The sequence below is a fragment of the Nelumbo lutea genome, chromosome 5 (genome assembly GCF_056320005.1).
Source record: "Nelumbo lutea isolate HS-2025 chromosome 5, American lotus-T2T, whole genome shotgun sequence".
Taxonomy (NCBI): domain Eukaryota; kingdom Viridiplantae; phylum Streptophyta; class Magnoliopsida; order Proteales; family Nelumbonaceae; genus Nelumbo; species Nelumbo lutea.
In genome coordinates, this window is record NC_142688.1 from 80605348 (window position 1) to 80666295 (window position 60948).

Consider the following 60948-nt stretch of genomic DNA (forward strand, 5'->3'; position numbering starts at 1 on the left):
ACTCGAGTTGGTCGCCATGCGCTACTCCCACACCGAAATTTGTTAAGAACTTCATAGCCAAGTGGTAAGTGGAGACCACTACCTGTAGGACATGGGTGATCGGTTGACCTATTATGGCATTGTAGGGAGAGGGGGTCGCTACCACTAGGAAGTTGTGTTTGAATCTGACCACACAAGGCCATGTGTCGATCTCTATAGGTACTATTATTTTCCCAAGGGGGCGGACTTCCTCTCCGTTGAAGCCTACTAAAGGGGTGTCTGTAGGCCTCAGATCGCATCTCTGCAACTAAAGCTGGTCAAACGTAGCTTTGAAGAGGATGTTAGCTGAGCTGCCTGAGTCCACGAGCACGCGCCTGACCTCGAAGTCATTGATTCTTAGCTTTATTATGAGTGCGTCATCATGGGGGTAGTGGACCCCTCGCGCATTGTCTTATGTGAAGAAAATTGGATCTCTCGTCTTCAGCCGCTTTGGGGGGTTCTAATCTTCCCGGGTGGCCTCACGAACTGACGTCCGAGCTGCTGCTGAGGTGCAACCCGCAATGATCGAACCTCCCACTATCAGGTGGATGGTCCCCCGAACTGGCCTCTCCTCTGGAGGCTGCCTCTGCGATTGTTCGGCCGGCCTGCTGCTGGACTCGACAACATCTTTACCGTGCTCCCCTTACAGACCTGTTCTATTTCTATTGTTATTATTATTATTTTGTACAAACTTTCTCAAATATTCGCGATGGATGAGCTCCTCTATCTCATCGCGGAGGTTTTTACAACTCTCGGTACTGTGACCGTGGTCTTTGTGAAAACTGGAATACAAACTCTTATTTCTTTCATTGGGATTCCCCCTCAGACAGGGTGGCCACTTCACGTATGGGGCATCCTTGATCGCCATCAGAATTTCGGCCCCTTCGTGTTCAGTGGGGTGTAATCAGCTCGGTCCGGTGTAGGAGCTCGGAACAATTGACCCAGCTTTGCACCCTGAACTGTTTCCTTTTCTCTTCAGGTGTCCCCTTGACTGGAAGGCTCTCATTCTCTCTTTCTTTTTTCGGGTGCACCCTCACCCTTCTGGTTGATCTCCTCTTTAGTGGCTATGAACTTATCTACAAGCTTTAGAAACTCGGTTATGGTCGCGTTGACGACCATGTGCCACTTGAACTCTTTGTGCATCACGCCCTTCTTGGCTGCAGCAAGGCATACGGTGGGGTCTAGGTGGGGTATCTGCATACAAGCGCCATTGAACCGCTTGATATAGCTCTGGATGGACTCTCCCTCTATGTGTGCTACGTTGAAGATGCTTTCTTCAGTTCGCAAGCACCGTTTGCTGGTGACGAAGTGGGATGTGAAAGCTTGTGTGAACTGCGCCCAACTACTTATTGACCTAGGCGCTAAGTTTCGGTACCACATGCGGGCTGCTCCCCTAAAAGTAGTGGAGAGGCCACGCACATGCATGACTCACTGGCTCATGCCAGGTGCATCTGTGACTGAAAGGTGTCTATATGATCATTCGGGTCAAACGACCCATCATACTTATCAAGAGGGGGGGGAGCTTGAAAACCATGGGCATCAGGACTGCCAGGAGTTCGGAAGACAGGGGGACGGAACTGAGATGAGGGGAGCTTTGGCTTCGACCGAGACTACCTCTTCTTTGCCCATGAGCTCGGGCAAATCGCGGGTGACAGATCGGCGAGCTCGGCGGTGGCGTCTCTGCTTCTTGATGGGCTCGGTGTTGGTGTTGCTCACCTCCGTGCTATCCAGAAAGGTTTGCGTCGGGAGTAGCCCGGTCCGCTGGTAATGGCTACGGACAGAAGGATTCTATTTGGAATCTGTTGCTAGGATCTCAAACCAGTTTTCAAGGATCGGGGTTCCAAACTTTGACTGTCGAGGCGACGTAGACCTGCCGAGCCGAGGTCCTCCCAACCTATCCGCCTGCGGCGAGATCGGGGTAGCCGGTCTCTCCCGTCTACCGTGGGGGGAGGCCTGGTTTTTTGAGAGATTTTGGGAGGCCTCTCCTCGGCCGAAGTGCTCACTCTGGCGGCGAGATTTGGCTTGCTGCGAAGCGAGGCGTTGAGGCGAGAGCTGAGGTTGTTAAAGCTGAGGTTGGGGCAGCTGGGGGAACTACTGCTGATACTGATACTGGGAGACCTGGTGCAGTACGTGCTGTTGACAGAGTTGAAGTTGTTGGAACTGTTGCATTTGAGCCTGCATGGCCCTCATGCACTGCACCAGGTCCTCTAGCTAGTTCGGGCTGGCCGCTGGGGGCATGACCGAAGGCTCGGTGAATGCCGTTCCGACTGTAGCGGGGAGTGGGGTGATGACAGGTGCCATTGTGAGAGACACGTTCAAGATGGGAATTCCGTCCGCTGAAAGGAGGATGGTGAACTATCCGATATAGACAATAGGAAGTTGGGGTTGTTCCCTGGAGTTATCCATCTCCGTGCTTCGTCTGACATTGCTAGAGGAAGCCATGAGCATTGGATTGTTTCAAGGAAGAAGAAGGAACATAAAAAGTTTAGAGAGAAAGGCTTTTTGAAGCAATTCCCATAGACGGCGCCAAATGATGTAGCACAATCCAGTCACTCCTAGTTGACGCTCGCATGACTCCTGAGATGTACTTGAAACGAGAGGAAGGAGGAAGAACTCCCAGGGGGTTTTCTAGCGAGAACACTCTGATGCTTAAGTTAGTATTGTGTACAAAAAGCAAAAAGAGAATGAAGGCTAAGAGTGTAGGTTGCGCTAGTGATTCCAGATACCTTGTTCCTTGAGGATAAGTTCCTTATAGTTGAATTTCGTTGCTCCCGGCCCTCTAACTTCTAATAGAGCAGGTATAACTACCACTGTTAGTCTGCCATAGCCGTTACAGGTAGGGCTGAGGTAGCACGCACGGGGCTGTCGTGCAGGGTACGTGTCTGTCAGGTGTGGGACACCTTCCTAAAGGTGGTAGGTGCGGCGAGGGGAGATGCCCGCAATTCGCAGGTTTGTCTAGTACGGTGGTCGGGTAGGAAGCCCTCCTATAGTATACCGAGCTGTTCTCCTGTGAATTGCCCTGAGCTAGGCCATCCCTTAAGTGATGGGCTGCCTACAGCCGGTTATGCCGAGCTAGCTGGCCCGAGGACTTTGTGTCTCAGGGCATCCAAAGAAGAATCGGTGCATTCTTGCTTGGGAGTGGCCCGAGGTCCATTGGGAGGAGCTCGGGTCTCAAAAGGGGTCAGGATGCCCCGAACTCGGGACCCCACGAAGTCCCTTGACCCCGGGGAGGAGGTTCGGGCGAGGCGGCTTTCGGCGAGTAGTTTACCTGCCGAGTTGTCGTGCTAAACTCGGTGGGACTTCCCCACCAAGTTTTGCTCTTGTCCATTGTGCTGTCATGCTTAGTCACTATTTGAGCTACGTCACGCCTATGTGTACCTGAGCTACAACGTCGGGCCAAATCACACTCCATCAGGAACGCTTTCAGTCCTTTGATTGATCTCCTCCTCTGTTCTTATGAATTTGTCTGCGAGCTTGAGAAATTCAGCTACGGCCACAGGCTGGTTGACTACCATGTGTCACTTGAACTTCTTGTGTGTCACACCCCTCTTGGCTACCGCGAGCTATACCGTGGGGTCTAGGCGCGGTATCTATAAGCATGCATCATTGAACCATTTGACATAGCCCCGGATGGACTCTCCTTCCCTCTAGACTATTCTGAGGAGGCTCTCCTCGGTTCGGGGGCACCTGCGGGCCACTCCCTGAAGGTGGTAGTGAAGGCCACACACATGCAGGACTCACTGGCCCTTGCCAAGTGCATTTGGGACTGGAAAGTATCGACATGGTCATTGGAGTCAAAGGACCCATCATACTTGTCTAGAGGAGGGAGTTTGAAATCTTTGGGCATGGGAACTGCAAGGAGTTATGAGGAAAGGGGGAATGGACTGAAAGAACAGGGACAACTTTTACCTCGTCCGAGCTTCTTCCTTCTTTACCTCGGAGCTCAGGCAAGATGCCAATGGTAGATCAGCAACTTCGTCGGCATCTTCGCTGTTGCTTAGAAGGCTTGGTATTGGCGCTACTTGCCTCGGTGTTTCCGAGCTCGATCGGCCCGGACTATTGGTAGTCTGCGGCCAGGATGCCGAATTGGTTCTCTACGAGCGAAAGTATGAACTTAGAGTGCCGATGTGCTGACTTGATCGGAAAGGAGGTTCCTAATCCACCCGCAAGCTGTGAGGTGGGGGTAATTAGTCTTTCCATCCTGCCCAGGGATGAGGCCAGGCTCCTGGAGGGGTTCTGAAGTTGGGAGGCTTCCCCTCGGTGAAGGCACCCGCCCTGAGGGGAGGGCTTGACTGGCTTGAGAGCAGGGTGCCGAGGTGGGAGTTGCGGTTGAAGAGATAGAATATCCATCACATGGACGCCCAAAGATTGTGGAATGAGGGGGCGAATTTCAAAATTTTTTCTCTCCCTTCAACTGGGAATCAAATTCCCTATTTAGAAAATCATATTTTCAAGGATCATTCTTAAACCACAAACAGAACCAAAACTGAACAAAAAGGAGTAGGGAGGGATAATACCTGATACAAAGAAGCAGTATCTTCCAATGGAGGTGTTCACGCCCAAGGAAGGATCCAAAATCTGCTCCCACGGAAGATAGCGTAGTGGAGGGTGGAGCAGAATCAACAGTGTTCTTCCAAAAGAATATGACCCTTTGCAAGAATCAACCGGATGGCTTGTGAATACAACTCCAACCAATCTTTTCTCCAAAAGACTGGTATCAAGATCAAATCTTGATTTCTCCCAAGAACTGGAGATCGAACTGCTGGAGGCGGCGGCTGCAGGAGAAGGTGGCAAAAGAGTATTTGCAGGGTGCAGAATTCTCTCTTCTTGTGATCTCAGTTCTGAAGACAAGGGTGTGCTAGTTGCATTTCTAAAGGCTGTCGCCCCCTCCTCCTTTTATAATCTCAAAGGGATCAGCTCCTAATCCCATTAGGAGTTGCTAACCCAAATCATATCTGGATTAGAAGTCTCTTTAAGTGATAAGGGATAACCCTGATCTTGTCTACAGATTAGATTAGCCATCTCCTAGTCTAAATAGGAGGCTTCCAGATCTAAATCTTATTCAGATCTTGGACTCTCTAAGTGGATAGGGTCTAGGCCCAATCCTATCATCTAATCCATCTCAGAATTCGCTCTTTAAGTGACTAATCAAATTAGCCCAGTTCGAAATCGGCTTAAAGCCCATTTAAGGTTATGTATTCACTTAGCCTTCCAAACTACTACCTAGTTGGGCTTCCTTGTATGGCGTGGTACCCTAACATTGATCTACACATCAGCCATATGGGTTCAACTCAGCCTTTGTTACAAGGTCTGGCCGAATACACTGTTATGGACAGTGCACCCCCTGAAACCCATCTCATGGGCTCTATGGGCCAAACACTTACCCTAAGTGGTCCCTGGACCAAGCCACCTTCTCACACCCAGGGACTGTGGGCAGATGCAAGATTAGTCCATCAGGTATTATCCTCAATGGCCTTACACTTAACCTCTTAGCCCATAATGATCATACAATGCCCGACAAGGGAGGACCTCTCCCTCAGCTGCAAGGAACAATGTTGCACTCTCTCTTATATGGATCCCGAGAATTAAAACCTTTTGCAAATCATTTAGAAACCCTAATATATATACTTTCATATCTCATATAAAATATATTTTGCAAACTAAATCTCAATGATTGAAATCGGCTACCGGCAGTCTTGGTTTCCATCAATGAGAGTGCAACCCCGATCATCACCTTAGTCCGACAAGGGGCTAATCTTGTCACTATGATCACCCACTCAGATGAATTCTCAGACTGTCCCAATATACCCAGGTTTTGACCCCCATTAAGGATCTCACTGATTGGTATATCAAAGACAGCCCAATCCAACACTTAGTGCAGTATCATAATCGAGTCTAGGGGTTGGGTGTAACTTTTCAGTTTTGCCCATCAATCTCCAAGGTCCAAGGCAATACTAGAAATCTTGTCCAATTCAAAGATTTAATTAATCATACACTGTAAGTGCCTAGGGTCTCACCCTAGCAGCTGAGACAGGCCACCCCAACCGACTTAGTGGCACCACAGTGTCAGCCTTGGCAGGATAGGTCTCCCCAGACCGACCCACTGGCTGTGAACATTCTAAACTAACACAAGTCTCATTAAGTGTCCAATTTAAGGGTATTACATAGAAATATACCAAGGGAACATGAATCAAATATGCACTTTTATTCATTTACAATAAAATCATAAAGTACATCATCTTGATTGAAGTTAAGGGCATACAAAACTGTCTAACAGCTCCCACTTACACTTAGGTCCAATCAGGTACTAGCTGGAGTCCCATGCTTTCCACGTGTTTCTCATACACTTTTTGAGATAGTGGCTTCGTCAATGGGTTTATCACATTCTCCGCTGATGCTACTTCTTAAAATCATCCTCCCATAGGTCCAGCGTTGTCATACAACAGTGGAATGGGTGATGTGTCGAATTCTAAATTCAGTAATGAACTTCTTAGTTCATAAGGTAACCTCACATACAGCAATGCATTCGGCCTGGGTTGTGGACTATTAATTTGCTACTTAGGACCCCTGTTTGCTGACATTTAGAAAACAGCACACGATTCTACCGTGAAAACATATCCAAATGTAGACTTTCTATCATCTGGATTCGACAGGAAATCGGCATCTGTATACCCTTGGATCTGTAGTGAGTTACCATCGAATACTAGACAAAACTCTTTTGTCCTTCGAAGGTACTTAAGTATGTTTTTCACAGCAGTCCAGTGCTCCTGCCCTGGGTTGGCCTAAAATCTGCTTACTACACTCACTGCCTGAGCAATGTCAGGACGAGTGCACAGCATGGCATACATGATGCTCCCTACGACAGAGGCATAGGGAACATCTTTCAAGCCATCAATCTCCTCAGAAGTCTTGTGAGACATCTTCTTGGAGAGAGTGACGCCATGCCTGAAAGGAACATTTTATTTCTTGGAGTTTTCCATGCTGTATCTTTTGACTAGTTTGTCAATGTAGGCAGATTGGGTTAATCCTATTATCCACTTCGATCTATCTCTATAGAGTCGAAGACCCAGTATATAGGAGGCTTCTCCAAGATCTTATGGAGAATTGCTGTGAAAGCCATACTTTCACCGTAGTCAACATTCCTACATCATTCCCAATGAGTAGAATGTCATCTACATACAGAACCAAGAAGGTAACCTTATCTCCACTATACTTCCTATAGACACAGGGTTCATCCAAAGTCTGCTCGAAGTCAAACGATTTGACAGTATAGTCAAAATAGATGTTCCAACTTCTAGAAGCTTGCTTAAGTCTATAAATGGATCTATTGAGTTTACATACCATCTTTTCCTTACCTGCAGCAATAAAACCTTGCGGCTGCTGCATATAGATATCTTCAGTAAGATCTCCATTCAGGAATGCAGTTTTGACATCCATCTGTCAAATCTCATAGTCATGGTATGCTGCTACAGCTAGCAGGATCCTAATGGATTTAAGCATGGCCATAGGCGAAAAGGTTTCCTCATAATCGATGCCCACTTTCTGAGTGTACCCTTTTGCCACCAGACGAGCTTTGAAGGTCTCAACCATACCATCGGGGCCCTTCTTCCTCTTGTAAATCCATTTGCAACCGATTGCTTTTACCCTGGAGGGCAGATCTACTAGAGTCTAGACTTCATTGGTCTCCGTTGAGTCCATCTCTGCTCTCATGGCCTCCACCAACTTCTAGGAATCTATGTCCAACATAGCTTCCGCATAAGTCACGGGATCCTCCTCACTATTCAAGGTTTCCACGAGGTAACTATCCTGGTCATAACCATAACGGACTGGTGGCCTAGATACCCAAGTGGATCTTCTAGGTTGGTCACTACCTGGAACTTGTGGGACATCTCCCACTGCTCCTGAGCTCCCCTCATCAAGAACAATTTCCTAACGATGGGTGTCCAAGATGTAATTGGTCTCCAAGAATTGTACATTTCGACTGCAGAACACTTACTGCTCACTTGGGTCATAGAATAGGTAACCTATAGAGCCTTTTGGGTAGCCTACAAATAGGCAACGACTAGTCTTGGATTCCAACTTGTCTGCACTCGTTCTTTTAACGTGTGTTGGACAACCCCAAATCTTCAAGTGTCTGACACTTGGTTTCTTTCCAGTCCAAAGTTCATATGAAGTATTCAAAACTGATCTAGTTGGAACCCGATTCAACACGTAAATTGTAGTCTCTAATGCATAAACCCAAAAGGATGTAAGTAACTCTGAGTGTATGAGAAGCAACCAGACCATATCCAATAAGGTCCTATTCCTCCTCTCTGAAACACCGTTAAGTTGTGGTGTAACAGGAGGAGCTAATTGTGATACTATCCCATTGTTCTTTAAGTAGTCCCTGAATTCGTCAGAGAGATACTCGCCACCTCGATCTGATCGAAGGGCCTTAATTTCTCTCCCTAACTGCTTCCCGACCTCTTGTTTAAACTCTTTGAACTTTTTAAATGATTCAGACTTGTGTCTCATCAGGTACATGTAACCATATCATGAGAAATCATCTGTGAAGGTGATGAAATACACGTGTTGATTCTGTGTCTTAACACTCAGGGGAACACATACATCAATATGTATTAGGTCAAGTGTGCCTGTACATCTTTCAGGCTTACCGTTAAATGGCCGTTTTGTCATCTTGCCTTGTAGGCAAGGCTCACAGGTGGGAAGATCTTCTACAGTTAGAAAATCCAAAGGACCATCCTTTACCAACCTTGTGATTCGGTCAACACCGATGTGGCCAAGTCAGTAATGCCACAGACACGTGGGATTAACAGTATCACGGGCTCTCTTCTTGGGGATCTCAACCGACGTAGTTTCGGTTATGTTAGTTTCTAGAGAAGGATGTAGAACATAGAGACCATTCTCCAGTTCCCCGTATGTGATGGATTTGTTATTATTTTAATAGTGATCGTATTACTAAAGAAGACAGAATAACCATTTGTACACAGTTTTGAGAGAAAAATCAAATTTCTCCTTAAATTTTGTACATAAAGACAATCTCTCAGTATAATTTTTCCTTCTCTAAAAATTAACTCCACGGTTCCTAAGGCTGCGGCTGCAACAATTGCAGTAGTCCCCAAGTAGAGTGTGACTTCTCCTTCACTTAGTCTTCTGCTTACCTTGAACCCCTGCAGTGAGTTACACGCATGAGTTGAAGCCCCAAATTCAATACACCAGGACGCAGAAGCTACCAATAAATAGGTTTCTATAACACAAGTTTTGAAATTACCTTTCTAGGATTCCAGGTAGGCAAGACAATTCTTTTTCCAGTGGCCGGCCTTCTTGCAGAAGTGACAGGCATCCGATGCTTTGTCTTTCTTTTTCTTCTTACCCTTAGTGGCTTTCTTCTGAGGCTTCTTTTCCTTCCTCTTTCTTTTGCCTATCTTGCTACATTCAACAAGCATAGCTACAGGCTCATCCTTTCTAATCAGTTCTTCGGCTCTTTGCAACATATTGTTGAGTTCTTGCAAGCTGACATTTAGCTTGTTCATGTTATAGTTCATGATGAACGGATTAAAGGAAGGAGGCAAAGAATTAAGGATAGCATCTATCTAGGTCGCAAGGTCCAGCTCGGATCCAAGAGCCTCCAGTTCATTGATGTATCCCATCATCCGAAGACAATGGTCGTGAAGTTGTTGGCCCTTGGACATTTGTGCAATCATGAACTGTTTCAAGACCTTTTGTCGAGTAGAATGATTCTACTCTTCATACATCGTCCTGAGACTGTCCAATATGTCCTTGGCAAGTTCGACCTGATCGAATTGCCTCTGTATTGGATTGTCCAAGAAGGCAATGATGTAACACCGGGCAAGGGAGTTTTTCTCCTCCCATTCCTGATAGTCTCTCCTTCGGGCCTCAGAAGCCCTGTCACCCAGATGCTCCGGGGCAGGATTCTTTGCCACCTTGTCCAGCTTTTCAGAAGCTAGGACCAGCATAAGGTTCTTGTACCAGTCAGCACAGTTTGGGCACTTAAGCTTGTTATCGTCAAGAAGCTTTGCAAAAGATTCGATTGCCATCTTCTGATAAAAGAGCAAACATCAGTCCGCAACCTAATTTGATTCATGTTCATTACATAGATATGGATTTTAATCTACGCTCCAATTCCATGTATTCATCTCTGAGATTTCCCTTCTTTCTCAATGATGGAGACTATGGGTTGTCTCTAGAAATGTGGGAAATCACATAGGGTGCATGGAGCCAACTGTTTCAGCTACATAACCCCACCACCTTTCTGTGAAGGATCATATCCACTCATCATATGAGTTTTCCCTTTGGCCTCTATCAGACAAAGTTTAGAGCCGTTTTCAGGTAAACCTTTTTGTCCAGTGAGTACTTACCCATCATATTCATGAACGCCAAGGTACCGTTAGAGAGTTCCCATTTTCTGGTGAAGCCCCTCCCACATCGGTCTATGACGCCCCTATCATCTTATGAAACACTTAGATAAGCCCAACAGCAAATGGATAGCCCATTTTCTGGTGCATTTCCTCATTACTGAAGGATCCATCCTCATGCTAATGATGGAAGGCCTTTAGAGAGTTCATCATATGAATCTGCCTATCACTTGCACTCATATTAGTTGGAGGGAACAGTTATTACACCCTAGTTTGATTTAGGTCAAACCAAAGTGGCTCGCACTGACTTTCATAAAGTTAGATTTCGGTGGGCCTTAAATCGGCTAGGGTTCTGCACATAACCTCTTGATGAGGTGTGGGGCCCACCATTGTGGGAGGTCATCCAATGACCAAAAGGGACCCCATGGAAATGATGTGCATTCAGCCATGGTGTGCACAAGAGCCACTGTCGAATGAGCATGGGCCAAGCACTTATGGCCCATGTACGTAGCACATTACACATCCATACATCTCATGTAGGGATAAATTGATCCAATCAATTAATTATCTGTAAGGCCCATTGGAAGCCCATTTTAAATCCATAATATTAACCATTAATATTATATAGGTATATGGGCTGAATAAGGTTACCTAGTTCGGCCCATATAGCTTTATCCTTTGAAGTGGGCTTTTGGCAGTTTTAACTATTTAAAACAGGGCCTTTATAGGTTGGGCCAAATTAACCATTTAATTAAATATCAATCCTCAGGCCCATTAGTGAGAAAACTAGGGTTGACTTTCAGCCTTGATTAAACCCTAGATTTGGTCCAAACAGTTTGAACCAATCTTGGTTCGAATGGGTCCAGGGTTCGATCTTTAATTAAATCTTTAATTCAAGAAAATAATCTAAAATAAAATAACTGATAAAAGCAAATCAAGAATTAGTTAAACAGGATTGTTCGCACAATCCATCCTGCAAAACAGAGGTTAGATCATAGATTTGCAGTTTCATAAACTGCAAATCACAGATAGCGAATGTCCGATCTGCGAAATCTCCTTCTCTGCGAAATCTCCCTTTCTGCGCCCCCATCTTCGATCCAAGAATAAAAAAAAATAGAAATCCTATTTCTATTATTAATTTACATCAGATCGAATGCCTATACATTGAGTCTAAAAAATAAAAAAAAAATTATTTACAGACCAAATGTAATAAATCAAGAAACTGCAAATCTTGCAGTTCTCCTTGTGCAAACCAAGAATTCGATCTCCTTTTGTACGAACAACCCATAAATCAAGAAAATCATAAAGAACTATTCTAAACAATAATTAGATTTATATAAAATTAATTTCAGATTATTTGCCCATCAATTTTGGGAACAAATTTCCCAAAACCCATATCTGCGCAAATTGGGTAGAACGCCTTCTGCCCATTTGCGCAGGTTCAGATCTGAAATAGAATGGTTCACGATATGAACCATGGCTCTGATACCACTGAAGGGATAGGATAACCATCACATGGACGCCCAAATATTGGGGAATGAGGGGGCAAATTTCAAAAAATTTTCTCTTCCTTCAACTAGGAATCGAATTCCCTATTTAGAAAAACATATTTTCAATGATCATTCTTGAACCACAAACTGAACCAGATCTGAACAAAAAGGAGTAGGGAGGGATAATACCTGATACAGAGAAGTAGTATCTCTCAATGGAGGTGTTCACGCCCAAGGAAGGATCCAAATTTTGCTCCCACTAGAGATGGCACAGTGCATGGTGGAGAAGAATCAACAGTGTTCTTCCAAAAGAACATGACCCTTCACAAGAATCAACTAGATGGCTTGTGAATACAACTCCAACCAATCTTTTCTCCAAAAGACTGGTATCAAGATCAAATATTGATTTCTCCCAAGAACTGGAGATCGAACTGCTGGAGGCGGCGGCTGCAGGAAGGAGGCAGCAAGAGAGTATTTGCAGGGTGCAGAATTCTCTCTTCTCGTGATATCAGCTCTGAAGACAAGGGTGTGCTGGTTGCATTTCTAAAGGTTGCCACCCCCTCCTCCTTTTATAATCTCAAAGAGATCAGCTCCTAATCCCATTAGGAGTTGCTAACCCAAATCATATCTGGATTAGAAGTCCCTTTAAGTGATAAGGGATGATCCTTATCTTATCTAAAGATTAGATCAACTATCTCCTAATCTAATTAGGAGGCTTCTAGATCTAAATCTTATTCAGATCTTGGACTCTCTAAGTGGATAGGGTCTGAGCTCAATCCTATCAGCTAATCCATCTTGGAATTCGCCCCTTAAGTGACTAATCAAATTAGCCCAATTCGAAATGGGCTTAAGGCTCATTTAAGGTTATGTATTCACTTAGCCTTCCAAACTGCTGCCCAGTTGGGCTTCCTTGTATAGCGTGGGACCCTAACATTAATCTACACATCAGCCACATGGGTTCGGCCCAGCTTTTGTTACAAGGCCTGGCCGAATACACTGTTATGGACAGTGCACCCCTTGAAACCCATCTCATGGGCTCTATGGTCCCTACACTTACCCTAAGTGGTCCCTAGGCCAAGCCACCTTGTAACACCCAGGGACTATGGGTAGATGCAAGATTAGCCCATCAGGTATTATTCTCAATGGCCTTACACTTAATCTCTTAGCCCATAATGATCATACATTGCCCGACAAGGGAGGACCTCTCCCTCGGCTGCAAGGAACAGTGTTGCACTCTCTCTTATATGGATCGTAGGAATTAAACCCTTTTGCAAATCATTTAGAAACCATAATATATATACTTTTATATCTCATATAAAATATATTTTGCAAACTAAATTCAATGATTGAAATCGGCTGCCAGCAGTCTTGGTTTCCATCACTGAGAGTGCATCCCCGATCATTACCTTTATCCGACAAAGGGGCTAATCCTGTCACTATGATCAACCACTCAGATGAATTCTCAGACTGTCCCAACATACCCAGGTTTTGACCCACGCTAAGGATCTCACTGATTGGTATATCAAAGATGGCCCAATCCGACACTTAGTGCAGTATCATAATCGAGTCTAGGGGTCGGGTGTAACTTTCCAGTTTTGCCCATCAATCTCCAAGGTCTAGGGAAATATTGGAAATCTGGTCCAATTTAAAAGATTCAATTAATCCTACACTGTAAGTGCCTAGGGTCTCACCCTGGTAGTTGAGACAGGCCACCCCAACCGACTTGGTGGCACCACAGTGTCAACCTTGTCAGGATAGGTCTCCCCAGACCGACCCACTGGCTGTGGACATTCTAAACTAACACAAGTCTCATTAAGTGTCCAGTTTAAGGGTATTACACAGAAACATACCAAGGGAACATGAATCAAATATGCACTTTTATTCATTTACAATAAACTCATAAAGTACATCATCTTGATTGAAGCTAAGGGCATACAAAACTGTCTAACAACGGTTGGTTCAAAGGCGGTTGGGGGAACTACTGTTGGTAGTGATGCTGAGAAATGTGGTGTAGTACTTGCTGCTGATGGAGCTGATGTTGCTGGAACTGCTGCATTTGGGCTTGAATTGCCGGCATGCACTGCATCAAGTCATCAACTTGGTTCTGGCTGGTCACCAGAGGGGCAGCGGTCAGTTCGACAAAGGTTGTCTCGATAGGGAGGGGAAGGGGAACACTCACAGGGGCCACCATGCTTGGCGCATTGAGGCTAAGGATTTCGTCCGTCAGGAGGGGGAAGGTGAACTGCCCGATGCATACAGTGGTAGGCTGAAGGTGTTCCCCTACAACATTCAAGTTGGCGTTGTGCCTGTTGCTGTTGGGGGAAGCCATGGAAGCTAAGGTTTCTTTGAGAGAGAGAGAGAGTTAAAGGTTAGGGGAGGCTTTTTGAAGTCTTCCCACAGACAGCGCCAAATGATGATTTGCAATCCAATCGGTCCTAACTGCCGAGTGCCTCGCCTCTAACGGAGCTGAAGGTGCCTGAAACAAGGAAGAAGCTAGAGATTTCCAGGGAGGAACCCCGTCGAAACACTCTGAAGCTCAAGTTAGTGCTCTAGAGTAGGCAAGGGAAATGAGAGGCTTCAAGACCAGAAAGCACAAAAATCACATACCTCCTTCTTTGGGGGAAGGGGGGCCTTTTATAAGCACCCTGGTACACTTACTCCCATACCTCTGCTAGATTGGGTATCATTACCTTCGCCAAATCGGGTGTCATCACCTCTACCAGATGCCAGATCAGGTGTCATCACCTATGCCAGATGCCAGATCGGGTGTCATAATTGCCACTGTCTTCCTTGTTAGGGCTGTCTCTGCCACGTCTGAGATGGTGGTGGCAGGTGGCCATTGGAGGGAGGCTATCATGTGTCGGACCCCTAATTAGTCAGGCATGCCGCCTCCGTGTATGGGCTTCCTTGGCATCGGGTAAGGTTGTTCAGTCAGGCGACCTAGTGTCGGAGTAGTGTGCAAGGTAAAGTCTTGAGTTCGGATAGAAGTGTGGCCCGAATTGCCCCGAGGTGGGTCCGCTCAGGTTTTTGCCCTTTGCGCTCCTTATAAGGCTTAAGGCCTCTAAGGGAGAGCTCGGGCTCCTCCTTGGGGAGCTCGGGTCGTGGGCATGCTGCCATGCCGAGCTGGCACTCCTGCCAGGTCGCTCTCGGTTGCTTCTACATGTCGCGTGGCCAAGGTGTCGGGCCAAATCTCCCTCCATCACCTCCCCTCGTCCTCATTTTGAGTCTCATAAGGCCAAATGGTCTAAAGGACTCTACATGGCAATGGTCAAATTGTCAAATTATGAACCACCCGCCAACATCGGAGGGATTCCAACCTTAGAAAGGGAGAAGTGTAATTGTGTAGTATGTATTTTGAAGGAACAAGAAAAGCTTGATTTAGAGAATAGATAGAGAATAAAAGAGGTGGACAAAAAGCAAAAACTATTTTGAACAACAAATGATAGAAACAAAGAGTTTAGAAATAAAGTTCCTACTTTTCATGAAATTAATATCTCAAGAGGTCTAAGAGAGGGAGAAAGAGAAAGAGAGATAAATGGATTTTCCAATTCTCTTTTGAACCTTTAGAGACAAATTCATAAAATAGAATCCGGTGGGATGTGAAATTTTTTATTTTGTTCTCTTTTTCCTTGTTCTCTCTCAAAGTTTGCAAATTCCATGACAATTTTAGAAAAAGGATTTTTGGCTCTTACAACCCTTGAAGTTTGTGAAAAGGTCAATTTTGACTCTAAGACTTCGTTTGTTTGCGATACAAACACCGAATCGGGATATTTATGTACCCCGATACGCGTTTGCGAGCATTTATTTGATATGAAAAAAGTAATGATTATTAGATAAAAAAAATGTATTTTCTAACACTTTTGTACTTTGAAAAGAGAGCATTATTGTACCTATTTTTTAGATACAATTTTGTGTTCTTTTGATAATTAACTTTTTGACCAAAGTTAAGGCATTGGAACATAAGATAGTTGGAGCATTTAATGATGGACCCATACTTTGCACCGATTTCAAACAAACAAGATGAGTGCAAAAACGGTTTAAAATGTGAACCGTATTTACATTCATGAACCGAAAAAAATCTAAATATTCAATATACATATTTACATTTGCATTGCAACCAAACGCAGCCTAAAGAATTTAAAGGGCCATTTCAAACTCATACTTCGGAGAAAGACCAACTTCAGCAAAAAAAAAAAAACACAACGTTAGTGACGTCATTCGCAAAAGAAAATAAAATATTAAGAAATGCTGCACCATTCAACTCATGAAAATCTAAAAATTACAATCGGGCCCACTTGGCAAATACGAAAAAACACAGAATAAAATCAATGTTCATCCTCTCAGGGCTACTGGATAGACCTAAGGCACCCTGTTTCTCTTAACCGATCCGCTAGCTTACCGTCCCTTGTAACACCGGCCGTGAGTAACTCCATCTTTTATGCAAGAATATAACAATAATTGTATGATCCACTGGATGCATCGTGAAGCAGTGCAGTTTCCATTTTGTCTAGCGTCTCTTGCGTGCATGCTCTCTGACTTTCCACATCGATCAAAATAATCAAACTGAACAGTTAGGGACGAAATTCCTTATTCGGATGTTTGTGTTGAAAGTCATGCAGCCATTAATTTGTACTTCATTAAAAGATTGGTGATTTGGACACACCTGATTAATATAAACTATAAATGTTTCACTCAGGATCTCTTGCCCATAATAATTCTATTCACGTCTACCCACAATATACTACCTCCGTGCATTGAAGCATAACATTATGTGGAATCGAGGATAAGATGTTCCCTTTATGTTGCGATGTTATGTGGATAGACATAGACGAATTGTTGTGGACAGTAGATCCGGACTTGATAACCAATTTACTCAGTTCTTAGTTTTTTCTAGGACAAAAATACCTCAAAACAACCTTATTTTTTGTTTATTGTATAAGTGTTGGTGAGGGTAGGTTTTGTCTTTTAAAATGTATCAGATGAGATGGAACCCTGATAAACGAATCAATCCCTCATTTATCCATTCTTCTTCCTTATTCAAACTTACTAGACCTCCTAAAATAGGCAACGGTACATATATAATCAGTGACCACACTTGCTCTTTGCCGCGCTAACGCTAATACAACCCAAGCAAACTGCCAGCTTGCATAGACACTAGTGTAATTGGCATCCACCAAAAGAACTGCCCCATGAAAATTCCTAGCCAGGGCCAATGTTTCTGTCATTTTTTTAATATATATGGAACACTATGGAGGTCTCCAAATAAGGTATATACGAGGGAAAATTCCTGATCACTATCCTATACTTTGGCTCGAGTGATAATTTGGTCCCAAACTTTAAAATGCAACAATCTAGTACCTAAACTTTTAAAACTTGACAATCTAATACCTGCCGTTAACCAGTCCGTTAATCAGTCGTTAAGTGACATTTGAAAAGTCAAAAATGCCCTTCGAATGCCATCAAATTCTCTTTATCAACCATCCAAACATTGACAATAAAATGAACAATCCCAAATTTTAGATTCTTCTAAACAGTCATCAACTTTTTTGAATAGAAGAGGCTAGGATTTGGGACTACTGTTCAGTTTTTTGTCAATGTTTGGATGGTTGATAAAGAGAATTAGATGGCATTCGAAGGGTATTTTTGACTTTTCAAGTCACTTAATGGCTGATTAACAAACTGGTTAACGGCATGTACTAGATTTTCACACTTTGAAAGTTCAGGTACTAAATTGTCACATTTTGGAAGTTTGGGTACTGAATTATCGCATTTTAAAGTTCGGGGACCAAATTGTCACTCGAGACAAAGTACAGGGTACGAGAATTTTCCCTATTTACAATCTAAGTGTAAGAATATTAATATGTGAAACCTGTCCATCATGGTAGTGGGGTGGACTGGAGTTTGGACAACCTAATAACAAGATACTTTCATATACACGTAGTGAATCTCAGATGCTACCGTCGTTGGTTGAAGTATTATTCTTATATATGGAAGAAGATGATGAATAGTGATTTAATTCCTTGTGCTTTCTTCATACTTGTTAAGTGAGTCTCACTTGTAATTTCAAGTGGGATCCACCTATAATTTTTCAGATTTTCCTAAGTCAAATAGTGCCACATCAGCATTTTTTAATATTTTATTCATTATTTAATGGATTTGTGAACGCTGTCTCTAACATCGTTTGTTTATGGCTAGCATTGGCCTTTTCTCTAAAGTCTAGGATCGAAAATGGCCCTTTAAATTCTTTAGGGTTGTTCAGAAAGTCTAGGGATTGTCATAAGAACCAAAAATTCCTTTCATAAATAACCAATAGATAAAGAAAGAGAGAGTTCATTTTAGATGTCTAAGGACATGGCATGGCACCACTATCCCCATTTTCTCCTAAATTATCTCCAATTCTTATTTATCTCTTAAATTATCTCTAATTTAGGAGAGAGTTTCTCTCCTATATTATATCTAATTCCTATTTATCCTCTCTCTCACTTAAGAATTATTTAAATATTATTAAAAAATTATGTAATAACTATAAAATATTTATTATAAACACAATAATAATTATAATAGATTTTACAATATTCAAATTATTAAAAATTTTAAATATTAATAAAATTCATAACAGAATTACGTAATAACAATATAAATTATAATTTATGCATTATTCAATTAAATAACTAAGTACTATTTTAAAATTGTAACCAAATTACTTAAATGTTGTGTAGATAATAAAAACTAAAAAAATAAAAAAAAATAATTATTATTTCAATATTTTAAATAACAAAATAAAAAATATAGATAAATAATTAACATAACTATTTGAATTATAAATACTTGAATATTTAAATAATGAAGCATTTAACATAACTGAATTCTAAAAAGTTAAAATAATGAAATTATGTAAAAAAAAACTAATTTTTTCTTAAAAATAGAAAAACAATTATAATAGATTTTGAACTATTTGAATTAATAATAATTTTACATTTTACAAAATTAATAACGAAATTATGTAAATTTTAATTTTATGGATTATTATAAACAATTAATATTTTATAAATTTAAATAACAAATTATTTAAATAAAAAATAATAATATTGTCAATACCTAAATTATAAATATTTTAAAATTGAAAAATTTAATAACTAAATCATATTTCAAATATTGTTTAAAAACAAAAATATATTAAAGAATTAAATGATGTAATAATTTTAAAAATTTAATCAAAAGACAACAATGATAATTATAATAGATTTAATAATATTTGATGATAAGGATATAAAATATAAATAACTCAGTGATAACTTAAATACTATTGAAATAGTGAAAAAATATTAAATAATTTATTAGTTTTGAATCTTCCAAATAACTAAAATATGTAAAAACTTTAAACAACTTTTTTAATATATATTAAAAATAAAATAATAATTGCCATTACAAATGTACAAATAATAAAACATTATTTTGCATATATCAATTAATAATTTAGAAAATTAATAATTATTAATAATAGTTTTAATAAATTTATCTTATATATAGTAAAATTAATATTTATTATATTTTTAGTAATTATTTATTGTGTTTTTTGATAAAAATAGTTTCAATAATTAAGTATAAATCTAGTTTTGTTTTGTTATTTAACAGTAAATTTTCAATAATTTTGGAGATTAAACTATTGTTATTTATAATAATTGTTGTGTTAGACATTGTATGCCCTTAGCTCCAATCAGATTAATGTACATTAAATATTTATTGTAAATGAATAAAAATACATAATTGATTCATGTGTTTCTGTGTAGTTACCCTTAAACTAGACACTTATGAAACTCGTGTTAGTTTAGAATGTTCACAGTTGTTGGATAGACATGGGAAGGTTTATCCTGCCAAAGCTAACACTAATGTGCTGCCAAGTCGGTTGGGGTAGCTTGTCTCAACTGTCGGGGTGAGGCCCAAAGCACATGTAGTGTGTGTTTACTTGAAACACTGAACCCGGACCATTTTTTGGCTATTCCCAAGAGCTTAGAGACTGGTGGGCAAAACTGAAAAGTTACACCTAACCCCTAGACTCAATTATGGCACTGCACTAGGTGTTGGATTGGGCTATCTTTGATATGCCAATCAGTGAGATCCTTAGCGGGTGTCAAAACCTGGGTATTTTGGGGTAGTTTGAGAATTCACTTGAATGGGTGATCATAGCGACAGGATCAACCCTTTTGTCAGACAAAGTGAATGAACGGGGAATGCACTCTCTTTGATGGAAACCAAAACTATCGGCAACCGATTTCAAATTTATTTGAGATTTGTTTTGCAAAATTATATTTATAAGAATATATATATATATATATATATATATATTATATATAATGTTTTATGAAAAGGTTTGCAAAAGGTTTTAATTCCTGAGATCCATCCGAGTAGAAAGTGGAACAATGTACCTTGCAGCCGAGGGAGAGGTCCCCTCTGTTCGGGCAGTGTTTCATCATTATGGGCTGAGAGGTTAAGTGTAAGACCATTTAGGGCTTTTATACATGATGGGTTAATCTTACTTAAGACCATAGTTCTTGGGCCTTCACAAGGTGGTTGGACCCAAGGACCATTTAGTATAAATATTGGGCCTACTAAGAGCCCATACTGATGGGCTCAAGGGTTCACTGTGTTCAGTAGTGAATTCGGCCAGGCCTTGTAACAGAGGTTAGGCTGAACCCATATGGCTTTTGTGAAGATCAATGTTAAGGTCCCATGCCATACAAAGAGAGCCAAGTTAGCCAACAATTAAGAGGGAAGTGAGCCTGATGTCTTAATGGGCCTAAAGCCCATATCGAACTGGATTAATTATTTGGGCAAATTTGGGTTTAGATCTGAGATTGGATCAGCAAGAGAATAAGATAAGTCTTATCCACTTAAGACTTCAAATCCAAATAAAGATTTGAATCAAAAGAACTCCTAAAAGGATTAGGAGAGCTTATCCTGAAGGCTTATAAATAGAGGGGACAAACTACATTGTTTCTAACTTTTCTGCACTCTGTTCTTGCTGCCCTACCCTATTCGATCTCTAGTTCATGGACTGATCAAGATTCAATCTTGATTCTGATTTTTGCTAGAAAAATCAAATCTGAATCTGTGCTCACACTCCCTTGCCTAATCCTTGCTAAAGGATTGCAATTCTTGCTGAAGGACTGCATTGCTGATCCTGCTTCATCTCAAGCTGGACCATCTTTAGTGGAAGTGGGTTTTGGTGCAATCTTTGGGCGTGAACACCTACTTTGGCAGTTACATGTTTGGATTTCATATTAGGTATTGCTCTTTCTTCTTTTAGTTTCAAATCTGGTCTGGTTTGATTCAATAACGATCCTTGAAAAATGTAGTTCTTCTAAAACTGAGAATATGACCCTCGAAAGGGAGAAGGAAATTTTTTAAATTTCGCCCAGCCACACTACATGGTTCAGCCATCCATATGCTAGATCTCCCTTCCCTTCATGTTGATGCTGCTTGATACTAGGTAGTGCAAGAACTGAGGTCACAGCTAGTAGATAGTCCAACACTCAAGTCAGTAGAGGGCAGTAGGTAGTCAGGCTGAGCAATTGGAGAACAGTGCTGGTTCGAGCAGTATAGTGGTAGGAGAGCTAGAAGTTGGGATATTTTACCTCGAGTGGGGAGTACCTTTTTATAGTTGAAGGTTAGTGTCCTGATAGGATTAGGCTTTCGGGGTTGTCGGGATGAGGTTAGCCGCTAAGATCTTCGGGATGAGTCCTAATCCCCAACGGGGTTGTTCCCATCTACTCTCCTATTCTTGGTTGGGCTTATCCACATGACGTGGAGTCGACGTAGCTGGGAGGATAAGCTGGGGACCATAGAAATAGCATAGCATTGTCGTGGTCGCGGAGTCGATGTATGCCGTAGAGATGGTAGCGCGATGCTGACATAGCCAAGGAGATAATAGCGCAACACCGATGTGGCCGAGGTGATTGGGTGGCCACGTGGCACCCAGAGCCAACTCATCCCTGATCCAAACACCACTCCCCAGTTCTGAAGTCGATGAGTAATGTGCTCGGCTGAAGTGTAGCGTGGGAGAGGGCTTTAGTCTTCGACTAAGGAACTCAAAGTTGAAGTCTGAGCGTCTGGTCCGGTTATCACTCTTTAATGCTCATATGTGGGATACTCGAGGAGAGGAGTGCTCAATCAAGGTGTAGCGCAGACTCCTCGATTGTTGGCTGAGGCCTATGAACTTGGTTCTTGTTGAGTGCGTCACAGGGGTCTACAGACTTGATGGGGAGGTTTTCTAGGGTGAACCAACCGGTCGATGTCTGCACTGCCTCTGAAATGAGTCATTAGAGGCGTCGCTTCAATTCCTGAGGCCTGACGCGTATAGCGGACAGTTGCACCAATTGGTCTTCCCGGGCTCGTCAGAGCGACACTTGATCTCCACCATCAATCTTTCTTTGATGCACCCCCTCGTGAGTCTCTAAGTAGGGAAGGAAAGGCATTTCTCATTCATCATTTGCAAGAGGAATTTCTTAGGGAGCTCGGCAAGGGGTGGTTTGCAATGCTTGATGTCTGCATTAGTTCCATGGTTTTAAGTTCGGTAAGATGTCTTCCTCGTCCTTCCATTCTTCCTCTTCTTCTGAGTCTTCTAGCTTTAGTTCTTCCAACTATGAGTCTGAGCCAGGGTCCTTTATTGAGGCCACGGACTTCAAGTGGGTAGAGACTGGGAGAGTTGTCGAGGTTGAGGATGCCAAGGCTGGGCCATTGAGTGTGGAGGTAGAAGTGGCCACCAATTCAGTACCACCCCTTGTTATTTGACTCCCGGAGATATTGCTCAGATCTGAGCCTTGTACTACATTCCTGAGGAGTATGACTTAAGGTGTCCCTTGCCATGTGAGAGGCCCACAGATGCTCAGCCTGGTGAGCTTTGTGTATACGAGAGTAGTTTGGAGGCTAGGCTGAGGTTCCCTTTTCATGAGGGAATAGTCGAGTTGTTTGAGTGGTATCGGATGATGTCGGTGTAGTTGATGCCAAACTCTTTTAGGTTCTTGCTCGGCCTTATGTCGTACTACTTCATCCATGACCTTGAGCTTACCCTGGGAATGGTGAGCTATTTTCTTCAATTGAAGCACCACCAATAGGGATTACTGTTTCTCGGTCAAACAATGCATCAAAGTGCTAGTCAGTGCCCCATCCTCGAGGAAGAACTGGAAGGGGGAATCCTTCTTCGTGCACTGTCTCGGGGGCTCACCCCTCCCTGCCGTGCTCCAGGAACCGAGGACTAAGGTGTCGTAGCCCAAGTTGCATAGACTGACCAAGGAGGAGAGAGTGGCCATAAGCGTGATCGAAGATGTCAACATGTTGTTGTACACCTCTTTCTCGATGTTGATCCACACTGAGCTAATGCGTGGAGAGGCCGGTTTGTTTTGTTGCTCCAGTTCACTTGTTGATTCCCTTTTTTCTTTGAGTTTATGCTTGTCTTGGCTAACTTTTCACCCTTCATGCAAGTGTCAATATGGCAAACGAGGAGGAGATTGTCTACAGAATGATGGTCGGGAAACTGAGGCGCAGTCGAGGTGGTGCTAGGACCCAGTCCCATTCTAAGGCGAACCTGCCGAGGTCCACCAAGAGGACATCCCGATAGTAGAAGAGGTCTAGGTAGCTGGGCGATGACGAGGATGTCATCGTAGTTGACTCGGAGGAGGGTTACCCTTTCATGGTCTCCCCTTCTCCACGAGTGGACGTACCTGGGTGCAGTAGCTCAACCTTCCACAAGTCGCGGTGGACCATCCATCCTGAGGACGAACTCGAAATGGAGGGCATGCCCAAGAAGCTTCTCCGCGGGATCATCACTATGGCCATTCAACGGGAGGCCAAGCAAACAATGAGTGGTACCCTGGAGTGCTCGCTCCTTCGCCAAGCTGCTTCGGTGAGTCCATGTTCATTCTTGGGTCCTTACTTGGTTGAAGTTGATCGTACTAATGTTGTCTCATTTGCAAAATACTTGCTCGGCAATTGCGGTGGTTGACCACCTCCGAGCATTGCAGCGCCTTTATGATGAGGAGCATACTGAGTTTATGGGCCTGAGAGCTCAATAGGTTGAATTCGAGGCAGCAGGTGAGCGGACTACCATGATGGAGGCAGAGATTGCCAAGCTGAAGCACAAAGTCGAAGACCAGCCCAACACTATTCGTAGCCTTAAGAGGTGTATTACTGATTTGAAGGCAGAGCGGGAGTGGTTGAAGGAGGCTAAAGACAGGGAGGCTCAGGTTGTTGATCAGTTCAGGACCTCGGAGGAGTATCAGCATGAGATCGACAACTTTGCCATGAGATCCTTCAAGGCTGGGTTCAACCATTTCAAGAGGAGGGCTCTATGCCATTATCCAGACATCGTTGGGTTTGTGCAAACCTGGAGCCCTTATGATAGCGTTTCCCTACCTGCCAAGGATGACATCGCTAAGACCACACGTGTAGAGCATGTTGGGGGTGAAGAGAATGAAGAGGTCATGGATCCTCCTACCAAAGATTGAACTGTTGTTCGTTGTTGTCACTACTGCTTTTTTAAGTTTTTTGTTGTGTTTAGTTGATGCCCCTTTTCTTTTCTTCTCTTATTTTTGTTGAAGTGAACAGCTCGGTATGCCGAGCACTAAGACTTGAACAAGATTTTCTATAAATTAATGAAGGGACATTTTTAAACTCTGAGACTGTGTACTTGTGTTGTTTCCCTTCATCGTTTCTTTGTCATGGGCCTTGATCTTCTTACAACCAAGTGATGAACTTACAATTTATCTATAATTTTTGAGGACTTTAGCATGGATTTTTATGCCGGTTTTATTAATTTTTGCCTTAATTTAGCTTAATGCTAAGAATAGGTTAAGGGATAATCAATCCAAGAAAAGGAAGGAAAAAGGCAAGAAAAGAAAGTTCAAAAAGACCAATTTCAGTCCAACCCGGTCGTGGAAGCAAGAGAGAGCACTTCGGCCCAAAAAGAGCAAGTGAATTCCTTGAGAAAACCCAAGAAAATAAAGCCTAGCTATGAGGAGAATTTGGCCCAGCAAGGAAGGCCCATTTTTAGCCCAAATAACAGCCTAGAGTGTAGCCCACATGAGCTCAAAAGCAAGCTAAGTTGTAGCCCAAATAGCAGCCCAAAGGGAGCTAGGGGCGGCAACTTCTAGGAGTTTCTTGAAGAGAAGGAGGGAGCACTCTAGAAGGTTCATGAGGGGTGTAATACACCCCATTCTAGAGGCTTCAAGAAGGGGCAAGAGCCCCCTTGAAAAACTATATAAGGAGGCCTCTAGGAGGGGAGAAAATGGTTCAATTGCTTGAGAGGAAGGCTCTCCCACTCTTAGAGGTTCGGCCACCTTGAGAGAAGAGAAGAGAAGAAGGCTAGGCGCAAGGAAGAAGAAGAAGAAGGGCTGAAGGAAGTTCAAGACAAGCAAGCTAGAAGAAGAAGGTGAGTTCGAATTGAGAGTTTGTGATTCAAAGATCTTCTGTAATAAATCATTTGTAGTTTCATTCTCTTTTGATTTGAATTCAGTTTCTTAGTTATATGTTCTTTCTTCTTTCTCCTTGTTTCCATTCTTCCTTGATGTATTTCAGCTTGTAAAATTTCAGTTCAGCAATCTAATTCTTTTTGATTCATTCAAATGGTCATGCATTGTATTTGAAGTTTCTTGAATAAGGGTGTGATTGTAGATTAATTCGGCCAACTAACCTTCAAAACTCAGATCTGAATTCTCAGATCTGAGATTGCAAGATCTGAATTGCTTGAAAGAGAATTCAGATCTGCAATTTTCAGATTGGGCGAATTAATCTACAGCTTGGAATTCCTAGAGTGCTTGAGAGAGACTCTAGGAATTCAGATCTACTATTCAAGAACTGAATTGAGTGCAAGGTTAGAGATAACTTGCACAATTCAGTTGGTGATCAATTCAGATTTGAATTGATGCCTTAGAAGTGTTTGAAGAAATGCATGCATGGGGATTAGATTCTTGCTAGAGATAGAAGAACCGTCACTCATGCATAGGATGAACATGCGCTTGAGAGAGGCTGTTCATGACCTTGGGGTTTCACCAAACCAAGGCTCAATCATGATTTATTCGAATGATCCAAATTGATAGATTGCTGAATTCTGAGATTGACATTTACTGCTTACTCTTCTAACCTGAATTGAAGGCAATTGGACCAATGATTTAGATAGATTTTAATTTAGGATTTCTTAGCTTTCATTAGAGTTTTGATTTATTTGTTGATCAGATAAGAAGTGTTCAATTTAGTATTGGTAATTGTTTCCTAAATCCTCGTGGGAACGATACTTCACTCACTACTTTATTACTTGAACGGCTAGTGCACTTGCTAGTGTCACAATGAGCCACACATCACCAAGATTATGTTTAGCCTAGATCTTTAGTCCTCAATTACTGGCTGAGGCATTGTCTGAGCTCTCATCTCTTGGAGGGATGCTCAGTCGCTGGTCTCGGGAGCTTTAAGATCTTCATGTGCTAGCCATTCTCTAGCCAACTCCATCTGACACTTTGTCAGCAAGGTACAAAGTGCGGTGACCGCCCTCAAGACCTGGGAGGTAGGAGTGATCTTCTCTATTTTAGGCTCTGACCATCAATTATCTGAGTCAACTGGTTGGCTATACGCTGTCGGACTAGCTACTAGCTATACATCACGGGCTTGGGCTATTACAAATCAATCAAGTGGGTGCGCGGAGGTTCCAGTTAACTTGGTTGGATGTTGTGTGTTGGGTAATGCACGGTATAGTGTGTTCTGTACTATGTGTGTGGTGCATGTCATGCTATGTGTGCAGTGCGTGCCATGCATTGGACAATTGGTAGAACAAGCAACGTCTTTCTTGAGGTAAAACAATTGATAGTACATTTGGAGATTGTTGGGGTTCCACCTCCTCTGTATAGGTTTACCGTCGAGGTTTTCTAGCCTGTAGGTGCCGGGTCCAACCACTCTGGTGACTTGGTATGGTCCCTCCCATTTTGGTCCTAGCTTCCCTTCTCCCAGTGTGGGTACTATGACCTTCTGAAGAACTAGGCCACCTATCTTGAACTCTCTCCTTCAGACTTTGGAGTCGTAGTACTTCGCCATTCTTTGTTGTTATGTGGACATCCTAAGGTGTGCTCGGTACCATGCTTCTTCTACCAAGTCGAGCTCTGTGCGGAGGTCTTCATTGTTTTGCTCTTCATCGTAGAACTCAGCCCAAAGAGTTGGTGAGCCTATTTCTACAGGGATCATGGCCTCGGCCCCGTAGGTTAGGCTAAATGGTGTCTCTCTAGTGGCTGTCCGCGGTGTGGTTCTGTATGCCCAGAGAGTGCTTGACAACTCCTTGACCCACCTTCCCTTAGCCTGGTCAAGCCTGGTCTTTAGGCCATGCAATAGGGTTCAATTAGTCACTTCACTCTGCCCATTGCTCTAAGGTCGATGGACATCTGTAGTCCAATGGTTGATCTTAAGGTCAGTGCAAAGTGTTTTGAACTTTCGATTAGTGAACTATGTACCATTATTGGTGATGAGAACCTGGGGAATACTAAAGTGACAGACAACACCTTGCCAAAAAAAGTTCCAGGCGTTGTAAGCGGTGACGCGTGCCAAGGGCTCAGCTTTTACCCACTTGGTGAAGTAGTCTACGACGACTAGAAGGAACCTTTTTTGCCCAACCATAATTGTGAAAGAGCCAAGGATGTCCATTCCCCACTGCGCGAGGGGCCATGGGTTGGTGATCAGCTTGAGGGGGACCGTTGGCTGGTAATGAAGATTGGATTGCCTCTGACATTGGTCGCATTTTCTTACAAGCTGGGTGGCATCCTACTTCATGGTTGGCCAGTAGTATCCTTGGCGGAGTGCCTTGTGAGCCAGGGTTCGAGCACTGCGTGATCTCCACAAATTCCTTTATGTATCTCCTTAAGAACGTAGTCAGCCTTGAAAGGGCAGAGGCATTTCAAGTAGGGGAGAGTGTGAGACCAGCGGTAGAGTTTTCCCTAGATGAGACAATATTGGGCAGCTCTATGTGCAAGCTTCTTTGCTTCTGTGCAGTCTTCGGGCAACTTGCCATCCTGTAGGTACTACACTATGGGATCCATCCAAGATGAGCCTTGCTTCACAAGAAGGATTAGGAGCATCATTAGAGCGATGCTCAGTTGGGCCAAGACATTAACCTAGACTATTACGTCGAGGTCGGTCTACGACGAACTTGCTAGCTTGGAGAGTGCATCTACTCAGATGCTCTCAGCTCGAGGGATATGTTGGATAGTGAAGTGATCGAGCCATTGAACAAGCTTTTGTATCTTTTGCTGGTAACTTGCCATCGTCGGGGTTCACGTTTCGAACTGGCCATGGAACTGGTTGACCACCAATTGAGAGTCGCTGAAGTCTTTTACATGTCATGCACCGAGGTCTAGGGCCAATCAGAGTCCAATGATTAAAGCTTTGTACTCAGCTTCGTTGTTGGAGGCCTTAAACTCGAACCTTAAGGCGTGTTCAAGCACTATGTCTTCTGGCCCGAAGAGAATGAGGTCGGCCCTGCTTGTTGGATGAACCATCAACATGGAGAGTCCATATTTGTGGTGCTGGGGTTGGGTCTTGTACTGTGAACGTACACTCTGCTAAGAAATCGGCAAGGGCTTGGACCTTGATGGCAGGCCATGGAGCGTACTCTATGTCGAATTCACTTAGTTCCACACCCCACTTGATTAGGTGGCCAGATTCTTCCAGTCTCCATAATACTTGTTTGAGGGTTTGGTCAGTAAGCACGTAGACGCAATGGGCTTGGAAGTATGACCTGAGTTTCCTTGCCACGGTGATTAGAGTTGGGGCCACTTTTTCTACATTTGAGTACCGAGTTTCCATGTCGTTGAGGACTTTTCTTGTGTAGTAGATCGGCCTTTGTGTTTGGACCTCTTCGTTAACCAATACCGAGCTGACCACTTCGTCATCGGTCGAGAGGAAGAGCAGCAACTCATCCTCTAGGCTCGGCTTAGTGAGGAGAGGTGGCGAGCTTAGGTACCTCTTTAGCTCTTGGAAGGACTACTCGCACTATTCAGTTCATTGGAAGTCTTTGAACATTTTCAAAGCTTTGAAAAAAGGTAGGCACTGGTCCATGGACTTAGACATGAACCTGCTAAGGGTGGCTACCCATCTAGTAAGGTGCTACACTTCTTTATGAGTTCAAGGCAACTACATATAGAGGATGGCTTGGATGTTTTCTGGATTAGCCTCGATTCCTCGCTAAGTGACCATGAACCCTAGAAACTTTCCCGAACCGACCCCAAAGGCACACTTGGTTAGGTTCAACTTCATTTGGTACTTCCAAAGGGTGCCGAAGACTTCCCTGACATCAGCTAGATGGTGCTCGGCCTTGAACACCTCGTTCACCAGCCGCTGGTAAGTAGCACCGGCATTCTTGAGGCCAAAGGGCATTGCCTTGTAGTAGAAAAGTCTGTAGTCAGTGATGAAATCAGTCTTCTCCTTATCACCGGGATGCATTTGGATCTGATTGTACCCTAAGAATGCATCCATAAAGATCAGGAGTTCGTGCCCCGCCGTTGCGTCAACAAGCTGGTCTATCCTTGGAAGGGGGAAGATGTTTTTGGGATAGGTTTTGTTTAGGTTCGTGAAGTCAATACAGATCCTTCACTTCCTGTTTGCTTCTTCACCATCATAGATTGGCCAACCAGTCCGGGTACCTTACTTCCCAAATAAAGCTGACATTAGGAAGTTTCTGGACTTCCTCATTGATAATTTGTCATTGTTCTATGGCGAAGCTCCTCTTCTTCTGCTTGATTGGTCGGTAGCGCAAGTCGGCGTTGACACTGTGGGTGATTACCTTGGGGTCGATCCCTAGCATGCTCCCTAAGAAGTTGGATGAGGTCTTCACGTAGGTGGTCGTCCGGGAGAGAGTCGACCTAGACTGTCTTCTTAGGTCTTTCTCAGAGAGCAGTACCTGGATGAGGTCTTCGACAAGTTGACCACGTTGTGTTCTCAACAAGTCGCACAGATCTATGCTTTTGGTCATAAGGGTCTCTACGGTTGGCTGCTTTCCTCGATACGACGTCAAGTAACACTGTCGTACCGCCTTCTAGTCTCCTTGGGCCACCCCCACTCCATAAGGGGTTGGAACTTCATGCCAGGTGGAATGTGGATACAGAGGCTCGTAGAGCATTAAAGGTCATTCAGCCAAGGATTGCATTGTATAAGGAGAGGCAACAAACAATGGTGAAGTCTGCCATGGCTGTAGAGGAAATATCACCATCTCCAATGAACAAGGGCTAGGTGATCCTTCCCTTTGGCATAAGTTTCTCCCTAGTGAAGCCCATCAAGGGAGTGTTGACCGATGTGAGACAACCCTTGCCGATGCTGAGCTGACCAAAGGCATCTTTGAATAGGATGACGGCTGAGCTACCAGCATCCACTAGGATGCGCCAAACTTCGTAATTTGCAACTTCAGTTGAGATCACCAAAACATCAACATGCGGGGTTTGGACTCCCCTGAGGTCGTCTTTAGTGAATCTGACTGGTTCCTCTTGTTGGCTTGGGTCTTCATCTTCTCAGGTCATCGAACGTACTTGATGTCTTGAATTTGCATCAAAATCTCATACCACAGAGTAGGTAGCGGCGTGAAATTCTGGAAGGTCGAAGGCGGTGTGCATGGCCTCCTCCATGGTCGGTGATCTTGTAGCTTGTAATCTCGGTCCCTCTCTGTCTTTCATTCTTCGGTGCCTCTTCTCTTCCTGTCAGGCCACTCCTCTTAATTGTGCCTGGACTTCTTCTGCATTGATGTACTTTTGAGCGTGGCTCATCAGTGTGACTAGTGTTTAAGGAGGATTCTTAGATATGGAGAAGTTGAACAGCGAGGAGCGGAGTCCGTGCTGTATGGTTGCGATAGCCACATACTGATTCAGGTTCCGGACCTGCAGTGCTTCTGTTTTGAATCTCACCAAGTAGTCTTTGAGAGATTTTGTCTTCCTCTGCCGCACCTGCATGAGGCTGGCCGAAGTCTTCCAGTGTTTCTGGCTTGCTATGAACTACGCCAGAAACTCTCTCTCTAGCTGGTCCCATGATGCTATGGAGCGCGTGGGAAGAGACGAGTACTAGGTCAGGGTCAGGCCTTTGAGGGTGGCCACGAGAGCTTTGCACATCAAGCCCTCAGACGAATCTCATCAACAATGTGGTCGCCATGATCTCTTGGACGTACTTGTCACACTGTGATGCCTGCCATCCTGCAGGGGGAATCTCATCAACAATCTCTTGGATGAAGGGTGTCTCTCTGACGGACTAAGCAGTTGGTTGCACGAGCTGATCTACAGGCAGTGCTACACTCCTTTGGGCCTGGTTGTGCTCCAACTCGATCAAGCATTGTCAGAGCTACCGGATCTCTACATCCCTATCATCTAGGACCGCGACGTGTGTGGCTCTCTCTTTCTTGGGCCACGTTGGGCAGTCTTTAACTGAACCGGACTTGGCGACAGAGACCACCTGAGCTTTGGCTGGGATCCATGTAGTTTGATGAGTCCTATTACGGTTGTCAGGTTCATGAGAGCGGGTGGAGGAGATGGACCTTGTTGTCGTGTCTTGCCTTTCTTGATTGGACCGCGCTCCCTTCTAGTCCAACCCGGGCGTTTTCGGGTCCTTAGGGTGAGGATTGGCCTTTGTACTCATTGGGGGAACAAGGGGGATGGTCTGAGTGGGCGGTGTCGCAAACCCCAGCGATTACATCATTGCTAAGATTTTGTCGACCTTTTCTTGCATCACCAAGAACTAGGCAAGGTCAGTAATAACTTGTGGTTGTTGGGTTTCCTGCTGTGAGGGGCTACGATAGCGAGATTCCCGAGAAGGGGATCGGCCTATTGAATGCTCAGAGTGGTTTCTTGCCATCTTAATCACTTCTTGACTACGCAGTGAGAGAGATTTAGGAAAGGCTTTTTGTGTGTTACCCATAAATGGTGCCAATCTGATGTTGCTCGTTCCTAAGTAGTGCAAGAACCAACTGTTAGATAGTTTTGTATAACCTTAGCTTCAATCAAGATGATGTAATTTATGAATTTATTGTAAATGAATAAAAGTGCATATTTGATTCATGTTCCCTTGGTATGTTTCTGTGTAATACCCTTAAACTGGACACTTAATGAGACTTGTGTTAGTTTAGAATGTTCACAGCGAGTGGATCAGTTTGGGGAGACCTATCCTGTCAAGGCTGACACTGTGGTGCCACCAAGTTGGTTTCTAAAATGTTTGCAAGAGGGTTTTAATTCCCAGGATCCATATAAGCAGAGAGTGCAGCACTGTTCCTTGTAGCCGAAGGAGAGGTCCTCTCTTGTCGGGCAGTGTATGATCATTATGGGCTGAGAGGTTAAGTGTAAGACCATTGAGGATAATACCTGATGGGCTAATCTTGCATCTACCCACAGTCCCTGGGTGTTACAAGGTGGCTTGGCCCAGGGACCACTTAGGGTAAGTGTTGGGCCCATAGAGACCATGAGATGGTTTTCAAGGGGTGCACTGTCCATAACAGTGTATTCGGCCAGGCCTTGTAACAAAGGCTAAGCCGAACCCATGTGGCTGATGTGTAGATCAATGTTGGGATCCCATGCCATATAAAGAAGCCCAACTGGGTAGCAGTTTGGAAGGCTAAGTGAATACATAACCTTAAATGGGCCTTAAGCCCATTTCGAACTGGGCTAATTTGATTAGTCATTTAAAAGGGCAAATTCTGAAATGGATCAGCTGATAGGATTGGGCCAGACCCTATCCACTTAGAGAGTCCAAGAGCTAAATGAGATTTAGATCTGGAAGCCTCCTAATTAGACTAGGAGATGGCTGATCTGATCTGTAGATAAGATAAGGGTTATCCCTTATCACTTAAAGGGACTTCTAATCCAAATATGATTTGGATCACCAACTCCTAATGGGATTAGGAGATGATCTATTTAAGATTATAAAAGGAGGAGGGGGCGGCAGCCTTTATACATGCAACACACAACTCCTTGAAGGGATAGCATATCCATCACATGGACGCCCAAAGATTGTGGAATAAGGGGGCGAATTTCAAAAATTTTTCTCTCCCTTCAACTGGGAATCGAATTCCCTATTTAGAAAATCATATTTTCAATGATCATTCTTGAACCATAAACTGAACCAGATCTGAACCAAAAGGGGTAGGGAGGGATTATACCTGATACAGAGTAGTATATCCCAATGGAGGTGTTCACGCCTAAGGAATGATCTAAAATCTGCTCTCACTGAAGATGGCGCAGTGTAGGGTGGAGAAAAATCAGCAATGTTCTTCCAAAAGAACTTGACCATTCGTAAGAATCAATTGGATGGCTTTTGAATACAACCCAAAAGATTGGTATCAAGATCAAATCTTGATTTCTCCCAAGAACTAGAGATCGAACTGCTGGAGGCGGCGGCTGTAGGAAGGAGGCTGCAAGAGAGTATTTACAGGGTGCAGAATTCTCTCTTCTTGTGATTTCAGCTCTGAAGATAGGAATGTGTTGCTTGCATGTCTAAAGGCTGCCGCCCCCTCCTCCTTTTATAATCTCAAAAGGATCAGCTCCTAATCCCATTAGGAGTTGCTAACCCAAATCATATTTGGATTAGAAGTCCCTTTAAGTGATAAGGGATAACCCTTGTCTTATCTGCAGATTAGATCAACCATCTCCTAATCTAATTAGGAGGCTTCCAGATCTAAATCTTATTTAGATCTTGGACTCTCTAAGTGGATAGGGTCTGGGCCCAATCCTATCAGCTGATCCATTTTAAAATTCGCCCCTTTAAGTGACTAATCAAATTAGCCTAGTTCAAATGGGCTTAAGGCTCATTTAAGGTTATGTATTCATTTAGCCTTACAAACTGCTGCCCAGTTGGACTTCCTTGTATGGCATGGGACCCAAACATTGATCTACACATCAGCCACATGGGTTCGACCCAGCCTTTGTTACAAGGCCTGGCCGAATACACAGTTATGGACAGTGCACCCCCTGAAAACCATCTCATGGTCTCTATGGGCCCAACACTTACCCTAAGTGGTCCCTAGGCCGAGCCACTTTATAACACCCAGGGACTGTGGGCAGATGCAAGATTAGCCCATCAGGTATTATCCTCAATGGTCTTACACTTAACCTCTCAGCCCATAATGATCATACACTGCCCGACAAGGGAGGACCTCTCCCTTGGCTGCAAGGAACAGTGTTGCACTCTTTGCTTATATGGATCCCGGGAATTAAAACATTTTGCAAACCTTTTAGAAACCATTAAATATATATACTTTTATATCTCATATAAAATATATTTTTCAAAACAAATCTCAACGATTGAAATCGGCTGCTGGCAGTCTTGGTTTCCATTAGTGAGAATGCATCCCCGATCATTACCTTTGTCCGACATAGGGGCTGATCCTGTCACTATGAACACTCACTCAGATGAGTTCTCAAACTGTCCCAACATACCCAGGTTTTGACCCCTGGTAAGGATCTTATTGAATGGTACATCAAAGACAACCCAATCCAACATCCAATGCAGTATCATAATCGAGTCTAGGGGTCGGGTGTAACTTTCCAATTTTGCCCATCAATCTCCAAGGTCCAGGGCAATACTAGAAATCTAGTATATTTCAAAGATTCAATTAATCCTACGTTGTATGTGCCTAGGGTCTCACCCTAGCAGCTGAGACAAGCCACCCCAACTGACTTGGTGGCACCACAGTGTTAGCCTTGTCAGGATAGGTCTCCCCAAACCAACCCACTGGCTGTGAACATTCTAAACTAACACGAGTCCCATTAAATGTCCAGTTTAAGGGTATTACACAGAAACATACCAAGGGAACATGAATCAAATATGCAATTTTATTCATTTACAATAAACTCATAAAGTACATCGTCTTGATTGAAGCTAAGGGCATACAAAACTGTCTAACACTCCTATTTTCAGAGCTGAAATCACAAGAAGAGAGAATTCTACACCCTACGAATACTCTCTTGCCGCCTCCTTCCTGTAACCGCCGCCTCTAGCAGTTTGATCTCCTCTTCTCTACAAGAGTAATCAATATTCGATCTTGATACCAATCTTTTAGAGAAAAGATTGGTTGGAGTTGTATCCACAAGCCATCCAGTTGATTCTTGTGAAGGGTCAAGTTCTTTTGGAAGAACACTATTGATTCTGCTCCACCCTGCACTGCACCATCTTCAGTGGGAGTATATTTTGGATCCTTCCTTGGGCGTGAATACCTCCATTGGGAGATACTACTTCTCCGTATCAGGTATAATCCCTCCCTACTCCTTTTGGTTCATATCTGATTCAGTTTATGGTTCAGGAATGATCATTGAAAATATGATTTTCTAAAAAGGGAATTTGATTCCCAGTTGAAGGGAGAGAAAAATTTTTGAAATTCGCCCCCTTATTCTGCAATCTTTGGGCGTCCATGTGATGGATATCCTATCCCTTCAAATCATAGTCAATTAATCCTTGCCAATAGGGTGGAGCCAAGGTGGAAAGACGAAGTCGTGCAATGAAATATACAAACAAGAAAATGTTAGAGGCCCGAGGAGTTATCCCTGGGTAGATACTTCGACGCTCAAGTCAATAGAGGGCAGTAGGTAGTCAAGCCAAGCAGTTGGAGAATAGTGCTAGTCCGAGCAGTATAACGGTATGAGAGCTAGAAGTTGGGATCCTTTACCTCGAGTGGGGAGTACCTTTTTATAGCCGAAGGTTCGTGTCCTGATCGGATTAGGCTTTCGGGGTTGTCGGGATGAGGATAGCCGCCAAGGTCTTCGGGATGAATCCTAATCCCCAACGAGGTTGTCCCCTTTTGCTCTCCTGTTCTTGGTCATGCTTATTCGCATGATGTGGAATCGTCGTAGCTGGGAGGATAAGGTGGGGACCACGAAAGTAGCATAGTGTTGTTGTGGCCACGAAGTCGATGTATGTCATAGAGATGGTAGTGCGATGCTGACATAGCTGAGGAGATGGTAGCACAGCACTGACATGGCCAAGGTGACTAGGCAGCCACGTGGCATTCAGAGCTAGCTCAGCCTTGACCCGAACAATTGGGTCTTTTCGCTATAAATTTTCAATAATTATTGAACTTAAACTATTGTTATTTATTAGACACTAGACTATTAATTTAGCTTAAATTAATTATTGTTATTTTCATATTATAAAAAAATTATTAAGAGTAATATATAAAATATAAATAATATTAAGTTTTTAAAAATCAAAATATGAAAACATTGTCTACTTTTATGTATTTTTATTATTTAACTTTCACTTAAAAAACCCGTGTCCTTGCTAATTTGCCTACTAAAAGCATCCCTAAATTATAAAGCCTCCCCCCCCCTGGTCCAGACTCTATGTCTCGTAAGGTCGTCAGATGGTCTAGAGGGCCTCTACATGGCAACGGTCAAATTGTCAAATTATGGACTGCCCGCCAACATCGGGGGAATTCAGGGAGAAGTGTTATTGTGTGGTGTGTATTTTAAAGGAACAAGAAAAGCTTAATTTAGAGAACACAGAGCGAATAGAAGAGGTGGACACGAAGAAACTGTTTTAATTTGAACAACAAACAAATAATAAAAACAAGGAGTTTATTATTAAAGTTCCTTCTTTTCATGCAACTAATAGCTCTAGAGGTTCGAGAGAGGGAGAAAGAGAAAGAGAAAGAGAGGTAAATGGATTTTCCAATTCTCTCTTTTGAACCTTTAGGGACAAATTCATAAAAAACGAATCTGATGGGATGTGAAAATTTTTATTTTGTTTTCTCTTTCCTCATTCTCTGATCTGGAAGTTTGCAAAATTTTCGGTGGTTGTTCATCGGTGTAGAGTGTAGAGAAGAGAAGAGGGAGATCGATATATATTGATTGAGTCTCTCTTCCTTCAAGCTTCACCGTCTGGCTTTCTTTGTTGTTCTGCATACAAGGATTAGGGAATTTGGAGAGAGAAGTAACAGAGGACAATGTGGCTCAACAAGGGAAATTCAGAAAGGAAGGACGATGCACGTGGGTTGGTAGCTGTTGCAATTGACAAGGACAAAGGGAGCCAATATTCTTTGAAGTGGGCTGTTGATCATATTCTCGGCAAAGGCCAAACTGTAATACTAATTCATGTCAACCAAAAGGCCTCAACTCTTCCTAGTCCAAGTAACTCTCTCTCTCTCTCTCTCTGCACTATACTAGGTCATGGGCATGCATACAAGTGACTACAGAATTCAGACAGAAGGCAATTTAATTCCATTTTCAACCCTATTTGCTTTAATTTGTCTAACAGGCAATAGGGTTCTTTTTTAACCTTTTAAGCTCCAGAAAACCAGTACATTTTTATACAATCTTAACGTCCATAACATTCTGAGAGGAGCCATTTCTTGGTCTAATGGTAGAAATGCTGGTGGTTACATAATGATTCAAGCTGAGATTCACAGGAACACCGCTTCAAGTCCTACCTAGAGCAGCCACTTAGTGATAAAAATGCTTAAGGTCTGCCCACAATGTGAGGATAAGCATTGGGTAAAGACCTTCTCATCCAATAATATTTTGAGGAACCAAGTTTTCTAATGGTAGATATTTTACCCATTCTGCAATGCCACAGGGCACATAGAGGATATTATTAATTTATAGAGAAATGCAGTTAAATAAACATATTAAATAACTTCTATTTTTGTCTTTTTCTTTAATATTATCAGCACATACTTGATAGTGGCTAGCCCTAATTTTTTCACAATATTTATTTGTTTTTCCTTGGGAGATTGGAGAGGGGAGTGGATTCCTAGATTAATGTTTATATACCTAACAATGAATCTTGTAAAGGTAAAAAAGAACTATGAAAGGAAATTCTCTACAGAATAACAGTGGTGACCCATAAGCGGTACTTAAATGACAATTAGATATCCACCATGATTATTGATTATAACTATACAACAAAATACATTGATTCATATTTGAAACTCTGATTTTGCTTTGATATCAGAAGAATTTCCTTAAGTTGAACATGTAAGATGCAAAATTCCCTTAATAATTCAATCAGCACTTAGTTGATTAAAATTCAAACACAGGCAGATTCATAGCATTAGACTACATGAACTCTTCATCAATTTCACAACTATGCTTCTCATTGCATTTTCATGGCATGGTCATGCTCTCTCTGATTTTTAGTTTATTTCTTTTGTGGTTGCAGCGGGAAGCCAAGTTTCAATCTCTGATGTTAGGGATGATGTCGCATCAACATATAGGCAAGAACAAGATGGCCAAACCAAGGAATTGTTCCTTCCCTTTCGTTGCTTTTGTACACGGAAAGATGTAGGTTCCATATATAGATAGGTCTATTATTCTCTGGGAAAATCTATGATGCAGGAAATATATGGTATGGAAAGAGTTTTGATCAATCAAAACCCATTCATGAATTCTGATAAATAACACCTGTTTTCTATCACATTTATGATTCCAATTGATTGGTCAAATGTTTTTCAGAAATCATATCTTTTCCATATCATAGTCGAATTAATACTAGAATACTTTTGAAGCTTCAGTAAGAAATACCAGAAAACTTTAGAAACACTTTGGTGGTATGTGCTGCAAGCAAGGTTCAACGTATCAATTAGATACACCCTATATGCTATATGATGGGTGTACCCTTTGAATGCAAGCAAAAGGGTGTTTGAACATCTCCCTATGACAAGTATGGAAGTTGTACTTGAAGTGCAACTGGATGTTGTGCTCGCTCTCGAGATTAGATTGGTGCCCCACAACACCTCCCACCCGTGTATTGGGAACATCTCCCCATGACAAGTACGGGAGACGGTCCCAATGCACGCTGAGATGTATACGTGGGGCACTAATCTGATTTCTGTGCTCTCAACATGTTCACATGCTTGTTGCTTGCAGCAGATCCAGGCTCCTCCAGAATTTCTTCCCTGAGACAACACAAGGGCCTGCCAGTCTCAAAAAATTTTTGGTAGAAATATATACAAGGAGTTAATGTTATATGCCAACTATCATTTTTTTATCCTTAAAGTTTGTTGCTGTATGGAATATTTGCACCAGATACAATGCAAGGACGTTGTAATTGAAGATGTAGACATAGCAAAAGCTTTAATTGAGTATGTCTCCCATAATGTAATTGAGAATTTGGTCGTTGGTGCCTCAACAAAGAATGGCTTTATGAGGTAATTTCTTCATTTTCTAGCAGCCAATGAGTTACAGTAGAATAAAACAGAACACAGCTAGATAGCATATAACATTGCGCATGTAACCTTGTAGAGTATCATTGAATCTAAGACTTTAAATCAATGAGAAAAGCACAATGAATAGGATTCGTTTTATGAAAAGGGTTTTCCTCAATATGTATGATTTGTTTTCTAAAACAAAGACCACTGCAACATCAAGAAAATAAGAAAATAAAATCACCTGAATAAGGCAAATAGGATTATAAGAGAGTGAAAATGAAGTAGGATCAGTTGGTTGTATGCCACAGAGATGTCAAAGAATCAACTATGAACAGAGATATCAAAGAATTTTGCCATCAATGTCAATCTGAAATAGTATAAATTCAAAATAACAGCAATCTTAATCATAAGAAATAGAATCAACTATGAACAGAGATGTCAAAGAAATAGGGTGGAAGAGAAGAAGAAACAGAAGGAAGAAAAAGAAGAAATAAGGAAAAAAATGAAAGTTAAGGCTTAGGAACAAAATAAAAGAAGAGTACAACTATAATGCAATCACTAATATTTGTTGCATTTAAATGATTAAATCGAAATCTTAATCAATCATATTAAAGATGTCGCATAGTTACTTGTTATTGACTCACATTTAACAGCTTATTTTCATAGTTAAAGATGTAATTATAACGTATTGTTTTATCACTGGTTCACATTCTTTGCTGCAGGATGCACTTGGTGCACCATATATTCCATTTCACCCAAATAAATTCCAAGATCTGCCTAGAAAAAATACCTATCCCATTTCATGCATGGAATTAGTGTAATTCTCTATCAAAGCATTGACTGATAGAAGCTATTCCAGTTTGCTTAACTTCAAAAATCTTGTTTCTCAGAAGATTCAAGAGTACAGACGTAGCAACCACTGTATCAAAAGGGGCACCAGACTTCTGCACAGTGTACGTCATCTCTAAAGGGAAAATCTCATCAGTGAGATCCGCCTCCCGTCCAGCTCCAACTGTATCCCCACTTCGAAACCAACTACAAGCACAGAACCAACTCAGTATCAAGTCTGAACCTGTAGAGTCTAATAACTCATACAGTTCAAGAGGTTTGTTTTTAATTATAAATCAATTATCATGCATGTTTTTTCCTACTTTTCTTTCTCAAAACATATGGCTAAGTGAAACTACCTGGGTCCTCCTAGGAGCAGCTCCATTGTCACCATTCGAGCCCCCCCGCAACAGCATACACAGTGAACTCGAATCCATGAAGTAAGTTATACTATATATAACCATCCGAACAGAAAGAGTGATCAATGCATGTCTTACTGTCCAAAAATTCTTGGTGGTTCTCATCTCACTTTTTGGTGTTGAAATCCTCCTTGTCCATGCTAAATTTGTACTTAGGCCTGTTCACTTTTCGGGAAGTTACTTATCCCAATAAATGAACTTTTCCTATGTTCTTTTATTTCCCAGGTAAATAAAAAAATGACTGAACAATTTTGTCCCATCCAAGCGGGAAATTTATTTACACATGAGAGATGGGTGACACCTGAAAAAATAAATTTTTCATAAACCTTATATAAATCTGAAAAAAAAAACACGGATATCTTGATTAATGGGAATCAAAATCCCATTGACCAACTTTTCCCCTCTCAAAATCCAAAAGGAAAAGAACATGCCCTTAAGGCTGAAAGAACTATTCAAAGCTGTAAGACTTTGAAAGGAAAATTGACAATTTTGGCAATCCATGGTTTTGTTATCTATTAACACTAAAGCTGAAAGAACTAACGCAATTATCACTGGAACCAGGTCACCGTTTACAAGGAGGGGCTTGAATGGAAAATCTTATGGAGAGATCTCATTGCCAGATAGTGATATATCATTTGTAAGCTCTGGCAGGCCAAGTGTAGATCGTATGTTCCCTCCAATATATGACCATCTCGAATCTAGCCGGACACCACGGCTGTCAAATTGCTCGGACCTAGACCTCCAAAGTTTCGAGTCAGTACAGTCAGGACCCAAATCAGATCTTCATTCTATGCATGGGATATCATCCTTCTCACACGAAAGTGATTCATCACAGACTATGGTAAGGACACAAGTAAAGATAAGAACAAAAAACCCTACACAAAATACATAATATGCATTGATGTATGCTCTAGTTATCCACCCTTAACAGATGTTTTCCCCTCTTTTGCACAAGTTGTGAGGTGAAACAATGGTCTACCAATACAGGTGCCATGCATGTATGGCAATGTTGCATGGAATTGAAAGGAAAATAGTAATCTGATGGGGCATACAAATCTGCTAGCTAGCTATTAGGAGGATCCAGCAATGGATCTCCAATGGGAATACACCTTTGAGCATGTAAGTACAGACTGCTACATGAATACAATGCACGGTCTGTGTGTACATGCTCAGAGGTACATTCATATTGGGAATTCTGGAGCATCCGATACCTATTCAGACTTCCCACTTGAGAATGTCGGTGCCCCTTTTTTAAATTTGGTTTTGTCAAATAAGCAAGCATATAAAGGATAATGTTATATAGAACTCTCTCTTGAGAATCCATGGACTGTAAGAATCTGATGTCAGTCCATTACAGCATACAGATGTCATCCATTTAGGAGAGAACATGTAACACTAGTTTGTAGACTAAACAAGCCACCACTCACCACATCCCACTTGGATTTCTGGTGACAAAATCTACCTTGACAGACTATTATACATACCTGACCCAGAATTTTCAACGGGTCTGTCTGTTAAATTATTTTTCAATGTGTCAAATGCATAGATTGGAAAGTTAAGATCAATTTAATATTCTCCCACTAGGATTTCAGGTGACAAAATCAACCTTGACAACTATTATACATACTTGACCCAGAATTTTCAAAAGGGCTCTGTTAAATGATTTTTCATTGTGTCAAATGCATAGATTGGAAAGTTGGGATCAATTTGATATTCTCAAGGTCATGGATAAGCTTCTTGTTCTAATTTAAAAACTGACAATCAAGGTTTCCTCTTTTACATGTACACACTGATCTAATGAAATGCAAAATGAAATATAAAATTACAAATGTAATGCAAAATCATGTAAACTAATTGCACTATAAAACCATAGAAATCTCAGATTCTTAAGTTGGAGCTTACAGGAGGACGTGGAAGCCGAGATGAGGAGGCTAAAGCTAGAGCTCAAGCAAACAATGGACATGTATAGTACAGCTTGCAAGGAAGCACTCACTGCAAAACAGAAGGTACTGAGGCTTTGAATTTGATTCTTAAACTTATGAATTGTGATTCTAAATAAGTTTAAACAAGATGTTCACCATACAGGCAAGAGAGCTCCATCGCTGGAAAATGGAAGAAGAGCGAAGATTAGAAGAGGCACGCCTTGCTGAGGAAGCCGCACTTGCAATTGCAGAAAAGGAGAAGGCTAAGTGCAAGGCAGCCATTGAGGCAGCCGAAGCAGCTCAGAGGATTGCAGAGCTGGAAGCACAAAAGAGACTAAATGCAGAAATGAAGGCCATCAAAGAATCAGAGGAGAGGAAGAAGGTGCTGGAATCTCTAGCACATAAAGATTGCAGGTACAGGAAATACACAATTGAGGAGATCGAAGCAGCAACTGAATATTTTTCTGAAACTCGGAAGATTGGAGAAGGGGGTTATGGACCAGTATATAAATGTTATTTGGATCATACACCAGTTGCAATCAAGGTTCTGCGACCAGATGCAGCTCAAGGAAGGCAACAGTTTCAGCAGGAGGTGCAGACTAAAAAAAGTTATTTTTTTCTGTTCATGCATCAAGACTTTAAACTCAAATTTGTTCATATAGATGCCTTCCAGAGCTAAAATACTTGATCAAAAGTAAGATTTGGTTAAAGAGGTAATGGCTTTAAAACTCCAATGAAATTGAAGGACAAAATACCCAAAAAGGTCAAAAGAATGCACTTAGACAATTTTCTAGAAAACTTGAGCAATTGGGTGAGATTGCACTCAACCGCCAGTCCTCACTGAGACAAGTCCATACACATTAAATATATGCCTACCTGAGGTGTTGTTTTAATTGAATGAACTAGACTAGAATCACAAACAAAGCCTACATCTTTCTAACTTCACATCTGATGCCTGAAGTGTATGCATTCGATGCCTACAAGCATATCAGTGGAAACACCATAACAAAATATTGTAGATACTGTATCTACATATTATATTATCAAACAAGATATTGGCACAATAGTTGGGTTGCTCCATTGGGACCTGGGTGACCATGGTTCAAATCTTGGAAACAGCCTCTCTGTATGTGCACGTGTAAGGCTGCATACATCTATCCCTCCCCAGACCCCACATCGGTGGGAGCCTCGTGCACTGGGATGCCCTTTTTATTCTGATACTCCCAGTAATCCTTATTGAGAATGCATAAAACATTATCATTATAATCTTGTGTTTTATGCCACCTAAGTACAGTGATTAATTTATAGATCCAAATGCAAGTAGCCTTATCAAAATGTCTACACTAGAAACTAATGTTCCATTAGAGTTTGGATCTTTCAATCTTAACATCGATGCTGCCATTTACTTCCTTCTTTCCTATTTCATTGTGCATATCCTTTCCCATACCAGAATTCAATACTAACCTCAGTAAATAGCTTTTCTTCTTTTAACCTTCTTCTTTTACTTTTATTTTGTTGAAAACTCCAATGCAGGTTGAAATATTGAGTTGCATACGGCATCCTAACATGGTTCTCCTCCTTGGAGCCTGCCCTGAGTATGGCTGCCTAGTCTATGAATACATGGCCAATGGAAGCCTAGAAGACCGTCTATTCCGCCGAGGGAACACCCCAGTTCTCTCCTGGCAAGTGAGGTTCCGAATAGCAGCAGAGATTGGTACAGGGTTGCTCTTTCTCCACCAGACTAAGCCAGAGCCACTAGTGCACCGTGACCTCAAGCCTGCAAACATCTTGCTCGATCGCAACTATGTCAGCAAGATTAGTGATGTTGGCCTGGCCAGGCTTGTTCCTCCAAATGTTGCCGACAATGTTACCCAGTACCGGATGACATCAACTGCAGGAACTTTCTGCTATATAGATCCAGAATACCAGCAAACTGGCATGCTTGGTATAAAATCTGATATCTACTCCCTGGGGATCATGTTTCTACAAATAATAACAGCCAAGCCACCAATGGGCCTGACACACCATGTTGAACATGCTATTGAGAAGGGGAAATTCACTGAGATGCTGGACCCAGCTGTTCCTGACTGGCCAATCGAAGAGGCATTGTGTTTTGCAAAGCTATCACTAAGGTGTTCAGAGCTAAGGAGGAAAGATCGACCAGATCTAGGAACTGAAGTCCTGCCAGAGCTCAACAGATTAAGAAACCTTGCTGAAGAAAACATGCCCAACATTGTCCTGGTTGGCAGTGCAAGTGCCTCACCAAACCATAGCAACATTTCAATGAACCATGTGAGTTGAAAATACTTACTTAGAGATGCAAAGTTAGAAACTATAGAAATGCTCCTACATGCACATGCATTAATTTAGTTACTTTAGTATCAATTGGAACTTTTGGGTAGGTTACAATTACCTCTTGAAGAGCCTGGAACAGGGCACACAGAATGTCCATCTAGAAGTCTGCTACACATTATTGCATTAGATGAATGTAACCATCTAATCTATTATTATATCACAAGACTGAACTGTCTTAAAGATATTGGATAATCCCCAAAAATATTGCTTCAACAGAAATAGGTTTAAGTTTATTTGATATTCAGTTTGGCACAAAAACACTCTAGATCATAACCATCTTACAATATCCGTACACCTGGACATCTTTAAAAAACTTGTCGTAATACAATATGAAATAATGCTAATACCATATATGCATGGATGCTTCTAGTGTAGGTATAGGTTTTGTTGTTTTCAGACATTAGCTCTCAAGTGCTAACAGTATATGTATATATTTTTCTGACGTTACCTCTCAAGCCCTAACAGTATATGTATATATTTTTCAACAAAATGTATAAATAGTTTATTTAACAGATCTTACCATAAGAAACTTCCACGCTATTTAAAGCTTTGATCAATATGCAGGATACAAGTCTTTGAAAAGATAAGTAGCTTATAAAATTCAAAAGCATGATATCAGCATGTTTGTTAGTGTATCTGCATTTGTTTTCTTTTTTTATTTTGATAAATAACAGAACCATTTTATTAGAATTAAAAAGAGGATACAAGTACAGGAGGGAGAGGTAAACTCTCTTAACTCTCCCCACAAAGAACAATGGGATTACAGCATAGTCCAAAACATTTTATCCCTTCCCACCCCTTGTTTGGCAAGTGCATCTGCAAAGGAATTAGCACATCTTTTAACCCACTGCAGTCTCACTTTCATACACTAAGTCAGCCACTTAAGTTTTCTTTTTTCATCAATGTAGCTCCACATGCTGTCATCCTCCTTCTCTAGCCAGCCTATTACCAATTTTGAATCCCCTTCAATCATCAACCTGCTAATATTCAGCTCCTCGGCCCTTTATACACCCTCCAAAACAGGCAAAATCTCAGCTCGAAGTGAGTCCCTACACCAATTGGGCCTGAAAACAAAGAAATTAACCTCACCTTCCTCATTCCTGAAAACTCCTCCGATACCTTAAGGGCCAGGATTTCCTTCACTACCATCATCAAAGTTCAACTTAGTGGAAGCAAAATCTGGTGGAGTCCACATTGGAGAGGACACAGTTTTACTAGGGGCTGAAGATACTACTTCCTTCCAGTTATTCAGCAAGGACATTGTAGAAATATCTTCAAATAAATCCATAGATTTCACCCAATGAACCATTCTAGTAGTGATTACTTCAATAAGTGACCTACTCCTATCCTTTTCAGAAATCGCAGCTACTATACATCTCCACAACACTCTTCCCCTCTTCTTTTTATTTATAATAAAAATAAAATTTCATTAAAATGAAAAAAAGTTACTCTTCCCCTCTTCTTTGTCCAGTTAACAGTAGAAGATTCAAATAGGTTTTGTACCAAAAAGCCTTTTTTCTTTGAAGTAGATCATAGGTGTTGATCATTCCCAAGACTTCCCAACAAAAGGCCCCAATCCTTGGAGGAACCAATTTACCCCAAACTTCCCTTGTGGGAAAGGGTTGCCCAAGACTGTCAGAGGATTGAGCCAAAGCTTTGAAAAAAGAGGTACAGGTAAAAGTACCAGAAAAAGGATAGAGTCGAGATCTGGGAATCCAATTTTTATGGATACAATAACACCCTTGCAAAATTTGAAGTAGAGGCAAGACATTGTCCATATCCGAATCTCTAAATCCCCTCCTAAAACCCAAATCCTATTCAAACTCAGAACCCACTTCAGACGAAGTCAAGAAAGTGGACACTGGCTCATTTTTATAATTAAAAATGGAAAATAAGGGAATTTGTTCTTTTAGTGGAAAATTCCCCACAAAAACATGTTCCCAAAACTTTTCAAGATTTCTAGAGCACAGGTTATACTTGATGGAAGGTAGGAAGGATGGTAGGATGGCATGTATAGATTTCCAAGGAGAATCACTAGTAGCTCAAGCCCACTCTCCCATATCCCAGCCCTCAACCGCCAGCCCATGAATGCTTAAAATCACCTTAGCCTACAATTTATCCCTATGTATTAGCAGTCTCCACAGCCACCTCCCTTATAGTGAGCTAACCTTAAGGTCCCTTCTTTCTACCCCTAGTTTCTACAAAAAAAAAAAAAATCTCCCATTAGTTCATCTTATGTATCTATTATCCATATCCTTTATTTTGTTAAATGAAGTCATATTTGTGTATCCATATTACTGTCATCAGAATTTGTATCTACATATCTAAGTAACCATTCAACAATGGATATCAACTCTTGAAAATGTGAAATGCCCAGCATATTTTTTGTAGATATGATCTTTGAGTATGCATTCCCATATTCCCCCTTCTTGATACAATTAGTACAATGAAAAAACATGTTAAACAGGGAAGGCATAGATTTCATACACAAAACCTGAAGTACCTTTCTCAGAATTTGCAACATAGGTGAACATAATTCAGAAGACTTGACAAATTGTTGATTTTTTTTTCTGCAGGATATTTTAAGTGATCCTCAGTTTGTACAATCTGGATATGAAAGCTCAAGGAGTCGATCAAGCGCATCATCTTTATCTGTGACAGGAAGGCCACCAAGTATAACTTGAGAAAAACTTAGAATTAAAATATAACTTTTCCTTTTAAAGAGAAGATTAATTTATTCTTAGAGGTTCATGGAAACTCATCTTACTTATTCAATCCACAGGAATAGATGGTTGATGACAGTGAGAGAATCCAAAGGGGCCAATATCCAAGCTGATGTAGGGAAGCAAGGCAAGGATCTGAAGTCAGCTGTTTAGTATATTGTGCAATTGTGATGTAGGCCTAGTTCTGTAGCAATACTTTTCTTAGCAAGAAATAAGGTCAAAAAGCTCAATGTGAAGGCTGAAAATGAGCATATGTTGTCATTTAAAAGGTCTCACATTTTTTGGGTACAGATGCCTCTGTATAGCTGAACATGGTTTTGCTTCCCTCGTGTAAACAGAATGCCAATTGGCAATTATTTATGATATTTGATGTGATAAATACAAAACTGTGCGGACTTATCCCTGACATATGCATTATGGCAAGCTCATTGTCACAAAAAAGCTGAGAGAGAGAGAGTTTCAAACAACATTTCCAGATCAAAGGATTTTATGACAATCCAGTTACATGGTTCGCATCAGCCTGTCCAGTGTAGATTATTAGATTACTAGAAGACCTAACTGTAAGTCTCAACCATCCAAAGATGTCTTTAGGACACCTTAACATTTAAATTGTATCCATAATAATACAAATGTTACTATCAAGGAGAAAACCCTAGGGAGATTCCAAGGATTGATAAATATATAACTTAGCTGATAACATGAACATATAGGACTTCAAGTATATCCATACATGATATGTTACATATTACAAGTTACTGTAATCTGTCAAAGAAGATCAAGAAATAAAGAACAAAGTGTAAAGAGAAAAGGAGAGAATCAAAGAATAAGAGAATGATAGAAATGTATATGTCTTGGGGTGGTGGTACCGGTACCCACATTACCCTATTATATTAGAATGTTTTATAAAAGGGAAAAATTTTTAAAATACCCCTAAGTTTTAGGAAATTAATTTATTCACCCCTATTGTTTTGTAATTTCCTTAAAAGTACCTCACGTTTTCTGACAATTGACTAAATCTTTCTCTATAGTTACCATCCTGAACAGAAAATGGAAAAGACTATTTTATCCCTCATTCTTTTTTAAATTTTCAAAATGAAACATGTTTACAAGTTGCAACCTCCGACTAAAGTACTCATTTGCTGAATAAAAAAGGAAACCTGTGAAAAAGATGGCCTTAGCACGGTTAGATTCCTGAACCTGTAAAAAAGGAAACCTCCTACTATAGTACTCATTTGCTGAATAAAAAAGGAAACCTGTAAAAAGATGGCATTAGCAACACGGTGGATTCCTGAAGCTGTGAAAAAGGAAACCTCCCACTACAGTACCCCGCATTATTCTTTAGAAAAGATGGCCTTCAATAAGCTTATCTGGTGATAGATACCTGAACTGAATTCAGATTCAATTGAATATTAAAGAGCAGCCCAATATTGAATCTGAATTCAACACGGTAGATTCCTGAACCTATGTAAAAGGAAACCTCCCGCTACAGTACCCCTCAATTCTTCTTTAATTAAAAAAGATGGCCTTCTTATCTAGCGATAGATTCCTGAACCGAATTCAGATTCAATTGAATATTAAAAGAGCAGCCCAATATTGAATCTGAACTAAGATTTGAATAAGGGCATCCCAATATTGAATAATATCTTTTGTTTGTTCTGCTGTACAGCTATAACTAGATAGAATTAGGCAAAGGCGATGGGATCTTATTCCATCGGTGATTTTGGAATAAGATCTTTGACAATGTAATTTTGGATTTTGTGGCCTTTTGTCTCTTCATCTATAATACTGTAAATTTCTTACCTGAAACTGTATTGACTATGGAAGAGAACCCAATTCAAAAAATGATTCTCCTAGTCATTCATCTCAATGACCTCCAGTGGTTTGCAAACTTATATCACTGAGTTTTCAGATGATTGTCGGTCTTGCGGTTTTGTCTATCTTAACTTGTTTGTGTTTTGGAGTGGGAAACGGAGAGATCTGAAGGAGGCCACCGCTACATTCAAGAACCTGGGACCAATCTTTGTGTCATTGGAGGGGTTCTGTTCTCCTCGATTGAGTCTTTTGGGTGAGGGCAAATGAAAGTAGTCTACAATGTGGATGTTAAGTTTTATATAAGAAAATTTGAATAATAATGGAGAAAAAAATTGACCACAAAAGGTAATATTGGATTTTAAAAAAACCCTATATGTCACATAGACATGTGAAAGGATTGTGAAGGAGGTTAATGGCCAGGGTGGATTTAGTCAATTCTCAAAAAACTTAAGGGTATTTTAAGGCAATTTCAAAATAGTAGGGATGAGTAAATTTCCAAAAACCTAAGGGTCCTTTAAGAAATTTGCCCTTTATAAAAATAAGTGAGTGGACAAGACTGCCCTTGCATCAATATACATAAAAATAATACATCTCACAACTAGGGGTGCAACTTTTCCAGGTTAGGGTTGGGATTTTGTCAAAATTTCAATAGGCCCAACCCAAGCCCGAGCCCAAAATAGTGTAAATTGTTAACTCGGGCCAACCCGACTTGCACCCAACTCACAACACTTGCCCTCCCCTAGGTTGGGTTGTATATATCATGCATACCCAACTTGTTACATAATCTTCATGCCACACCATAGAAACACTCTTTGTAAGTACATCAGCTATTTTCTCTCTAGAGCCAGCAAAAGGTATAAATATTTCACCAATTTCAACTCTTTCACTAATAAAATGTTTGTCGACTTCAATATGTTCGGTCTTCTCGTGGAGAATCAGATTGTGAGCAATGTTAATGGTTACCTTATTGTCATAATACACAAACATAGGTTTAGAATTCCAAAACCCCAACTCCGTGAAGGTTCTTTAACCATAGAAGGTCATCTACTTCTTGAGATAGCCCTATACTCTGCTTCTACACTTGACTTTGCAACCACCATTTGCTTCTTACTTTTTCGACTGACCAAGTTTCCTCCTATAAAGGTACAATAACCAAGAAAGGACCTCCTATTATCAATAAAACTTGCCCAGTCAACATTAGTATTAACTTTTCAATCTAGTATGGCCTTGTTTGGTAAAGAAAAGGCCCCTACCAGGATGTTTCTTCAAATTGAAGAGAACTCTCTCTACATCCCTAAGATGAGATGATTTCAATGAGTGCATATACTGGCTTAGGACACTAACTGCAAGTGCAATATCTAGCCATGCATAGACAATGAGCCTTTAATACTGTTGGACATCTAATAATGTTTTCCCCTCACAATCTCCAAGTTTATGGTTTATGTCTATGGAACTATCTATAGGGTTTATGCCCTAACTTTCCAATGTCCTTCAGCAAGTGAAGTATGTATTTCCTTTGAGAGATAATAAATCATTTATCTAACCTTCCAACTTCAATACTAAGTGTTGCTACCCAAGACGGGGCCGAGGGCAACAAGGGGATTTTGCTGGTGTCTGAGGCCAACGGGTCCGACCTGTGAACAGAAGAAGAGTACATGTCAAAGGCCTCGGATATTATCCCAGGGGTGGAGACTCCAATGGTCAAGTTAGCCAAGTGTCAAAAGAGGGGTCGGACCAGGCTTGAAACAAGGGCTCAGAGCTTAGTCCTTAATAGCAAAGGAGAGTTCTCTTGAGATTCTGAATGCAAGAGAGTAAGTGTCTTTAACTAGAGATGAGCACCCCCTTTCATAGCTGATCTTGCCTTGGAGTGGTTGAATGCAAGAGAGTAAGTATCTTTACCTAGAGATGAGCACCCCCTTTTATAGCTGAGTGTGCCTTGGAGTGGTTGAATGCATGAGAGTAAGTGTCTTTACCTACATCACTTTCCCCCCACACTCGAGGCCATAGCGGCCGAGTTCGGATGGTGTGTTGAGAGGAGATCTCGACCTCAACTAAAAGAGTACTACGTAGCCATGAGGAGGCGTCAGATGGCGCGTTGGGTAGAGACCTCGGCTTCAGTCGAAGAGAGCCTCATGTAGTCGCATGGGGGCGTTGACCTCAGCTGCTAAGGACTCTTCTTGGCAACTGCGTGACAAGTACTTCCTTGTTTTCTTCTCACTTCATTGGAGGATCACGATGGGCCGAGAACGCAAGATAGTGGCCAGCACGAGTGCAAGGCGTCCATGTTCATCGGTCATGCCCCGTATGGGTGTCATCGTCATCCAGCTCGGGTCCGAGCATGGGACGGGCGTCAATGTTGAGTGATCATGCCACGAGACGACGTGGAGGGTTGCCTAGTTTGGTTCGCTCCTAACCTAATGTCAACGGGCAAACCGACTTGTTCTTTTGGCTCCATTTCGTCTCCCCGAGGTCGACGCCACGTGTAACACGTTGGTTCGGGTTGTTAGGTCAGCGATGCTACGGCCATTGGATCAAAGTGATCTGAGCCGTAAATTTCCTTTAAATAGGGATGTTGGTTGAGTGAGTCCTCACCATTCGCTCAATCCTTCAATTCTTGCTTATGATCCCAAAGACCTCGATTACCAACCAACCAATCCCTTAAACTTTCTTTTCTCACTCAGACACTAGGTAAAGGACTCCTACCTTCAAACTATGTCATACTCAAACTCTGGACCTAAGTGTTATGAACTCCTTAACTTGAGTGACACTGGTTGTTCCTCTAACACCTCGTCCAGTAGTGGGAGCGACAATAATGAATCCGAGAGCTCCCCTCAAGCACCTGGCGTCCGGGTACTAAAGGAGAGGAATGCCCTTGGAGGAGCTAAGCGTGACCAACGGGGCATGGATTCTCTCAATGAAAGTATTGGCTCCACGAGGTCTAGGGTTGAAGCCATAGGGAATGCCTCAGTGCTTCCTAAAGTGGTGGAGCTGGAGGAAGCTGAAGAACCTACTCCCAAGGAGCTAGTTGAGGCTGAAAGCCGAGGCATGATGCTGATGTGTTTCCCCTGCTCCAATTTTGATAGTGAGATCGATAAAGAAAAAGTGAGGGCTCTTTTCAAGATGTACCATATCCCGGGGGGCTATAGGGTTAGAGTCCCCTGTGTCAGTGACCAGCCGTGGCAGCCCACTAAGGAGGAGGTATGTGTGCATGAGCACTACCTCCACTTCGGCCTTTGTTTCCCATTGCGTCCTCTTGTCCCTGAAATCCTTGACTACTACAACATCTCCCTCAATAAACTTGCAACAAATGCAATTGGGACCATAGTGGCTATGTTGGTGATGGCTCACCTCCGAGGTGTGTCCGTGACCCTAAAAGTCTTCCAGGGTATATTCGCCCTTGAGGAAGCATCCCATGGGGACAGCCTATGGAACTTCCATGGCCGAAGGGATAAGGTAGTGGACAACCTGTTGTCCATCAACAACTGGAAGAAGAAATACTTCTTCGATCGTTGTCCAAAGGGATGGTCTTTCCAATCCGACTGGGGGACACCGAACTTGCCGACCGAGAGGATCATGCCATACATTTGCGATGAGGAGTCAACCGTGATGACTCGGATACAACTGACTGGAATGATTCACGTCGGACCCTTAATAACAAAGGAAGCCTTGATGTGGGCTAGCCTCAGCCCTCCCCCATCGGTATGGGCAATCTTGCTGTCGGCTAGCTATGTTGTCTTCTTAGTCTTCCTCATCTTTCCTCTAACATAGTCTTTCTTTTATTGCAGAAATGGACGGCAGATTGAAGGACAGGCTTATGGAAGCGGCCAAGGTGAAATACAAGAAGGGCCCAGCCAAAGGGCCTTCGAAGAGGCCTATCAAGAAGGAGTTGCCTCAGGCAAAGGGACCAGCTGAGGCCGAGAGGAGGATGGCCACTCCCAAACGACTGACAGATGCCCCTTAAGATCAGAGGGCAGATAGGTTGGCAGTGAGAGACCGTCGAGCTGAAGGTGTCACTGGAGGTTCCCGACAGTCAGGGCTTTACTCGAACATCAGCCGCACTTTAGTCAAGGGGGTGCTTCCTACGGGGGATCAGCACTCCTGGACTCAAGTCTCCATCCAAGCCGTTTGGGATACCCTACTAGATAGACTGGCTGAGGTAAGACTTGATCTTCATTTGCTTGATGTTATACTCTTAGTTTTTTTTTCAAATGATGAAGGTTTCTTGTGTCTTTGCAGACGTCCTCCTACGCTCTTGGCTTGTGCAATAAGGTGGGGTGTTGCTGTAGCAGCTCCAATTGTCATAAGAAGAGAACAAATAGCTAAAGCACCAATTGGCCGAAGAGCGGGCCAACCGGGAGGCCACTGTCGAGGTGGCCCATGGGGAGCACGAGTGCTGCAATAAGCTCGAGGCCGAACTGGTAGCAAAGAGGGAGCAGATGAGGGCTACCAAGGCTTCCTTGGATGAGCCGGTGCATAAGCTTCAAGAGGCCTCAATTCAAACTGTGGAGGAGTACAAGGCTTCCGAAGACCACAACGACGAGATGGCCGAGTTCGGCACCGCTTCTTACTTGGAGGGCATTGAGGATACCAAGGCTCAGGTGCTAGCGCTCCTAGATTTTGACGTCAACTAGCTTGGGCTTCAACCTCCAAGCCAACAAGTAGCCGAGGTGGCAGGGCCGGCTGAGGGCCAAGCCAGTGCTAAGCAACCTACTTAGCAAGAAGTAGCCGACGACCGCGTTGACATTGAGGTTGAATGAAAGCGCTCACATGGGGTCGGGGCTTCAACCAGACATCCTTTTGCTTCTTGTTTTCTTTTTTTCTTTTTTTTTTCTTTTTGTTTGTTATTCTTCTCGTAAGGGGCTCAGCCTCCCCCATCAAAGGACTCTTTTTTGTAAAGAGTTGAATGATCAATGAATGCACTGAATACACTTGATTTTTTTTGCCAAGCTTATGCCTTTGTCTTTCTTTTTCCTCATCTTTTCCTTTCTTGTTATCTAATCGGCCAATGCCCCCCTCGAAGAGGCATAATTTGCAAAAAACTCATGAGTCATATCTTAGATATCTGCAAAGGCGTTCCTCCTTAAGGTTGTTAAGCCAAGGCCAACTCTCGTCATCGAGGTCTCGGGACCCACTTCCTTAGCAAGAAAGAAGGGAGGTGATTGCCTTAGCCTGTCTGGCGTATTCTTCCTTAAGGGTTTAAAGATTAGACTTGCATGTGGCCAAGGTCTAGCAAATGGTGCTCGGACCAATGTCAACTCTTTGGCTTACAAAGAGACTCGCTTCTTTGGAGGGTCTTTGAGGCTGAGGCCGATGTGAAAAGTCGTTTGTTAATAATCGCCGAGGTCTCGTAAGCTTATGACTTAGCTAAAGAAGGCAACTAGGCATATGACCCTCTTAAGAGTCGTGTGCCTTGGGTCGACGTCCAGTCCGAGCGTATAACCTTGGTGAAGGTTGTGTGCTACGACCGGTCATTCGGCTAAGGGGTCCTAAAGATTGGATGAGACAAGAACATTTACACTAAAGTGACTTAAGCTGAAGTGAAAGGAACTTGCATACTTTATTCACAAAGTTTCCAGTAGTCATGTATACATCATTAACAATACATTCAGATGTTCTCTACGTTCCAAGTGTGAAGCCACTAGTCTTCCACTCATGAATAGAGCACAGGCAGGCAAGCCAAGGCTTTTCATCTTCTCTAGTGGCCTGGCCGAAGGCATGTCTGAAGGTGCATTCAATCAATGGGTCTACTGATGTTGGTGCTTCCATGGTGGGTTCGGCCCAACTCATACTGTCTCCTCAGGCTCGACCTCGGCTTGCTAGTTTGTCCTTGAGGCTAAGTTCTTCCCAACAGTAAGGCTCTTCAGTTCTCACCTTTCAGCGCTATAGCATAATATTGCCTAGCGACTTGCTAGTCCCCCCTTATGCCATGCTCAATGGGGAAATTCATAGCGAGGTGATAGGATGAGATGGATTCCTTGAGTGCATAAAGGGTCGGCCTCCCTATGATAGCATTGTATGGAGAGCCTATCTTCATGACCAAGAGCCCGGTCATTCGTGTGACTTTCCGAGCCTCGGTCCCTATCGTGATCAGTAAGGTTATCTTCCCCTCGGGTTTAATCAATGCTCTAGAGGATCCTACTAGTGGCATGTCTATAGGTTGTAGCCAATCTAGTGTCAGCTACATCTTCTCGTATGTGTTGTAGAATAAAATATTGACCAAGGAGCCACTATCTATGAGGACACTCCTCACCACGTAGTTGGCAATGGTGATAGACAACACCAACACGTCGTCGTGGGGCAGTGAGATCCCTTGTAGGTCGTCGTCAGTGAAGGAGATGGCATCTTCTTATCTTAGTCTTTTAGGCTCAAGCTTTGGATGTTAAGTTGCCAGGGGTATACCTTTCGAGCCATGGCTGATCCCCCAATGATGACATCAATAACTCTAGCCAATGGGTGGGGCTTAGGTCCCGGCCTATTGCTGTCACTATGAGGACGAGGAGTCAGCGTCACCTCCAACATACTCTTTTAGGTTCCCGCAAAGGATGAGGGGCTCGATCTCATCCTAGAGTTCATAATAGTCTTCGGTATCATGGCCGATGCCGCGTTGGTACTTGTAGTACTTCTTGGGGTTCTCTCTTTTGCTATTCCTTTTCAGTTTGGCCAGCCACCTCATATATTACTCATTCCTTACTTTCATCATTATATGTGTTCGAGAGGAGTTTACAGGCGTATATTTGTCGAAGGAAGGGGTCAACGGCCTCCTTTCAGTGCCTTTGTTGATGTGGCCATGGCCGCAGCCTTCCCAATTGTGTGCGGTGTAGTAAGGCTACGTGCAGTGGTTTCCTTAAAGGATGAAAGAAGGCTAAGGGCTTCTGTTGATAGAGAATCGTGTGTTCATTATGGTTCATGGCTCCATTTATAGGGAGAGATCCTGAGGTCCTGAAAGGAATGAGTTGAAAGAGTTTGATTCCCACTTAGAAAGGGAATTTTTTATTTAGTGTCAGTTGTTGTCAGGGGGACACTGCAAAGGTTTCGCCACGTGTCTTATGAGATTTCTCCAGGATGATGTCTCACTAAAGATTCTCACAATACATGTATGCTACTTCCTTTCGTAGGTATCCTAACCTGACGTGGCATAGATGATGTCAATGCCAATCTAATATGTCTCTTTTAATCCTACTGGGCATCCTGTCAAGAGAGACATCGGCCAGTCATCGTATTTTGTTGTCCATTGCTGATTTGCATTGACTCTGAGCTCATCGCAAGCTCACGATGGCTATGGGCTCATCGTAGGTCCGTGGTGACTTCGAGTTCATTACCGGTGTGATGTTGTTGGGTTTATCATGGATCTGTGCTGACCTTGAGTTCATCGCAAGTTCCTGCGGACTTTAAGCTCATCACAAGTTATGTGTCTCTCTTAATCCTACTGGGCATCCTATCATGAGTGACATCGGCCAGTCATCGTATTTTGTTGTTCATTGCTGATTTGCGATGACTCTGAGCTCATCGCAAGATCACGATGGCTCTGGGCTCATCGTAGGTCCGTGGTGACCTCGAGTTCATTATCGGTGCGATGGCGTTGGGTTCATCGCGGATCTATGGTGACCTTGAGTTCATCGCAAGCTCATGCGGGCTTTAAGCTCATCACAAGTTTGTGCAAGATCTAAGCTCATCACAAATCTGTGACGAGTTGTGAACTTGTCATGGGTGTTTATGTAGCATTGGTTTAGCGTCTTTTGTGTTAATGTAGTCATGGTGAACAACATGTACCAACAATTTTCCCCCTTACTTATTGGTAAGTGTGAGTTTATCAATAAGAACTCCTGTCTTTGATATATCTTGGTGTTATTTGGGTAACATCCGGGGGTGGTTGTTTTGAGTTCATCTTTCAGCTAGTTGTTGATTTCATCTTTGAGATTTGGCATTGGCTATGTTGATTATTGGGGTCAATTGCGTAGCCCCCCTGTCTTTTGATGGAGTGATTTCTATCGAGAAGCATTTCATTATTTTGATCATTTGGCGAACTTCTTAGCCCCCTACTTCTCGATAGGAAGTATTTTGTCAAAAGACACTTTCAAGCTAGTATTTTGATTTCCAGCCTCCCTATTTCTTGATACGAGGTTCTTTGTCAGGGACAGTTGTGGCTATGATTTTGATTTTTAGCCCCCTTGTTTCTCGATAGGAAGTGCTTTGCCAAAGATAGTTTTGGTTATGGTTTGATTTTTAGTCCCCCTGTCATTTTGCAAAGCATTTTCTATCGGGAAACACTTTAGGCATTTCGATTGTTTGGGCAAAGTTTTCAACCCCCCTGTGTGTTGGTGAGCATGCTTGGCTCGCAGTGCTTTGGTTTCTTGGGAGGTCTGTTGGGAGGTAGCCTATCTCTTCCTCTTCTTTTGTATGGTCGGTCATTATGTGTGTGGTAAGTTCTTCATCATGCTTCACGTATAAGTATTGATTTGCATTCATGTGTAATGGGTTGCGTGGTTGTGATGTGGCACTGATTTAAATTAGTCTACCGGGTGCCCTGCCTTTTCTTAAGGGCAACAGTGTAATTGTAACAGCCAATTTTTCGGCTATGCGATGGTGGGTGACTGATAATCTTTTCATTCAATCTACAACTATTTGGGCTGCCAGACTCGTGTGAAGTTTCTATAAAAGGACGTCGTTCAGTCCCTTGTTATGCTAGCTTTTGCTTTCTTGATTAAGTCCTATTAGTGCCTTTTATGTGTGTTAGTTTTCTCCTTTTGCTTCCTATTTCTCTTTTTTTTTTTAATATATCTATCTTTGCTAGTAATGGCTCCCATGGGCAGAAGAAGATTGTGAAATCCAAGCGTCCCTTTCTTGATTTTGTAAAGGACATTGACACCTTAGAGCTTCTTTCCGAGCACAAATTTGCTAAGATGGCTAATGACGGGAGGGGTTTTTGGCCTCCCATATCGGTGTCCAGGGGGGAGGACGGCGAGTATGATGTCATGGAAGGGAAGGAACCGATGTGTCTTTGTGGTCATGTGAAGCGTTTCGTTTCCTTTAGGTGCCATGAAACGAAGACAGGTGGCTCCAAGTCACCGAAAAAACTACTCGGTGTGGGCGCATTTTATTCTGAGGAACCTCATGTACTGTTGGTTGCTCTACAGCATCGGGCTATTGAGGTTCGTGGATTGTTTCTTGGACCACCGTGGCAAAGAGGGGGTTAGTTACAAGATGTCGCTCCTCTCTCACTAGTGCTGCCTGACGCATATCTCCGTGGCGCTTTCAGCGAGTTTGGCAACATTTTGGAGGATGTTTCAGCCTTACTTGCACTTCCTTTGGGTGGTGAAGTGTCTGCTTACCATCTCCAATATTCTGAGTCCATCCTACTAGTTTGTCAGAGGTGTACGCGGAGTTAGTGAATGATATCAGTGTCTTCAAGGCACAAGATGACGAATCGACTGCGCGTGGGAAATGGCCTCTTGATGCCTGGATCACGTTTTGATTTGAGAGTAGACGTCCAGATGATGTCATGGTTAGGAAGTCAGACAGTCAATGCCATCTTGTAGCATTTATCCTGTACATTGCGTCGCATTTTCTGTTCTCTGGTAATCCTGATTATGGCCTTCTCACTGTTTTAGTTCCATTTTCTATTCTAGTGACCGGCTGGCATCAACTTCTGTTGGCCTCCATGTCCTAGGCTACCTCTATGACGAGATGGACGATACAGTGCACCAGATCATGGACCTAAGCTGCAAGCATCGTTCTTCGTCTTCGCACCTTTTTTGTTTATATATCTTTGTGAACACTTTTAGCTTAGTGTCATTCCCCGCCTATCTGTTAGCGTGGAGACATTAGAGGGTGACCGAACTGAAGATGTCTTTCTCAATGTATGTTGTGGAAAACAGTGGTTTGCCAAAAGGGAGAGGCGATTCGGTGATGCTAAGATTGAACTTGAATTTTCTTCGTTGGATGATATTGTTAACTGCCCGTATATTCAACCAGTCCACCACGCCATGCCCTTCTGCGTCGAAGTCAACTTTCCAAAGGGTGATGATCAGCAGTGTGTTGTGGATGCTGAGAACCCAGTTGTTCATGTTGTTCATCTGGTTCTGTAGCCTGGTGCAGTCACCTACTTGGTGAAGGGATGAGAGGTCCATCATATGGATGGCCGAACCCTACAGGTAGGTTGGGCAAATTTTCAAAAATTTCTCACTCATGTGAGAATTACATTACCTGTTTTATAAAACTGCATTTTCAAACATCAATCTTGAACCCAAAACCATACCAGATCTGAAACCAAAAAGTGGAGAGGGATATACCTGATACAGAGTAGTAGTAACTCCCAAAGAAGGTGTTCACGCCCAAGGAGATCACCAAAGACTGCTCCCACTAATGATAACACAACGTAGGGTGGAGCAGAATCAGCAGGGTGGTTCTTCAAGAACCTGATTCTTCACCAAGAATCTAATGGAGGGCGAGTGAGCATGACGTCAGATCAGTTTTTCTTCCAAAAACTGATATCAAGAACCTTTCTTGATCGCTCCTACAGGTGGAGATCGAACTGGCAATGGCGGCAACAACAGGAGAAGGCAAGAGCAGAAGATGGCGTCAATCCAACTGTAGTTGTCTTCTCTCTTGAATCAGTAATCTTGAAGGATGAACTATGGTTCACCCTTCTCCTCTATTTATAGCCTTAAACAGAGGTTCTCCTAATCCCATTAGGAGTTTCCTAATCCAAATCTTGTATTTGGATCTAGACTCTCTTTAAGAGATAAAGATAATCCCTTAAACAGAGGTTCTCTCCCTAACTTTTTCTCAACCTCGTGTCTGAACTTTTTGAACTTTTCAAAGGATTCAAACTTGTGTCTCATTAGATACACGTAACCATATCATGAAAAATCATCGGTGAAGGTGAAGTACACGTGTTGATTTTGTGTCGTAACACTCAGGGGACCACATACATCAGTATGTATATAAGGTCAAGTGTGCCTGTACATCTTTGAGGCTTACCATTAAATGGTTGTTTCCTCATCTTGCCTTGTAGGCAAGACTCACAAGTGGGAAGATCTTCTACAGTTAAAAAATCCAAAAGACCATCATTTACCAGCCTTGTGATTCGGTCAACACCGATGTGGCCAAGTCGGTAATGCCACAGACACGTGGGATTAATTGTATCACGGGCTCTCTTCTTGGGGATTTTAGCCGATGCAGTTTTGGTTATGTTAGTTTCTAGAGAAGGATGTAGAACATAAAGACCATTCTCTAGTTCCCCTATGAATCTGTTATTTCTTTTAATAGTAATCGTATTACTAAAGAAAACAGAATAACCATCTGCACACAGTTTTGAGACAAAAATCAAATTTCTCCTTAAATTTTGTACATAAAGACAATCTTTCAGTACAATTGTTCCTTTTCAAAAATGTAACTCCACGGTTTCTATGGCTGCGGCTGTAACAGTTGCAGTAGTCCCCAGGTAGAGCGTGACTTCTCCTTCACTCAACCTTCTACTTACCTTGAACCCCTACAGTAAGTTACACGCATGATTTGAAGCCCCGAAGTCAATACACCAGGACAAAGAAGCTACCAATAAGTTGGTTTCTATAACACAAGTTTCGAGATTACCTTTCTTGGATTCCAGGGAGGCAGGATAGTTTCTTTTCTAGTGACAAATACTGCGAGTTGTCTCTGGAAATGTGGGAAATCACATGGGGTGCATGGAGTCAACTGTTTCAACTGCATAACCCCACCACGTTTCTATGAAAGATCATATCCACTCATCACATGAGCTTTCCCTTTGGCCTCTGTCAGACAAGGTTCAGAGTCATTATCAAATAAACCTTTTTGTCTAGTGAGAGCTTACCCATCACGTTCGTGAACGCCAAGGTACCGTGAGAGAGTT

At 42.4% G+C, this 60948-nt stretch overlaps 1 protein-coding gene and 1 long non-coding RNA gene across 5 annotated transcripts; one reads left to right on the forward strand and one right to left on the reverse strand.

Annotated features, from left to right (window-relative positions):
• The first annotated feature begins 36395 nt into the window (after window positions 1-36395).
• Window positions 36396-47653, forward strand: LOC148853063 (U-box domain-containing protein 35-like). 4 transcript variants are annotated; one of them, XM_088944700.1, is made up of 11 exons: window positions 36396-37002; window positions 38033-38154; window positions 38899-39020; window positions 39914-40125; window positions 40222-40288; window positions 40829-41108; window positions 42172-42273; window positions 42353-42781; window positions 43723-44481; window positions 47121-47217; window positions 47327-47653. In XM_088944700.1, exons 1-11 carry the CDS (start codon window positions 36819-36821, stop codon window positions 47338-47340), a joined length of 2388 nt encoding a protein of 795 aa, XP_088800826.1. In that variant the 5' UTR covers window positions 36396-36818; the 3' UTR covers window positions 47341-47653. The 4 variants fall into 4 exon arrangements, with proteins under 4 accessions (XP_088800826.1, XP_088800828.1, XP_088800827.1 ...); XM_088944702.1 differs by having other exon boundaries at window positions 36399-37002; window positions 40228-40288; XM_088944701.1 differs by having other exon boundaries at window positions 36415-37002; window positions 39911-40125; window positions 40228-40288.
• On the reverse strand, window positions 39568-49350 carry LOC148853064 (uncharacterized). The gene is made up of 7 exons (XR_016099243.1): window positions 49068-49350; window positions 47312-47376; window positions 47048-47196; window positions 42351-42653; window positions 42170-42259; window positions 40208-40568; window positions 39568-40055 (listed from the first exon to the last, which is right to left on the reverse strand). It is a non-coding gene; the product is annotated as an uncharacterized LOC148853064 (long non-coding RNA).
• Between the last annotated feature and the right edge of the window lie 11598 nt (window positions 49351-60948).

What these genes read in the sequence shown, in the direction of transcription:
- LOC148853063 (XM_088944699.1), top strand. Translation starts at nt 36,819, where the DNA reads ATGTGGCTCAACAAGGGAAATTCAGAAAGGAAGGACGATGCACGTGGG. An exon ending in TAACTCATACAGTTCAAGAG is followed by an intron (nt 40,126 to 40,221) that starts GTTTGTTTTTAA and finishes GGGTCCTCCTAG; the next exon opens with GAGCAGCTCCATTGTCACCA. An exon ending in CACTCACTGCAAAACAGAAG is followed by an intron (nt 42,274 to 42,352) that starts GTACTGAGGCTT and finishes TTCACCATACAG; the next exon opens with GCAAGAGAGCTCCATCGCTG.